General features: G+C 42.5%; 1 protein-coding gene across 1 annotated transcript; it reads right to left on the minus strand.

Annotated features, from left to right (window-relative positions):
- Nucleotides 1–7,131: 7,131 nt before the first annotated feature.
- Nucleotides 7,132–36,861, minus strand: LOC126195318 (transcription factor Adf-1-like). Its single transcript, XM_049933877.1, has 3 exons — nt 36,700–36,861; nt 7,957–8,113; nt 7,132–7,807 (listed from the first exon to the last, which is right to left on the minus strand). The coding sequence occupies exons 1-3, from the start codon at nt 36,830–36,832 to the stop codon at nt 7,207–7,209; spliced, it is 891 nt and encodes a 296-aa protein (XP_049789834.1). The 5' UTR covers nt 36,833–36,861; the 3' UTR covers nt 7,132–7,206.
- Between the last annotated feature and the right edge of the window lie 35,228 nt (nt 36,862–72,089).

Consider the following 72,089-nt stretch of genomic DNA (forward strand, 5'->3'; position numbering starts at 1 on the left):
GCCCCGAGTCCCATTGGGTTTTACCCCTAACGGTTGAGGGACTAACCAGTGGATTTGGCAGTCTTTGCCGTATGAGCACAAAGGTGACCACGACTCAGAATATGTCCGAGATGCACAGCCTTATTCCAAAGTAACTGGTACCCCGACTGTCGGGACCACTTACTTGGCCACTCATATGTTGCCCGTGGTTCATGAACTAAGACATGACTACAGGAACCCACACCATGAACCACATTTATGTACCACACTGATTAAATTAAATTACGAACATTACGTGATGCACACGCGAATATAGCACTGCTCTGTAAAAATAAGAGGCTGGCTGACAAAAAAAATGAGATTTGAACTTTATCTAAATTCGACCTGATGACAATTTTGAAATGCAAAGCTTAACTGCGAGAAACCGTAGGGTGTCCTAACAGATGCTAAACTGGCTCCTGTAGATTTTCGTGGATTATCTGTGGCAACGGAAACTCGGTACTCCTCGAAAGTGATGAAAAACCCGAAATATAGCGTAATAGCAAACCAGCTAAAGAAAAAAAGCCTTGCACAGTGCAATGAAAGGACATGCAACTGTTCGAACCACTTCACGCTACAGTTTTAGCCACTGTGTTTCGCGACGTACGATGCCGCAATACACAATTACAACACAAATTTTTCGTGGGGAGACGGTAGAAGGTATAGAATTTACTATTAATGTAGAAGAGACCAGCACTCGTAATCTGTAATGAAACTACGATTTCCTAACAATTGGAAACATCAATGTAAAACTCACGTATACACAAATATATTACTTTGCCATGAGATTAGTTGCTGATACGATAAAGCAGTGGAGCGTCTGTAACTGTGTGCGAGCCACGTGAACAGATAATTTTACGTGATTTCGTCTCGACAGTTAAACTAACTGACCGGAACCAATAAAGAAAGATCACCGAAAATTTGCCTTTGACAAATTCATCACAAATTCCGCACGAGCAACGAATACTGTTACAACATTACATGAAAACGCGATATGATGGAGTGCGTAGCAGAATAATAAAGTATTGTGCTGCACATGTTAGCCCTGTACTTAGTCATATTTGCAATTTTTCCTTTAAAATGGTCAGTTTCCTGAACGATTAAAGTACTCAGTAGTAAAGCTGCTTTATAAAAAGGGAGTAAGGGATAATGTAGACAATTTTAGACCTATTTCTATGCCATCAGTGTTTGCTAACGTTATTGAAAAGACTGTGTATGTAATTGAGCATTTTATATCACAAAATTTACTGTCAAATGGACATTTCGGCTATAGAAGTCGTTTAACAACTGAAAATGTTATATTCTCTTTTCTCTGTGACGTACTGGATGGAGTAAACAAAAAGTTTCGAACGCTAGGCATATTTTTTGAGTTATCTAAGGCGTTTGCTTGTGTTGTCCAGGAAGTACTGCTCCAGAAGTTGGACCATTATGGAATATGGGGAGTAGCTCATAATTGGTTCACCTCTTACTTTAACAACAGACAGCGAAAGGTCATTATACACAGTGTTGAGAATGGCGGTTATGTGGGATATGAGTGGGGCACAGTCAAATGGGGGGCCCCAGGGATCAGTGTTTGGACCACTCCTGATCCTTATTTATGTAAATGATACGCCCTCTGGTATTACAGGTAATGATAAAATATTTCTGTCTGCTGATGACAGTAGCTTTGTAGTGAAAAATGTGTGCAACAGTGGCTCTGTTTTAAATACTGCAGCTCATAACACAAGATCATTGGTTGTAGAAAATAAACTAACGCTAAATCACTATAGGACCAAACTGAGCAGCAAATCTCCAAGGTCGTGGAACATGTCGGTACATCAAATCACAACATAAAAGTAATAACAGATAAAATGAAATGTTTATGAATGCCGGCCTCGTGGCCGAGCGGTTCTAGGCGCTTCAGTCTGGAACCGCGCTGCTGCTATGGTCGCAGGTTCGAATCCTGCCTCGGGCATGGATGTCTGTGTTGTCCTTAATTTAGTTACGTTTAAGTAGTTCTAAATCTAGGGGACTGATTACCTCAGATGTTAAGACCCATAGTGCTTAGAGCCTTTTTTTTTTTTTGTTTATGAATCCAAATAAAGTTAAACCATAAGTTTAAGTCTATGGAATCAGTAATATAACATAGAAATCATCTTAATTTTTCAAGGAACTCCTAGACAGAATAAAAGGAGTTACCGATGAGAAACTCTTCAGTTTCGATTTGAAAGCGCTTGGATTACTGCTAAAATTTTTGAATTCTTGTCATAGCTTATTGAAAATTGATGCAACAGTATATTGCACACCTTTCTGCACAAGAGTTATGGAAGAGCGACCCAAATGCAGATTGGGTTTCTGCCTAGTATTAACTGGGAATAAACTAATGTTGTTAACAAGAAACGACAATATATATTGAGAGGCCAATGTCAGAACGAGCCAAAAATATCCTTTGAGAATGGAACAGTTACCCCAAAATATAATACCGTACGACATAAGCGAATGAAAATAAGCAAAGTAGACCAATTTTCTTGCCGAACGAATACTTACTTCGGACACCGTTCGAATAGTAAAAATGGTAGCATTAAGTCTTTGAGCAAGATCCTGATCGTGGGCTTTCCACGAAAGCAGAACTACTGATTGTTTTTATTTCAAGTTTGACGCCGGATACAAATAACAAAAGAACTATTTTGTCGTGTGATATAATTACAAAATAACAATTTTAGGATTTTTTCCTTTACTTTTTCGTGGAACTTCACTTCTTGCCAAATTTCATCATTGTAGACAAACGGGAAGTACCCTCTGAGGTTTTGGCGAGTGAGTTTGCGAATATGAAATATGTGACATAAATGGTCGTACCATTTGATTGCACTGACTTAGAAGCTGTCGTTTGTTGTACTGGTGACAAATTTCATCTTGATACGTCTACCCGTTCCTAAGAAAAAGGACTCTTAACAAACGGACAGGCAGAGAGACTAACAACAAAAGCCAACTTTTTTTCGTATGATATAATAACAAATTTACAGTTTCTGCATTTTTTTTTCCTTTGGTTGTAATGTGAAACCTTGGCTCTCGCCAAATTTCACAATTATTGGCGAACGGGAGGTACCCTATAGTTTCTGATGAGTGACGGTATTTTCGTTCCGCCATTACAACTACAAGAAAAGGAGCGTGTTTCTCACCAGACACGTTTTGCTTTATTGAGGAAAATCATCATCAGTGGTCTGTAATTAAAGATATTTATAATTTGATTTGTTTTTAAGATCGAAAAACAATTCGTTAACAATTTGTTGGTTTTTGCTTATAATAATTTCTGTTTGGTTCCTAGCCTGCATCTGGAAATGCCATCTGCTAGTATGTCTTTGGTGTCTTTCTTCATTTGACACTCATACTAGTCGCCAAATTTTTCGCTGCTTCGCAGAAATACGCATTTTTTCAAGTTTTCCACAGCACACTTTTTGTACACCACTGCTTACGGTTTATTTTTATACTTCTAAGTGTGCATTGTGTTTTGTAGTGCTGCCAACATTGCCATTACTTTGTCTTTGGCCTTTACTTTTTTTTAGTTAATTGCATTGCATTATTCTATTTCATTATTTAATTTGCCGAATGGCCAAATTAATATTGGAAACCAGACACTACATGAAATAATTGAAAAAAATCACATTAAAAAGAAAAGAGTCTTTTCCATTCTTCACCCCCTCCCAAACAATCCATCCTCCCGCCGCCGCACCCGCTCCCTCTCGCCCGATTTCATTTGACTTCCTGCCCCTCACCTTCTCCTCCAACTCACTCTCCATCACATTACTATGTCATCTTTGCTTCGCCCTCCTTCACTTATTCATCATAAAAAACCACTACATCACTATTCCTTCGTTACTCCTACACAATAAATAAATACACAGCAACACAATTAAATACAATAACACACATATAATTAACTACAAAAAATTAAAGGTCAAAGACAAATTAATGGTGAGTTGGCAACATCACAGAACACTAGTGTCAGTGTCTAATGAAGAAAGGCACAAAAGACGTGCTAGCCGACGGCATTTCCTGATGCAGGCGAGAAACGAATCAGAAATCAATAAAAACAAATTAAATTACAAATGTCTTTAATTACATCCCACTGATGAGGCTTTACCTCAATAAAGCGGAACGCGTCTGGTCGGAAAAACACGCATTTTCTTATAACGACGGAATGAAAATACCCTCAGGAATGGTACAGCAACTACGGACAATAAGGCCACACAAATGAAGAATTTCTGACGAGTGATTTTGCGTATATCAAAATATGTGACGTAAATGACCGTTGCTTTTGGTTACATTGTCTTAGAAGCTGAAGTTTATTACACCACCAAGGGCCTACGGATCTCTGTACATGCCATCGATTTCAGTGTGATACGTCTACCCGTTCCTCGGGAAAAGAGTTTTTAGCCGTCGGACAGACAGAGAGACAGACAGAAAGACAGACGGACAACAGAACAATTCCATAACGATTCTGTTTTTACCGACTGAGGCACGGAATCCTAAGAACGTACTGATTACTGTATTTTTAGAGAAGTAGATCACTTTGATATACTGGTATAGAGTATGTGGTTGCTTCGTGGTTGCCTACTCCTGATTAAATTATTATTGTTCTGGCCTGAAACTATCAGCTGGGGTCAAGTCTTGAATTTTTTTTTCCATTGTACTAAAGGTATTTTAGGTTGTTCTTCTCTCTTTGACACCTGCCTTCAAGAACTGTATTGGGCTGTGAGGTAAATTCTGTTTTGTTATTATTTCTCTGTAGTCAAGAAGAATATTTAATGTTTAATAATATCTTTATCAAACTGAGCACCCGTCTGTCAACCTTCTCTCCGAACTCCATTCCAGTCAAATCGTACACTACAACAACAATTATTAAGGACCGCAGAGTTCACGAGATCCAACATGGTTGAAACAACATATAAACACTTTTACCAAAATTTTTTTTTAATGTAATGAACACCATTAACCGCTACCCCGCCCTTTCTCCCTTGGATCCGCCCATGGCTGGTATCACATTTTCTTCAGGAAGAGGAGTGTGCTAACGAAGTTCAAAAGAATTGATGCTCATCCGATGTACTTGGCAAGGAATGTACACTACTGGCCATTAAAATTGCTACACCAAGAAGAAATGCAGATGATAAACGGATATTCATTAGACAAATACAATATACTACAATGGACATGTGATTACATTTTCACGAAATTTGGGTGCATAGATCCTGAGAAATCAGTATCCAGAACAAGCGCCTCTGGCCGTAATAACGGCCTCGATACGCCTGGGCATTGAGTCAAACAGAGCTTAAATGGCGTGTACAGGTACAGCTACCAATGCAGCTTCATCACGATACCACAAATCATCAAGAGTAGTGACTGGCGTATTGTGATGAGCCAGTTTCTCGGTCACCATTGACCAGACGTTTTCAATTGGTGAGAGATCTGAGAGATCTGGAGAATGTGCTGGCCAGGGCTGCAGTCGAACGTTTTCTGTAGCCAGAAAGGCCCGTACAGGACCTGCAACATGCGGTAGTGCATTATCCTGCTGAAATGTAGGGTTTCGCAGGGATCGAATGAAGGGTAGAGCCACGGGTCGCAACACATCTGAAATGTAACGTGCACCGTTCAAAGTTCCGTTAATGCGAACAAGATGTGACCGAGACGTGTAACCAATGGCACCCCATGCCATCACGCCATGTGATACGCCAGTATGGCGATGACGAATAGACGCTTCCAATGTGCTTTCACCACGATGACGCCAAACACGGATGCGACCATCATGATGCTGTAAACAGAACCTGGATTCATCCGAAAAAATGACGTTTTACCATTCGTGCACCCAGATTCGTCGTTGAGTACACCATCGCAGGCGCTCTTGTCTGTAACGCAGCGTCAAGGGTAACCGCAGCCATGGTCTTCGAGCTGATAGTCCATGCTGCTGCAAACGTCGTCGAACTGTTCGTGCAGATGGTTGTTGTCTTGCAAACGTCCCCATCTGTTGACCCAGGTATCGAGACGTGGCTGCACGATCCGTTACAGCCATGCGGATCAGATGCCTGTCATCTCGACTGCTAGTGATACGAGGCCGTTGGGATCGAGCACGGCGTTCCGTATTACCCTCCTGAACCCACCGATTCCATATTCTGCTAACAGTCATTGGATCTCGATGAACGCGAGCAGCAATGTCGCGATACGATAAACTGCAATCGCGATAGGCTACAATCCGACCTTTATCAAAGTCGGAAACGTGATGATACGCATTTCTCCTCCTTACACGAGGCATCACAACAACGTTTCACCAGGCAACGCCAGTCAACTGCTGTGTGTGTATGAGAAATAGGTTGGAAAGTTTCCTCATGTCAGCACGTTGTAGGTGTCGCCACCGGCGCCAACCTTGTGTGAATGCTGTGAAAAGCTAATCATTTGCATATCACAGCACGTTCTTCCTGTCGGTTAAATTTCGCGTCTCTAGTACGTCATCTTCGTGGTGTAGCAATATTAATGGCCAGTAGTGTAGAAGAATTTCAAGTTATTCTCATGGAGATACATTTTGTGAAGCATGATGCGGTGGTCAGATTTTTTTCGTGTAATTGTCGACCATTACATAAGTTGTAAGTAATAAAGAGCAATTTATCATATACGTGGCATAATATAAGTATCGTGCATGGGTGCAGATAAGCGGAGAAGCCACTGTGGACTACTGTACGTTGCCCGTTGTCTACAGATTTGGACAGAAGTGGTAAATGTGACAAGGATGTCACTTTTTGGAAGCATCCTACACGAATCGTATGACACACGTTACTCCCGTGGGGACGCTTCTCGGTGGATGTAGTGACAAGATGATGCGAAGATGTTGCAGTCTACATAATGTGAAACACAGCAATTGTGATATGCATTATTTCGCGCCACTATAACTAAAAATAAGAGAGTGATTGTTTTATAGAGAAGAAAGTATGTGGCATAAAATCACAGGTAGCGCCTCAGGGGGAGAGCAGCAGAACACCATCCTTTGGTAACAGGAACATACATTACATACAGTTTTAAACTTGTTAGATACCCGTTTTTTATTACCAGAATTTATTATGTACTGAGTGTATTTTATGTCTTTTCTTTTTCTCATTTATATAACTGTAGTAAGAGTTATGGGGTTTACTTTAGCTTCTACGTAGCAAACCATGGAAAGATCATTCAATCAACATTATGTCCAGACACATTTGTCATGAACTGTAACTTATTATCAGACTGACAAGCTGATGCCGTATCTGGAGCGGCAGACACAGATGTTAGTCTGGGCATATGTCGATCGTAATTTGTTGACACTGAAGCACCTGAATTTGCAGAAGAGATTTCGTCCAACTCGAGTTGACCTACGATATTACAAATTTGTATTTTGGCACGAATTTGATTTGCTGGAGACAATTTCTTAACAGATATCGCCATGCTTTTGAAAAACGTGTCAATTTCGCTTTCCTCGGTTCCCTTGCCGACAACTGAAGATAGCAATTTCGATCTTTGTGCGGGATTTGTTATGAAAAATTCAGTCACATTATCCATGGATCTCGTTGTTGTCTGTTTCCGCCTGTCAGTCGACTGTTGGTCGATACCGTAAGACTGTTCGACTTGACGTTCAGCTGAAGCTTCATTAATGTCAGCATCAACACTGCTGGCATCAGCAGAAGTTTCCGAGGCTTCAGTTATTGCACCTACCACTATTCCTCCAGCCTCAGTTTGGTTGTTTTCGTATTTGACATCAGCTTCAGTGTCAGTTGTAGTCACGTCTGTAGAAAGCCTGTAAAAATAATTGCTATTAGTGACAGTATTAAATGTGGACGTGCTAACCTCAGAGTGCTAAGTATAAAGATGAAAGAATACTTTATTTATACAATTTCAGATTCATTAAGAGCAGTTAAAAAATTAGGTGTTCCTTTATTCACTTACTCTCTTTGATACTCAATTTGATCGAGGAATTCGAGGTGTGTCTCCAGGCTCCATTTTCTTGATTTTCGTGTTCGTGAGGCTCCTTTCAGCAGTTTATTTCTTTTACGCCTCATAAATGTATCTCTGATGTTTTTCCAGCGGTATTTACACTCTTCCACTGGAAAAAAAACACAGCAATGTCTCAAACCTGATAGATAGCTTTCCTTGGAAGAAACTCACTGCAAGCTTACGCTGTCGAGAGAATTACATTGTTGGGCTTTCTTAGCTCGACTATAAACGTAAACAAATCATCTAAAAACACTGACGCATGCATTCATGCTGCTGCTTTTAGTAAGTGGTATTTTTGTTGTCTTTTTGCAATTTTATGATGTATTATGACGTATTTGAGGTTTTTTTAGGTCTTCAAAGCTCAAAACAAAACACAGGTCTGCAGGTTCTATCCTGAACTTCTTGCCAAAGTTATCTTCATATTTGAGATTGTGTTCATACTTACCAGAATTCTGTGAGGTTTTTTATTTTTAAGTGAACATATTTTGTAACTATCAGCTTTAAATCTAACAATAAGTAAGTTTTAGACATTTTTGTTCAAAAATGGTTCAAATGGCTCTGAGCACTATGGGACTTAACATCTGAGGTCATCAGTCCCCTAGAACTTAGATATACTTAAACCTAACTAACCTAAGGACATCACACACATCCATGCCCAAGGCAGGAATCGAACATGCGACCGTAGCGGTCGCGCGGTTCCCGACTGAAGCGCCGAGAACCGCTTGGCCACACCGGCCGGCGGACGTTTTTGTAAACTGCGTTTTCAAAAGGTGTTTAAATGGTTCAAATGGCTCTGAGCACATTAGTACGCTAGAACTTAGAACTACTTAAACCTAACTAACCATGCCCGAGGCAGGATTGCCGGCCGAAGTGGCCGTGCGGTTAAAGGCGCTGCAGTCTGGAACCGCAAGACCGCTCCGGTCGCAGGTTCGAATCCTGCCTCGGGCATGGATGTTTGTGATGTCCTTAGGTTAGTTAGGTTTAACTAGTTCTAAGTTCTAGGGGACTAATGACCAAAGCAGTTGAGTCCCATAGTGCTCAGAGCCATTTGAACCGAGGCAGGATTCGAACCTGCGATGGTAGCGGTCGCGCGGTTCCCGACTGAAGCGCCGAGAACCGCTCGGCCACACGGGCCGGCTCAAAAGGTGTCAATACGCTGATATGTCTTAATGATGGCAGACTGTGGGGCCGCCGTATTTAAAGATGTAAAGAATTCGTCAGTATTTAGTGGTAGTATTGCGGACTACGAATGTGGAATGCACTACGTAATACAATCAAAGGATCACTTTTTCGAAAGGCTGTATTTGTCTCCCATTCTGACGTAACAGTTTGAAATTTGCCTCGAAGATGTCTACAACATTCCTCTGTAATGACGCCAAAGGGTGACGCCCTGCGACATCACCCTCGGGCTCGGCATTGCTTCGTAAAGAGAGGTGTCGACACATGACAGGAAAAGGCCCAGCTAAGAATGTCGTGTGAAGTATAACGTGTGTTAACGATGTCACACTGGCACCAAGTTTCACCACAATTCTGCACAACAGCACCGTCGACTTCTCACACGATGGTAAGGTAAACGTACGTCCATCTTGCGATTATGGAGTGCCGGAAGCAAGCTGGTCGAGGCATCAGAAGAGTCATTGACTCTACTGAGGAATCTAAATTGGCAGCCTAAATAAAAAGCTATAAAAATAACGACTGTTGGAATATTACTTTTTACAATTCGATGACAAGGTCGTCACACACCCTCTTAGGCCGGTATTACACTATCATATCAAAGATATGATCAAATATTCGTCAAATTTGTTTGACAAAGATATTTGACGTCGCGCTAAAAAGGGGTATTACACTGCCATCATATTTTTCGTCATATTTCAAGATGACTGACAACAACTTGTTATTATACGCAGCAGTTGCATATACCACATATGCACTGTCTGCGCATTTTGAAGACAAGCAGGAAAAAAAAAAGAGACGTACCTCGGTGAAGCCGTAGGTTTTACGACGAGACGATAAAAGCATTCAGCAAAATTTGTTACTTGAGCTTCTAGTGGAAGACGTCAAGTCGTACATAAATTACTTAAGAATGGATGAGCATACATTTCAGTATTTGCTCAGTGAAGTGTCTCGTCATGTCATAAAGCGCAGTACTCACATAAGAACTGCTATATATGCAGAAGATAGGCTCACAGTAACATTCCGATTTCTTGCTACAGGAGAGAGCTTACAGTACAGCCCGTTAACAAAAATAATACCTGAAACGTGTGAAGTAATTTATAAAGCACTAAAAGACCAACATCAGAAAGTAAATACATGTTCAATACACTTTATGTGCACCGAGCGAGGTGGCGCAGTGGTTAGCACACTGGACTCGCATTCGGGAGGACGACGGTTCAATCCCGTCTCCGGCCATCCTGATTTAGGTTTACCGTGATTTCCCTAAATCGTTTCAGGCAAATGCCGGGATGGTTCCTTTGAAAGGGCACGGCCGATTTCCTTCCTAATCCTTCCCTAACCCCGAGCTTGCGCTCCGTCTCTAATGACCTAGTTGTCGACGGGACGTTAAACACTAACCACCACCACCACACTTTATGTGCGTTGAGAACTACTTTTATTGTAGATCAAAGTAATAATTATATTTTGTGTCCCACAACTACGAAATTAATAGGAATGTATGAAGCTGCTGAGGCGCTTTACAATGTGAGGCATCCTGAGTACAAAAATAGATTAAGAAGACTGGAGTATATATATATATATATAAATAGGTATGTAGGTATGTAGTTTTGCTTTCTCGTGAGAGTAGCTTGAGCGGAGGCCATTAATTTTCTTTTTTATGAAGCCAGCCTTACACGCGGGTCGTATCTCACAGCTAATGAACTCCGCAGGTTTTTTTTTTTTTTTTTTTTTTTTTTTTTTTTTTTTTTGCAGCTCTCCAGTCTTCTTAATCTCTATATGTACTCAGGATGCCTCACGTTGTAAAGCGCCTCATCAGCTTCATACATTCAATTAATTTTGTAGTTGACGGCTCACGTCAATTAAACTTCGCTGAGATGTTTACAAATACACTACTGGTGACGGAACGCTGCAGTGATGCTAACGCTCCTAGTGGTAACATTTCACACTGCAGTCAACAGAAGACAGGCGACTTTTGTGATCAAATCTACAGCGAGTCCCTAGATTTGATCATATTTATTTGACGACAGGCAAGATTTGACAGAGTTCCCCATTACACCATCAAATTTCTTTGACATAAATATATGACATGTCAACTGTGACAAACAAATATGATAGTGTAATACCATCCTTCCTACATTTCACACCTTCTTTTGACGCCTCTGCCATGGAAGTCAGAACCGCAGTAGCCAGCGGTGAAATCACTCGATTCTCTTACGGATAGCCGAGCAAAGTTGCAGAACAAAACTAACTGTTCAGCCTAAAACATCCATAGCCCCTGAGGCTTTGTCTGGACCTTTCAGTGCCCAATATCCGTTCACCTCGATCTTCTAGTGGCCAATAAACGTTGTCTCGGCCACCAACAGTCAGACGGAGACGAGTAAAAAAAACTGCAAACGTGATACCAGTACAAATATTTCTTCATACATCGACAGTTCGGTATACAGCTTATCTGTCTTTTGTATCCATATTCTATCACTAAATTCCTTCTTTCTTTTCCAGATAGAGAACATACTCGAAGAGATTACCCAATATTGCATTAGATAATCACTCATTTTGTGACATATGTACATTGCTACATTCAGATTTCATTTTCATATTTCCATTCATTCTCATGTATACAATACGTTGTAAATTTTTTTAATGTTTTCCAACCAATTCAATAAAAACAAGCTCTTTTAAGCGTAATACAGCAAAAGAATAGCGCAGGTCAGACAGACAGGTGTGAAAGTTGTTTGACTCTAGGTCGCAGAAGGTATTTTCCTTATCAGAAAATTTAAATGTTATGGACGTCTCTTTTGCTAGTAACATGTGTAGTGTTCGAGTTGTAAGGCGTGGGTGTGAGAGTTTTTGACGTTTTCGCAGGAGGGCCAAAACATTGTTGTTTTTCAGTGCACTCTTGGGTCGATTCCGTTCATCACAAAATCAAACCTGACTACTGCATTTTGTATAAAATTTTTTCTGCTCCAATTTTGTACAGGGTGGTCATCTTCGAGAAACGCATATTTTTAGACACATAAACGAAAAACTGAAAAAGATGCTAAAATTTTGAAGATTTTTTGTGTTTTTTGTTGTGAAGTCGGCATCATACAAGGCAACAAACACGAAATTCGGATTCTTCAGGCATCCCCCCCCCCTTTGCCCCCCCAAAAAAAATCATTGAGAGAAAGACTTCCGCCATTTTGTTTCGAAAACGGCTGTTTTCAACACAAACTGACTGGAAAAAAGTTCTTTTTACGGGGCAGCCGCAACTGTATGAGTCCCATTAGAAAAATAAAGAAACTACAAGACAGTTGCTTAATCCACAATCTTTTGTTGGGTACACGACTGGTTTCGGATCACCTAGTTCCATCATCCGGAGTACAAAATAAAACCACTTAATCACCTGACAGAATCCTCATCCCAATGTTGTCATACTTTTTCCTCTTTGTATTTACAGTCTCGCAACATGGAGCAAACGATGGAATTTTTGTTCCTTTTACTTTTTTCAGAATAAACCTTTAGTTCCATGACACACTGGGGTAATGATGACGTAAGACGTTTAAGTTATTTTATTTTTTACACCAGATAATGGAACCGTAAGTGTTCTGAAACCTGTTGTGTACCCAATAAAAGATGGTTATAAGGACTATGGGACTTAACATCTGAGGTCATCAGTCCCCTAGACTTAGAACTACTTAAACCTAACTAACCTAAGGACATCACACACATCCATGCCCGAGGCAGGATTCGAATCTGCGACCATAGCAGCAGCGCGGTTTCAGACTGTAGCGCCTAGAACCGCTCGGTCACAGCGACCGGCAATAAAAGATGATGGATTAAGAAATTGTCCTGCGGTTTATAAAAACACCGCAGACATTGGCGCCTAAGCTGATAATTTGTTCTTTGACTTCCGGATGCCTAATGTTACAATTTCACACTGTCGTTTAAATGCGAACTTACTGAATGTCGGACCAGATTTGTGACTGGGTTTTGCAGGTATTTCTGCTCACATGAATAGAGTGTAAACTAACAATAGTGAAAAATGGTATAACGCGAATAGGATTCGTTATGAATAGGATGTTAGGGCAAATAGTGATTCAATGTGAACGGTTCACTGATACCATTGTTCTCACCAGAATGGACAGTAATCAGGACCAACAACTAAAGTCCAGGTATACGTCGCAAGTAGAAAATGAGGAGGTAGACTAGATAAGGGCATTGACAATAACTCAGTATGTCAAGGGATGAAATTCTAATAAACATGGGGCGGGAGGGGGTGGAGTCTTGGGGGGGAGGGGGGGGGAGGGTTAGGACGCTTTAGTGTGAAAGGAATTCAAAACGGAGCTACGAGAAAATACGAATTCGGTAGTACGAGTAGGAGAGGAGAAAGACACCCTGAATGTTACAGTACATTTCAGCTACTAATAGGAAACACAATGATCACGAATCGCAAGAGAAAGTGGTGAACTTGGAAAACGACTGGAGACAAAGAAAGATACTGACAGGATTGCAGTATGTTGAGACATGCACTCTGAAACCACACATTGGATTCTAAGGTGTACGCAGGAGTGGATGTAGATTCAGATCATAATTTAATAACGATGAAGGCTAGTCTGAACTTAAGAGAATCACAAGGGGTAATCACTGTGTATGTAGAATACTGAAGTGTTGAGGAATGATGATCGGTGAGTCGTGTTCTCCGAGACTGCCTACGACGATTCAGTTCAAAGTTGAAATAAACAGTTCACATAATATGCAAAAAACTGGTGATTTCTCAAACTGGGGAACAATCATGAAAGGGATGCCGCAAGGTTCGGTCTTGGGTCCTCTGCTGTTCTTAATATATATTAATGACTTGCCATTCTATATTCACGAAGATGCAAAGCTGGTACTTTTTGCCGATGATACAAGTATAGCTATCACACCCAACAGACAAGAATTAACTGGTGAAATTGTAAACGATGTTTTTCAGAAAATCATTAAGTGGTTCTCTGCAAATGGGCTCTCATTATACTTTGACAAAACACAGTATATACAGTTCTACACAGTAAATGGAATGACACCATTAATAAACATAGACTTCCATCAGAAATCTGTAGCTAAGGTAGAATCTTCAAAATTTCTAGGTGTATGCATTGATGAGGGGTTGAACTGGAAAAAACACACTGAGGATCTGCTGAAACGTTTGAGTTCAGCTACTTATGCTGTTAGGGTCATTGCAAATTTTGGAGATTTACATCTGAGTAAATTAGCTTACCACGCCTATTTCCATTCTCTGCTTTCGTATGGCATCATATTCTGGGGTAACTCATCATTGAGTAAAAGAGTATTCATTGCACAAAACCGTGTAATCAGAATAATTGCTGGAGCTCATCCAAGATCATCTTGCAAACACTTATTTAAAGAGCTAGAGATCTTCACTGTAGCCTCACAATATATATATATTCACTTTTGAAATTTGTTATTAACAATCCGAACTAATTCAGAAGTAATAGCAGTGTACATGGCTACAACGCTAGGAGAAAGGATGATCTTCACTACTCAAGGTTAAATCTAACTTTGGCTCAGAAGGGGGTAAATGATGCTGCCACAAAAGTCTTTGGTCACTTACCTAATAGCATCGAAAGTCTGACAGATAGCCATATAGCATTTAAAAGGAAATTAAAAGAATTTCTTAATGGCAACTCGTTCTACTCGTTAGATGAATTTTTGGATATAGTAAGTGGAGAATTTCCCCAAACCACAAAAAAAAAATTAAAAATACTGAGTGTCATGTAATATTTTGTGTAATGTAATATCTTGTATAGACACCTTTTATTAACCTGACACGTTCCACACCATTACGAAGTGTCGTATTCATGATCTATGGAACAAGTACTAATCTAATCTAATCTTCAGGAGAAATGGACGTCCCCAAAAAGGGATATCTCAGACATTGGACATAGAAATATAAGCACAAGGAAGGTAACAGAGAAGAAATTATGGGTAATAAAAGACGTATTTCAATTGACTGTCGAAAGAACGAAATACAGAAATGTTGAGAAGAAGATAAGGAAATTAGGAATAAAATAAATGGAAAGCGTAGAAAAGCTAAAGCGATACGGCTTCAGGAAAAACGTGAATGAATCGAAATAGAAATGGTCGTCGGAAGGACAGGTTTAGCACATAGTCAAAGTAACTTTCGGTGAAATTACGAGCAAGGGCGTCAAAATTAAGGCAACATTAGAAATTCCACTGCTAACTGTAGATCAGAGAGAAGGAAGATGGAAAGACTTTGAAAGGGTACAGCACCGCCCGACATTGAAAATAGGTACAAAATTCTTCGTTATTCTTGTCAGAACAACATATTTTTGTAATAATAACTCAATTTCACTTAATACACCGAAGCCGAATACCAGTGTAGGAAAGAATGACAATTTATTTATTTAATTGATCACATGTGCACTCCCACAAAATAAATCCCTACATCCAATTTGGTGAGATCTGCAAAATGAATGAATGTATGGTCGTCTGCTAACCACAGGTAGTGAATGTGCAATATATGATCATCTTTGAGACGGTCCTTTGGTCACCTTTGGTGGAACCAAAGAGATGAAATTTACCTGAGCTTTGAGCGCCTGAAATGTGGCTGACCAATGGGTAGCATGGTCCTCCCCCACCTCGACGGAGGTGCGAGATGACCTGAAGAATGGCCATGTTTCAGCACTCTGCCGCTGGATCTTGTGTTTGTAAGACCTGTCTTAGGTGTGCTCCATAAAGACAAAAGAGTGGATAGAATTGTATGAATGTGGAATACTTAAGAGTAGATTGCAGTAATAATTTCTCTATTTCAGGAACTTTTGTGGGGAGAATTAAATGTCAGGCAGGTAATATTAAGGGGATCGTAGTAATCTTCGGAAGTGACCAACGGTCACAATGAAACCACGTGTAGCAATAAGTTGAAATACTTCTGAGTGCTAAAGTTAAGCTGAATTACTGGCGTGTGTACTATAAGTCAGAAATATTTAAGAAATGGCGTGTGCAGGACTTGAAATTAGAGACGAGTACTTCCACGTGGTGAGTACTGTGTGAGTCTCAATATGTGTGTGAGACAAAGGATAAAGAGAAGTACTCGTCCATGGTATCAGTTGAGGACTCGCGTGTGTGTCGAATATGTTCTTAATATTACTTTCCGTGTGACGCTTGATTCAAACTATAATACTCTGAGAGTGAAGAAAGGTGAGGCAGCTGTCTATCCAGCAACGCCACTTGGCTTGCATTGCACAAGAAGACGTGCATATATCTAGAGGTCTGCGCGGATAAGAAAAGTGCAATCCGCATCCGCATCGCATCCCCAAGGTACTAATCCGCAACCGCATTCGCAGCAATTAATCCGCATCCGCAAGTTCCTTATCCGCATCCGCATATATTTAAGTTTTGAATGAGTAATTAATAGTAATAGACAGTAGTACTTACAGGGTGTTTCAAAAATGACCGGTATATTTGAAACGGCAATAAAAACTAAACGAGCAGCGATAGAAATACACCGTTTGTTGCAATATGCTTGGGACACCAGTACATTTTCAGGCGGACAAACTTTCGAAATTACAGTAGTTACAATTTTCAACAACAGATGGCGCTGCAAGTGATGTGAAAGATATAGAAGACAACGCAGTCTGTGGGTGCGCCATTCTGTACGTCGTCTTTCTGCTGTAAGCGTGTGCTGTTCACAACGTGCAAGTGTGCTGTGGACAACATGGTTTATTCCGTAGAACAGAAGATTTTTCTGGTGTTGGAATTCCACCGCCCAGAACACAGTGTTGTTGCAACAAGACGAAGTTTTCAACGGAGGTTTAATGTAACCAAAGGACCGAAAAGCGATACAATAAAGGATCTGTTTGAAAAATTTCAACGGACTGGGAACGTGACGGATGAACGTGCTGGAAAGGTAGGGCGACCGCGTACGGCAACCACAGAGGGCAACGCGCAGCTAGTGCAGCAGGTGATCCAACAGCGGCCTCGGGTTTCCGTTCGCCGTGTTGCAGCTGCGGTCCAAATGATGCCAACGTCCACGTATCGTCTCATGCGCCAAAGTTTACACCTCTATCCATACAAAATTCAAATGCGGCAACCCCTCAGCGCCGCTACCATTGCTGCACGAGAGACATTCGCTAACGATATAGTGCACAGGATTGATGACGGCGATATGCATGTGGGCAGCATTTGGTTTACTGACGAAGCTTATTTTTACCTGGACGGCTTCGTCAATAAACAGAACTGGCGCATATGGGGAACCGAAAAGCCCCATGTTGCAGTCCCATCGTCCCTGCATCCTCAAAAAGTACTGGTCTGGGCCGCCATTTCTTCCAAAGGAATCATTCGCCCATTTTTCAGATCCGAAACGATTACTGCATCACGCTATCTGGACATTCTTCGTGAATTTGTGGCGGTACAAACTGCCTTAGACGACACTGCGAACACCTCGTGGTTTATGCAAGATGGTGCCCGGCCACATCGCACGGCCGACGTCTTTAATTTCCTGAATGAATATTTCGATGATCGTGTGATTGCTTTGGGCTATCCGAAACATACAGGAGGCGGCGTGGATTGGCCTCCCTATTCGCCAGACATCAACCCCTGTGACTTCTTTCTGTGGGGACACTTGAAAGACCAGGTGTACCGCCAGAATCCAGAAACAATTGAACAGCTGAAGCAGTACATCTCATCTGCATGTGAAGCCATTCCGCCAGACACGTCGTCAAAGGTTTCGGGTAATTTCATTCAGAGACTACGCCATATTATTGCTACGCATGGTGGATATGTGGAAAATATCGTACTATAGAGTTTCCCAGACCGCAGCGCCATCTGTTGTTGACAATTGTAACTACTGTAATTTCGAAAGTTTGTCTGCCTGAAAATGTACTGTTGTCCCAAGCATATTGCAACAAACGGTGTATTTCTATCGCTGCTCGTTTAGTTTTTACTACAGTTTCAAATATACCGGTCATTTTTGAAACACCCTGTAGAATTATGGTATGTAATGACATAGTTATTGTTAGGGCTGCCATTTCTGCGACAACTTAACTACTTTTGACTTCTTAAATCACAGGAAATGCTCTTTACCTACTCTAAAGCAGACCATTCCAAACAGGAAAGCATTGGCGCTCCGGAGCACACACAGTAGCGGTTCGGATCTCGTGAGATTGGAAACGCTATTAAAAAAAAATCAATGTAATAGTATTAAATGATGAAAATACGTGTATAGAAACAATTATATTTCGCTGCTCTTGTGACAAGGCAGCTGAAAATGACGATGGTTTTAAACTGTTACTAGCACATTGTATCATATCCGACAGTTTTTTTGTACTCACTGCTTGAATGTGTCAAATTTTGAAGCCATTCATGTCAGCTGATGATTATATTATAGCTTACGCGTTCAGTCCTCGTCATTTCCAGTTGAAAATATTTACGGTATTAGGCCTACACTGCAAAACGCTGGCGCACATGTCAAAAAGTTAAACTGCCAGCAATAATTGACGTTTTCCGGAAGAAATAACTCGTCTTCCGAAGAGTGACAACAAAATCAGTGGTTATAGAAATTAGGAGTGGTTGGATGAGGTAGCAGTTCCTTAGAACTCACTGCACCGTACTTGGCCCCCACATCAATAAGAAACTGTGCGGTCTCGAGAAACTCAGATCCACACGCAACTTCGAATTTGTTTTCCTTCACTAATGTAAAATCATCTAATGTAAAATCACCTTTTTTCACCTTACACGAAATTGTATCCATCGATATGGTGTTCATTCGAAGAAAGAACTCTCACTGATATTTGCTACGACGCACGTTGTCACTCGGTCACTACAATGCGCTAACTGAAGGCAGCGGAAAATTGCAACGGGCACCTGCCTGGTAGACTGTGGGCAGGTTTGCCACCCAGAGAGCACTTCACAGGCCACACGAAAGACACGGTCGCGGAAACGGATTAGGCGCAGGTCTCTTGGGTACAGCTACGTCGGTCGTAACCAGGGGCTGAGGACAACACACATCCGCTCTACCGGGCCCTGCAAGATTCCAAGATTGTCAACAGACTTGAAGTTTTGAACTAACATTGCAACATACGTACTGGGTAGATGCCTTGCCTATTATCCGCAGATGACCCGCGGATATCCGCGCCGGTCGCGATTTTATCCGCCAAGTAACAAATACCGCGGATATCCGCGGATATATCCGCGGATATCCGCATCCGCGCAGTAGGAAAGAAAAGTTACGAAGTGGGGCAGTGCCGTGTGAAACTGGGATGAATACTAATTGAAGTGGGAAAGCTGAAAGTGATGTGATTATAATGTTGTGACTATTCCTTGTGTTGTATTCCATGTTGCCAGTGTGGTGTATTTCGTGTAATTTAAGAATGTGTGGTTTGCATGGGAGAGTAGCAAGATAGGTACAGAGGCAGTGGGTTATGCATGTTTCTTTTGTACCGCTCGGTCAGGAGGAAATTTTCGATGATGGGTGTGAGAGTCGAAGTGTGAGATATAGCAACAGATCCACCATCCTATCCAGGAAGTGCACTGTAGTGTTAGATAATTACGAGACCATAAGATAGAGAATCACCAATGTAAAGCCATGCCCACTGGGCGGAGTTTCTCATGTGTAATTGTTGTAGAAAATGTAATGGTGTGTTTAGGTTATAGAATTTATCGGAATAAAAAAGATAGTGAAAAGAAAAAGATTGTTGGCCTTTTCCTTCGAATAGTATGTTGTCATGATATCCAGAATTTATAATGTGTGCGCCATTGATATTCAGTGCGATGGCCACGTGTTGATCAAAGCCGTTGGGTAAGAAAGAAAATGTGGTATTGCCAGTGCGTAGTGAACAGTCAGAGTTGTGTAAATTACTAATAGTCAGATGTGCATTATCCGTTTCCGTTGCGTAATATTCAAACAGGAGAATAATTTGTAACTTAATTGTGAGTACTAGAGCTCATGTTACTTGATAAATAAGAATGAATCCACTCGCTTGGCAGACCACTCATCTTGCAGGCCTGACTGCTTGATGCCACAGTTTGAGCAAGGCATGTGGTTGCCTCTCAGTTTCACTGTAGACCCCTACGAGGGGAAGCAATTGTTTCATCACGCGATAGAGAAGAATTAAGAGTTGATACTGAAGGTTCTAGTGTTAGAAATAGAAAGAGTGTTGGAAGACTTGCAATCAAACAAGACATTTCTTCGTAATTACTCTAGCTACAGCGGAAAGTAACAACCACACATTTATTCGAGTTAGTGTGTAGAATATATGAGAGTGGAGATATACCATAAGATTTTCGGAAGAATATATCATTATCCCGAAGATATAAAAGGCAGGTAACTATCGCACGATGAGCTTAGTATGTCATTCATCCAGACTGCTAACACAAATAATATACATGGAACCAAATATGAGGATCTGTTAAGTAACGATCAGCTCGGTGTTAGCACGGGAGAAGCAGTTCTGTTAATTCTTAATAACAGAAGCAACACATAAGAAAAGTCAAGACACCTCCATAGGATTTACCGGTGTAGAAAACTCCTTAGACAACTTAAATTGCCATAACACAATTGCAGTTTTCAGAAATATATAAGCTATAGAGGAAGACGGGTAATATGATACATGTACAAGAAACAACAGGGAATTGTAGCAACCGGAAAACCAAAGAGCCAAAGAGAGAAGTGCACAGTTAGAAAGAGCATAACTGTTCAGTCCGTACAAGTAAGTATGAATGACGAAAATAAAAGAAAGCTACCAGGATGGGATTAAAAGTCAGGCTGAAAGACTATGATAAGATGGGCATATGCCATTGATCTTCTCTTTCAAAGTGATAGAATTACAGGAGCTTTGAAATGTACTTTGTAATGAGCACAAGATATGGCTGAGAGTAAACCAAAGGAAGCTGAAAGTAATGAGAGGCAAAAGAATTAAAACGATAAATGTGACATCGAAACTGAGAACGACGAAGCAGATGAAGTGAGAGAATTCTGCTACCTTGGCGGCAAAGTAACGCATAACGACGAAGCATAAGCAAAACCAGAGTAGCACAGCGAAAGAGAGCATTCCTCGTTAAAAGCAATGTACTGATATCAAACGTAGACCTTAATTCGAGCCGGCCGCGGTGGTCTAGCGGTTCTAGGCGCTCAGTCAGGAACCGCGCGACTGCTACGGTCGCAGGTTCGAATCCTGCCTCGGGCATGGATGTGTGTGATGTCCTTAGGTTAGTTAGGTTTAAGTAGTTCTAAGTTCTGGGGGACTTATGACCACAGCTGTTGAGTCCCATAGTGCTCAGAGCCATTTGAACCTTAATTCGAGAAGCAAATTTCTGTACATGTGCATCGGGTACACGGAAGCGAATAATGGCCTGTGAAAACCGGAAATAAAGAGATTCGCAGCGTGCAGGATGTTCTACAACAGAAGGATGTTGGAAAACTAAGTGGACTGACGAATTAAAAAAGTATGCCAAGTGTGTCTGGACTGTGGGTTCCGTATAAACTTAGTTATGTAGTCATACAGGCCACCCATCCTGGGAATCGAGGGTTTCAGCGATTTTTGCCTCTTATCCATATTATACTGGCATTGGCAATGGGAACTGTGAGACCGTATCAAAATCTCTGCAGTAATTCCTCAGACAAGCCGAGATATACAAAAACAAGCGAGCATGGGTCTTTAGTTTACATATGTAGAGAGAGAGAAGACTTAATAAAACATTTTTTATTTATTTGTTAAAACATGACTGCAAAACACATTTTATGTTTGCATGCAGTAATGTTCGTTTATTATGCTTTTGGAGGATACTGAATGAAATGCACGTTCAAATGGCAAAAGGTATTTTTTATGTGATATAATGACAATTTAATAAGCTTCAGAATTTTTACTTTATTTCTACTGTGAAACTTTGCTCCTTGCCGAATGTCAGGACACATGTCAACTGGAAGTATTCCATAGGTTATATTGAGTGAGACTGCGAGTATCAAATTACACTACTGGCCATTAAAATTGCTACACCAAGAAAAAATGCGGATGATAAACGGGTATTCATTGGACGAATATATTCTACTAGAACTGACTTATGATTACATTTTCACGCAATTTGGGTGCATAGATCCTGAGAAATTAGTACCCAGAACAACCACCTCTGGCCGTAATAACGACCTTGATACGCCTAGGCATTGAGTCAAACAGAGCTTGGATGGCGTGTACAGGTACAGCTACCCATACAGCTTCAACACGATACCACAGTTCATCAAGAGTACTGACTGGCGTATTGTGACGAGTCAGTTGCTCGGTCACCATTGACCAGACGTTTTCAATTGGTGAGAGATCTGGAGAAAGTGCTGGGCAGGGCTGCAGTCGAACGTTTTCTGTAGCCAGAAAGGCCCGTACAGGACCTGCAACGGTCGTGCATTATCCTGCTGAAATGTAGGGTTTCACAGGGATCGAATGAAGGGTAGAGTCACGGGTCGTAACGCATCTGAAATGTAACGTCCACTGTTCAATGTGCCGTCAATGCGAACAAGAGGTGACCGAGACGTGTAACCAATGGCACCCCATACCATCACGCCATGTGATACGCCAGTATGGCGCTGACGAATACAAGCTTCCAATGTGCGTTCACCACGATGTCGCCAAACACGGATGCGACCATCATGATGCTGTAAACAGAACCTGGATTCATCCGAAAAAATGACGTTTTGCCATTTGTGCACCCAGGTTCGTCGATGAGTACACCATCGCAGGCACTCCTGTCTGTGATGCGCGTCAAGGGTAACCGCAGCCATGGTCTTCGAGCTGATAGTCCATGCTGCTGCAAACGTCGTCGAACGGTTCGGGCAGATGGTTGTTGTCTTGCAAACGTCCCCAGCTGTTGACTCAGGGATCGAGACGTGGCTGTACGATCCGTTACAGCCATGCGGATGCCTGTCATCTCGACTGCTAGTGATACGAGGCTGTTGGGATCCAGCACGGCATTCCGTATTACCCTCCTGAACCCACCGATTCCATATTCTGCTAACAGTCATTGGATCTCGACCAACGCGAGCAGCAATGTCGCGATACGACAAACCGCAATCGCGATAGGCTACAATCCGACCTTTATCAAAGTCGGAAACGTGATGATACGCATTTCTCCTCCTTCCAGGCATCACAACAACGTTTCACCAGGCAACGCCAGTCAACTGCTGTGTGTGTATGAGAAATAGGTTGTAAAGTTTCCTCTTGTCAGCACGTTGTAGGTGTCGCCACCGGCGCCAACCTTGTGTGAATGCTGTGAAAAGCTAATCATTTGCATATCACAGCATGTTCTTCCTGTCAGTTAAATCTCGCGTCTGTAGCACGTCATCTTCGTGGTGTAGCACTGTTAATGGCCAGTAGTGTATGTGACATAGATGACCGTGTCTTCTGATTGCATTCACCTAGGAGCTTACATTTTTTAAGCAGCCGGGGGACCATAAACCGTAGTATGTAGCCGGCCGCTGGTGGCCGAGCGGTTCTGGCGCAATAGTCTGGAACCGCGCGACCGCTACGGTCGCAGGTTCGAATCCTGCCTCGGGCATGGATGTGTGTGTTGTCCTTAGGTTAGTTAGGTTTAAGTAGTTCTAAGTTCTAGGGGACTTATGACCTCAGCAGTTGAGTCCCATAGTGCTCAGAGCCATTTGAACCGTAGTATGTAACGCAAGGTTGAACTTTCTTCGTTTATCCATTCCTGAGAGAAAGGGTTCTCAACAGACAGGCAGACAGATAGACGGACGGACGACCAAGTGGTCCTAGAAGAATTCTGTTTCTACAGACTGAGGCTCAGAATCCCAGCCGGCAGGTGTGGCCGTGCGGTTCTAGCCGCGTCAGTCTGGAACCGCGAGGCCGCTACGGTCGCAGGTTCGAATCCTGCCTCGGGCATGGATGCGTGTGATGTCCTTAGGTTAGTTAGGCTTAAGTAGTTCTAAGTTCTAGGGGACTGATGGCCTCAGCTGTTATGTCCCATAGGGCTCAGAGCCATTTGAACCATTTTTTTCAGAATCCCAAAAAGGAATAGTCTCCGCAGACAGGTGTTACAATCGTGGAATGAATTCCATGGCAACTCAGGGAACTGAGGAAGAAAAACCTATGGGGGGTACAGAGACTTCGGAATGTTAACAACAAATAACTGAGGAAGCGCTACTCTTGAGATGTAGAGGTTGCCAAAGGAGAAAAAGTCTTGGCACGCCGCATCAAACCCATGAGAACACTGATGTGCCTGGACTCCCTTCCGAGAAACTAAAAGAAGGCCATACGAAGTACTATATTCGTTACGCCTATGTCTATTATTTTTTCTGTTTCCTTTATTTTTCAATTTACCTCCTTCACGTCTTTATTTTTCTTTTGCACTGAGTGATTTTTCAGACTGCTGAACACACAGTTTTGTAAAACGTAGGCTCTGCTTCTACCCTACAGCCTCCGCTTGGTATCACGTTTTACTTAGAAGTATTTCGAGATGTTTATGCTACACTGAAGCGCCAAAGTAACTGGTATAGCCTTGCGTACTCAAATACAGATATATGTAAGCAGTTGTTACAGCGATTATTGTTGCTACAATGGCAGATTATCAAGATTTAAGCGAGTTTGAACGTGGTGTTATAATCGACGCACGAGCGATGGGACACAGCATCTCCGAAACAGCGATGCAGTGGGGATTTACCCGTACGACCATTTCACGAATGTACCGTGAATATCAGGAATCCGAGCCGAAGGTCCGCTCGTGTATCTTTGATGACTGCACGACACAAAGCTTTACGCCTCGCCTGGGCCCGTCAACACCGACATTGGACTGTTGATGACTGTAAACATGTTGCCTGCTCGGACGAGTCTCGTTTCAAATTGTATCGAGCGGATGGACGTGTACGGGAAAGGAGAAAAACCTCATATCTCCATGGACCCTGTATGTCAGCAGGGGACTGTTCACACTGGTGGAGGCTCTGTAATGGTGTGGGGCGCGGGCAGTTTGAGTGATATGGGATCCATGATACGTCTATATACAACTCTGACAGGTGACACGTACGTAAGCATCCTGTCTGATTACCTGCATCCATTCTTGTCCATTGTGCATTCCGACGGACTTGGGCAATTCCAGCAGAACAATGCGACACCCCACACGTCCACAATTGCTACAGAGTGGTTCCAGGAACACTCTTCTGAGTTTAAAACCTTCCGCTGGCCACCAAACTCCCAAGACATGAACATTATTGAACACATCTGGAATGCCTTGCAACGTGCTGTTCAGAATAGACCTCCAGCCCCTCGTACTCTTACGGATTTATGCACATCCCTGCAGGATTCATAGCGTCAGTTCCCTCCAGCACTACTTCAGACGTTAGTCGACTCTGTGCCACGTTGTGCTGCGGCACTTTTGAGTGCTCGCACGGGCCCTACACGATATTAGGCAGGTGTACCAATTTCTTTGGCTCTTCAGTGTAGTTTTTACAACAAAACATTACCTCGAAAGAAAAGAGATTCTCGTCGTTTATAAAGTGCGCTAGTATTGAAAATGTTATCGATGACAATGCTGCTAAAGTAGAGTTACTAAACACAGCCTTTCGCCATTCCATTAGCAAAGAGGACGAAGCAAATATTCTAGAATTCGAATCAAGAGGAGCTGCCAACATTAGCAACTTAGAAGTAGATATCCTCGGAGTAGTGAAGCAACTTAAATCACTTAATAAAAGCAAGTCTCCCAGTCCAGACTATATACCAGTTGCGTTCCTTTCAGAGTATGCTGATGCAATAGCTCCATACTTAAAATCAATGGGCCGGCCGCGGTGGCCGTGCGGTTGTAGGCGCTCCAGTCCGGAGCCGCGCTGCTGCTACGGTCGCAGGTTCGAATCCTGCCTCGGGCATGGGTGTGTGTGATGTCCTTAGGTTACTTAGGTTTAAGTAGTTCTAAGTTCTAGGGGACTGATGACCACAGCAGTTGAGTCACATAGTGCTCAGAGCCATTTGAACCATTTAAAATCAATGCAACCGCTCTCTCGACGAAAATTCCGTACCCAAAGACTGGGAAATTGGACAGGTCACACCAATATTCAATAAAGGCAGTATGAGTGATCCACCAGATTACAGGCCCATATCATTAACGTCGATGTGCAGCAGGATTTTGCAACATATATTGTGTCCGAACATGATGAATGACATCGAAGAGAACGGTCTAGTGACACACAGTCAACACTGATTTAGAAAATATCGTTCTTGTGAAACACAATTAGCTCTTTACTCACACAAAGTGATGAGTGCTACAGACATGTAATTTCAAATTGATTCCGTATTTGTTGATTTCCAGAAGGCTTTTGACACCGTATCTCACAAACGGCTTGTACCGAACCTGTTTGCTTACATCTACATCTACGTCTATACTCCGCAAGCCACCCAACGGTGTGTGGCGGAGGGCACTTTACGTGCCACTGTCATTACCTCCCTTTCCTGTTCCAGTCGCCGTATAGTTCGCGGGAAGAACGACTGTCTGAAAGCCTCCGTGCGCCCTCTAATCTCTCTAATTTTACATTCATGATCTCCTCGGGAGGTATAAGTAGGGGGAAGCAATATATTCCATACCTCATCCAGAAACGCACCCTCTCGAAACCTGGCGAGCAAGCTACAGCGCGATGCAGAGCGCCTCTCTTGCATAGTCTGCCACTTGAGTGTATTAAACATCTCCGTAACGCTATCACGGTTACCAAATAACCCTGTGATGAAACGCGCCGCTCTTCTTTGGATCTTCTCTATCTCCTCCGTCAACCCGATCTGGTACGGATCCCACACTGATGAGCAATACTCAAGTATAGGTCGAACGAGTGTTTTGTAAGCCACCTCCTTTGTTGATGGACTACATTTTCTAAGGACTCTCCCAATTAATCTCAACCTGGTACCCGCCTTACCAACAATTAATTTTATATGATCATTCCACTTCAAATCGTTCCGCACGCATACTCCCAGATATTTTACAGAAGTAACTGCTACCAGTGTTTGTTCCGCTATCATATAATCATACAATAAAGGATCCTTCTTTCTATGTATTCGCAATACATTACATTTGTCTATGTTAAGGGACAGTTGCCACTCCCTGCACCAAGTGCCTATCCGCTGCAGATCTTCCTGCATTTCGCTACAATTTTCTAATGCTGCAACTTCTCTGTATACTACAGCATCATCCGCGAAAAGCCGCATGGAACTTCCGACACTATCTACTAGGTCATTTATATATATTGTGAAAAGCAATGGCCCCATAACACTCCCCTGTGGCACGCCAGAGGTTACTTTAACGTCTGTAGACGTCTCTCCATTGATAACAACATGCTGTGTTCTGTTTGCTAAAAACTCTTCAATCCAGCCACACAGCTGGTCTGATATTCCGTAGGCTCTTACTTTGTTTATCAGGCGACAGTGCGGAACTGTATCGAACGCCTTCCGGAAGTCAAGAAAAATAGCATCTACCTCGGAGCCTGTATCTAATATTTTCTGGGTCTCATGAACAAATAACGCGAGTTGGGTCTCACACGATCGCTGTTTCCGGAATCCATGTTGATTCCTACATAGCAGATTCTGGGTTTCCAAAAACGACATGATACGCGAGCAAAAAACATGTTCTAAAATTCTACAACAGATCGACGTCAGAGATATAGGTCTATAGTTTTGCGCATCTGCTCGACGACCCTTCTTGAAAACTGGGACTACCTGTGCTCTTTTCCAATCATTTGGAACCCTCCGTTCCTCTAGAGACTTGCGGTACACGGCTGTTAGAAGGGGGGCAAGTTCTTTCGCATTTATTGGAATATCGTCTCAGTTACGTGACTGGATTCGTGATTTCCTGCAGGAGAGGTCACAGTTCGCAGTAACTGCTGGAAGGTCATTGAATGAAAGAGAAGTGATTTCTGGCGTTCCCCAAGATAGTGTTATTTCCCTCTGCTGTTCCTTGGCTATTTAAACGATTTAGAAGACAATCTGAGCTACCGTCTTTGGCTGTTTTCAGATAATTCTGTCGCTTATCGTCTAGTAAAGTCGTCAGAAGATCAAAACAAATAGTAAAACGATCCAGAAAAGATATCTGTATGGTGAGAAAATTAGCAATTGACCCTAAACAATGAAAAGTGTGAAGTCATCCACATGAATAGTAAGAGAAATCCGTTAAACTTCGGTTACACGATAAATTAGTCAAATCCAAAAGCCGTAAATTCAGTTAAATGCCTTGGAATTACAATAACGAACAACTTAAAACGGAAAGAACACATAGAAAATGTTGTGCAGTACACCTGGAAGATGGAACAGATCTGCTAAAGAGACTGCCTACACTACGCTTGTCCGTCCTCTTTTAGAATACTGCTGCGCGTTGTGGAATCCTTACCAGATAGGATTGACGGAGTTCATCGAAAAAGTTCAAAGACGGGGAGCACGTTTTGTATTATTGAGAAGTAGCGGACAGAGTGTCACGGAAGTGATACAGGATTTCGGGTGGATATGATTAAAACGAAGGCGTTTCTCGTTGCAGTGGAATCTTCTCACGAAATTTCAATCACCAGCTTTCCCCTCCGAATGCGAAAATATTTTGTTGACGCCGACCAACATAGAGAGAAACGTAATAGGGGAAATCAGAGCTCGCACGGAACGATATAGGTGTTAGTTTTTTCCGTGCGCTGTTCGAGACTGGAATAATAGAGAACCGTTGTGAAGCTGGTTCGATGAACCCTCTGCTGGGCACTTAAGTGTGATTTACAGAGTATCCATGTAGATGTAGATGCAGATGTAGACAAGGTGCTGCCTCGCCGTGTCCTCGAGTACGCCGCCGTCGTCTGGGGTCGGGTGGCAGAAGCACTTCTAAGTTACTACAAACAGTGCAGAGCCGTAAGCTCCGCTTGGCTCTGCACTGAACAAGAGACTTCTCAGCAGGTCCGCTGCGTAAAATGGCGGGAGTCCCACGTTTCCGGGGCCGTTTCCGAGTGACTGCCCGCTCCCTCTACGAGGAGACGCAGGGGTCGCATAGCAGGAAGTTCCGGGCGCTGGGCCAGAAACTCCAGCGTAGCGTCACTACCAGATACCCGTACCTTCTCGCTGAACAGAAAGCTCTTCTTAAACCTGCCATAAAAAAAAAAAAAAAAAAAAGTCATCACACAGTGAATGGCGGATTCAAAACCTGCAAATGTTGCCAACTTCACCACACACCACATTTGGATACTTGCAAAAAATCCGTTAAGATCGACGAGGACAAGCTATCATGTTACCTTCGTCTACGAGGGCGTGCTGACAAGTAATCCGAATTTTTTATGCGATAATTCACCCTGGGAACAAACACATTTGTCCCAGCAAGAGGCCAGTTTGTTGATACAATCACTATACAATGTTTGACTTTGTTGATGGAGCCAGAACGTCACCTCTGCTTGAACCACCTCATCACTACCAAAGTGGAATCCTCGAAGTTTTTAACTTCTGGAAACGCTCCGAGCAACGTCAAACACCTTGAGGTTACCACTACTGTGCCCCTTGTCACGAGCACATTACTGATATCGATAAAATCATTCTGATGTGTATTCCAACTGTAGGCACGTTGTCTGCGGCTAGAAACTCGATTACAGCACGCTGTTTTTCACGCACAGACGTACTGACCGTCATGTTGGACGCTACAATTTAGCGGCAGAGGGTTGCAGCTAGCGTCAGCGAAGCGGAAAGCCAGCCGAATAATATGCAAAACATTTAATACCTCAACCGATATTGAGAACTGAATAAAAAATATGCCCTCGTACATCTGCATACACTGAGGTGATGAAGTAATGGGGTAGCGATATGCACATATACATGTGTCGGTAGTATCGCGTACACAAGATACAAAAGGGCAATGCATTAGCTGAGCTGGTATTTGTATGCAGGTGATTCATGCGAAAAGGCTTCCGACATGTTTATGGCCGCGCGACGGCAATTAACAGACCTTGAAAGCGGAATGTGGTGGTGGTTAGTGTTTAACGTCCCGTCGACAACGAGGTCATTAGAGACGGAGCGCAAGCTCGGGTTAGGGAAGGAGTGGGAAGGAAATCGGCCGTGCCCTTTCAAAGGAGCCATCCCGGCATTTGCCTGAAACGATTTAGGGAAATCACGGAAAACCTAAATCAGGATGGCTGGAGACGGGATTGAACCGTCGTCCTCCCGAATGCGAGTCCAGTGTGAAAGCGGAATGGTAGTTGGAGCTAGAAGCAAGGGACATTCAATTTCGGATATCGTTCGGGATATCAGTATTCCCAGGTGCATAGTTTTGTTTCCTGCCAGAATAAGCGGCGCGTGGATCTGCTTCTGTGAACTGCTTCTGCAAAATAGGCCGAGAGTGAAAGACGCGAGCAGGAACAGGAAAAGGTGAAGTACTTCGGTAGTGCCTGTAGATTTTACAAGATTACTATAGGCAAAAATATGAGTACATAAGTGGTTACTTAACTTTGGCTGAGATGAGGGAGTAGATGCGAAGCCGTACAAGTATCAAAGCTAACAGCTACTGGAAGTTACAAAGGCAAAATCTGTAGTGGCTCGCCAACTATGAAATAGAAACAATATTGCTAGGTCGTCTACTCGTGATCCAATGGGCTGAATGTGGAGCGGCGCCCGTCGAGCTCCACAGCGTCGGCTAGAGAGCGCTGTGGTAGGCGTTGTCCGTCCGCTCTCGTAGTGCCAACCTACGAGAGCTAACCTACGTTGTGGCATCGTTACCACACATAGTGTCAATATTGTGCCGCACTTACTAAATTTCAGGAAATATCTCTCACCACGGACAACTCAGTGGCCGAATGCACTCAGTTGACGACCGAGTTCAGGGGCGTTTGAGTCGAGATGTGAGTGCTATCGGAAAAGCAACACTGCCTCAAATAATCACGGAAATCAGTGTAGGACTTGCGACAAAAGTATCAGTTGGGACGGTACAGCGAAATTTGGCGTTACTGGGCTATTGCAGCAGATGACTGATGCAAGTGCCTTTGCTAACGGCACGACTTCGCCTGTGGCACCTCTTCTGTGCTTGTGACCATATTGGTTGGGCCTTAGACGAAAGGAAAGCTGTCGCCTAGTCAGCTGAATCTCGATTTCAGTTGGTAAGAGCTGATGGTAGGGTGCGAGTGTGGCGCAGAACGCACAAAGTCATGGAACCAAGTTGTGAATAAGGCACTGTGCAAGCTGGTTGTGGCTCCACAATGGTGTGGTCTATGTTTACATGGAATGGACTGGGTCCTCTGGAAAATGGTTATGTTCAGCCATTTGGAGACAGTTTGCAGCCACTCACGTGTGCATGTCACCGGACCACAAATGTTCCCGGTTAATAAAGGACATTCTGGACAATTCGAGTCAATGATTTGGCCGGCCTGATCGCCCGACGCGAATCCCATCGAACATTTATGGGACGTAACCGAGAGGTCAGTTCGTGAACAAAAGCATGCACCGACAACACTTTCACAATTATGGACGGCGACAGAGGCAGCGTGGCTCAATAATAAGTCCAGTTGCTGCACTATGCCGCGGAAAAGGAAGTCCAACACGATGTTAGGAGGTACCTCATGACTTTGTCAGCCTCAGTGTAAATGCTATGAATCCATACTAATGAGATAATAATAATTTCGGTTTATGGCTCCATCGACTTATTCTTGTGGGTCTTAGCGTAGGAAGGAAGCTACAGATTTTTGTCATTTGCATTTAGGGTTGCCATAATCTCGGAATCCAAAACCAGGACGAAACTTACGGTCACCGTAGCCGATCGAAGGAAATAAGAGGAATAAGGAGTCCTCATGCCCATAAGCTAACGGAAATGTGCATTTAATTAATGATCCAGATTTTAGGAAGGACTGCTTCATTAAGAAAGCATTTATTACAAAAAATAAGAATATGCATTACATTATTCAGTACACGAAGTTCTATTGTCATCATTGGAGCTTCGTATTCAGTTCTTCCTCGCTTTATACTTGGAAACTGTTCAGTATATTCCTCCCTGGACTTAACCTTCCGTCTAGCCGACATTATTAAACCACCAGTCAAATAATAACAACTATTTAATACAATATAACACAACGAAATCGCAAGCACAACAAACCATGCGAACATTCAACAAGCTAATCAAAGAGGATAATACTCTTCATTGCCAGAGACGACTGACCGCCCACTGTATCGACAACTCGCAATCTCGCAAATCGAAGAGGATGTACCGTACTCCTGAGCCTGACTGCCCATTGTTTCCATATCTCGAAAGCCTGCTCTGTTTGGATTTTATATAATGTGAAGGCAAAGACATAACATATTGGTGCTTCTTTGACAGCAATTTTTGAAATTACCGGAAGTTGACTTCAAATCCAGCAAATATCGCGGACATTTGCCTTTTCGGCCCGGACGTTTTCATTTTCCCTAAAATCGCGGACTGTCCGTGAAATCCGTGGCGTATGGCAACCCTATTTGCATTTCGCACATTACAAAGCTACATAGGACGCACTGTGAAACAGCTGTTGAAAACATACAGTGAAATGCTTCTATTATTATGCTGACTCCAACAGTGAAATCTTCGTTACAATAGCTAACGAATTTGAAGAAAAATTGTGATTCTAAATTGCATTTCAGCAGTGTACCGGGCAAATCATTAAAACAGATCACTCTGGAAAAAATGGCTCACACTTTTTGAACTACAGATACGTTTTTGTAGATGCTAGTTTAAAACTTGTGATTCTTGATATTGGATGATACTGACAGAGAAGGTGTCAGTGGAGTCACTGAAAAAGCGAATATTGGAAAGCGAATTAAATTTGGGTGTGATGGGAAGTGATTTTTTTTGGGAGAGGGGGGGGGGGGGTAGAGCGAAGTAAAAATTAAAAATTGTAGATCGAACCAACGTTTGTGCACACTAAGCCGACTCAGGTGGATGTATCATGCAGTAGTTACGCAGAGATGAATGCGCTTATACAGCATACGCTAGCGGGGAGAGCTGCGTCAGATTTCATTAACAGTTTTTCATAATCAAATCCACTGTAAGTAAAATCTATTGTAACTCACCTCCTGTCTTCAGGCAATAACAACAACAATGCAATTAATATAAGAGACGGTCTAATTGTAAGAGACAAAGCTTTCAAACTGTTTACTAGTAAAGGGAAAACCGCTCGAGATGCTATCCTTGGAGAAGAATAAAAAAAGACGTTTGTGACTCAGAGAAATTAGCAACTGAAATTTTCATACTTTTAGTGGTTAGCTTGGGGACACTTATGGCTTCCCTGTGAGAGGAGGTTGCGCCGATTACTTCAGCAGTATCACCTCAGTATTACGGCAAATGAAACACGTAATCGAGACATACCGAGAGGAATGCATAATATCATAAGCCTGATCTTATGTAACAGATCTGAAACACACATGCGACAATCGTAATACCGTATAGGATAGCTATTATTGTTGCAGGGCAACTTGTCAGTTTTATATACTGTTTGTAGCCTCCATAAGTCACCATGTGCATGCATTACAAGGTCAGGAATAATAATTGAAGGTGGGCAAGCGTGTTAAGAGGTGTCGTCTTACAGTCATCATGTTGAACTAAAACAGTTCCATAGTAAAATACAAATGTGGTAATTGCATAAAAGTAAAACAAGAATGGAAGGGTATCCCTCAGTCCACATCTTGAACATATTTTTTTCAATCTTGTATACAGATGCACTTCTTTTACGAGCAGAGTTGTAAAACTATGATAGGCTGCAGCAAACCATCTTAAGTAAGCGTAGACTACGAAAGCTTTCCTTGCAGCTGCAGTCAGTTAAGGTCGTACCTGCAAAACCCGTACATTAGGTGTGTTCCATACTTATCGGGCGGTAACTGTTGACGATGACCTTCTTTAGATACGCGATGAGTGTCTTACGAGTTTCCCCTCGAAACCGATGAAGCGTCTGGAAACTGAGTGAGGATATATATAAATGGCCGCGTAACCTTCGGAATACTTTTGTTTTATAATCATCCTGTTTGTTACGTGAAAATAAATAGTATTTATAGCAAACTTGTAACTGTCAACGTCGAATTCAAGTTTTATTCGAGAATTGTTAATTTGTAATGTAAAACGGAGGGATGTTGTAGCAGAAGTAAAAGAAACAGTACAGATTTATCACACTGTGCCAGGAGGCACGATTTCCTCAATAAAATAAAATAAAATTAAATTAAAAAATAAAAAATCAACCACTGTTTCAGTACTTCGTCGAACAGATATGAAACATGTTTCTGTTATTCTTTAACAACTTTCACATTTATCAACAACAACAGGAAACTCTTGCCTTTCATAATGATGAAGAACGTTCTACTGAGTACAATATAAGAACAATAATTACTTTTTCATTTTTCTGCATGTAAACTGCACTTGCATCTAATGTAATTGCTTAAATTACATAAAAGCTCAGAAGTTCGGTGATCAGTTATTTTTCATTACTTATAAAATGCAATTTATATTTTATAAGGATATAAAATGCACAGTGGATTCACAGTGAATGATGTGTGGTTATAATTATGTGCAAAACAAACAACCAAACAAATAAACGAAGAGAAATCGTCGGTGTCCAGTTTCTCTCTTACACACAGGTTTATGCTTTTCCCTTACCGAATCTACCAATATCGTCGGTAATCTTACCATTTATTACGTCATTTATGTACTGTACCAAAACTACAGGATCGAGCTTCGGTAGGGCGCTACTCTATTTATTCCATCACAGGGCGTCGCTTTTCGTTGCTCGGGAATACGTGAAGCGTGCATTTCAACTCCGCTGCTGCGCTGGTCTTGTTGATCGGTGTAAACGCCGCAGTGCCGTAACTGGCTCAAAATGGCTCTCAGCACTATGGGACTTAACATTGGAGGTCATCAGGTCCATGCCAGAGGGAGGATTCGAACCTGCGACCGTAACGGTCGCGCGGTTCCAGACTGAAGCGCGTAGAACCGCTCGGCCACACCCGCCGGCTGCCGTAACTGTTTCACCGCGTATATGACCGCACGTGTGTACAAAATTACCGTATAATATTCAAAAAAGCTATGCATATGAAAATATGTATTTTGACAAATACAAAATCGAAAGTAAAATTTAGGGGAGAGCTCTCAAAATCGTTTGAAATAAAGTCAGGTGTTCGACAGGGAGATGGTCTGTCACCTCTGATTTTCAATTGTGTCTTGGAGAAGGTAGTTCGAGAATGGAGGAAGGCCATCAATACTAAAGGGATTCAACTAGGGAGAAATCCAAACAAGATCACTGTCGACTGTTTAGCCTTCGCAGATGATATGGCATTGATTACAGATTCACTAGACAATGCCCAAGAACAAATAAGAGAACTACAAAAACAAGCAGCCAAAGTAGGACTACAAATATCCTATGAAAAAACAAAGTTTATGACAAACATCTGTGATGCTCCTCAAAATATTGCAGTTGACAACAACACAATACACAAAACAGATTCCTTTAAATACCTAGGAGAGTGGATTACATACAATGCAAAAGCAAAGATAGCTATAGAAACTAGAGTGCACAAAATGGAAAGAGTTTTTCATATGACCAAAAACGTTTATAATAAAAAATCCTTGTCCTGGAACACGAAATTAAGACACTGCCAAACAGTGGCCAGACCTGAAGCTCTCTATGCGGCAGAAACACTTAAACTAACAAGAAATGGAGATCTTGAGGAACTAGAGAAGGTCGAAAGAAGAATTTTAAGGAAAATACTGGGAGCTAAAAGAAACGATAATGCTGAATACAGGTTAAGACCAAACAGAGAGCTATATCTGAAAACGGAGAAACTAACTGATGTAATGAGGAAGAGGAGAATACATTTTTTGGACATATATTCAGAATGGATAACAACAGACTAACCAAGCGGATATTCACATTACTCAATAGCTACAAATACAAGCCAGCATGGTTCATAGAGACTGAAAAGGACATTGAAAATGCTGGAGTTACAATAGACACAATAGAAAACAGAACATATTTCAGAAAGGCAGAATTTCAGGAGAGAAAGAAAATAACTAGACGAAAGTGGACTCAAGAAGAAAGGGAACAACACTCTAAAAGGATGAAGGAAATTTGGAAACTGAAGAAATCTAATACAATGAAGAGTAGCCAAAGTTGATTCATCGTACCCTTCAAATGGGTTATTCGAAAGGAAAAAAAAAATATGAAAGTCGTTTTGCTCAAAATAAGCACACTAATATGCAAGACAGGGAAATATGTTCGAGAAGTGAACAGCGCAATTCTCTTCCATTCTAGTTTAAGTTTTATACACTGACCATAAATTTATTTTATCCTTGTAACTATTTTAACAAAACGACTTTTATCATCTTGATGTACCATTTGCTTACCAAGACTACTTTACAATTCGTGACACCGTAAGGTATGCAGCACATAATGACTCATGGAGGCTGTATGCAAGCAAAGTCTTCTATTTCTTTTGACAAATCTGTAGACGTTCAGAATATGAGCAGAACCGGTAAGCATACTAAATCGGATGTGACAGTAGATTACAGTAACAGACAATAGAATAAAGTTAGTTTTCTACTCACCTGGTTGTCTCATCAACCCTGCAATTTCCATCCAGACGTCATCCCTAACATTAACGTCTTTATACCGAGGGTATTTGGGGTTGTACAAGCAAGGGCGTTCCCGTATTAACTCCACGAGTTGCCAGTCGTCCATTGCGAGTTACAAAACAGCCAGAAACAGGGCAAACTGCAGTCACGATTCATCCGACCACGCGCGCCTGCAGCGACTGCAGCGGCTGGTAGTCGCGCGCTTCCAGCCGATTCCATGGAGTCGCCACAGTCGCGCCGCTGGAGTCGCTACAGTCGCTCCCCCCATAGACGTGTCGCTGCTAGCGTGCTGCTTAATTAAAGGCCGGGTCTGCCCAGAACGTGCCACAGCGACTCTCGGTAGCGCCTTTCGCAGGCTTTCCCGCTCCTTCAGGACGCACTCCCCTGCGGTATAGGGATAGAAAAAAACCGACCAGTTAAGACCGATACCGGTATTTCAGTGATGAAAAACCAGTGTTTTCCAGTATTTGTTTGGTCTCGATTACAACAAGTTTTTTTTTTCTTTTTTTACCAATAACAGGATAACAAAACCGACATATCAGTTCGACATAGCAGCAGTACTAAAATTCTTAGATTTTAAATAACACTTTTTTAAAAAACGAATAATGTTTATTCACAAAATTTCCATTTCTTTGAAATACGAGGGTAATCCCAAAAGTAAAGTCTCCTGTTTTTTTATAAGTACGTAGACCTGTTTATTGCCACAATGGTTTACATCAGTTTACAGCTTGAACATTTAGCTATTATTCGACATAATCACCATTTCTGTCAATGCATTTTTGAAGACGCTGTGGCAGTTTTTGTATGCCCATGTCATACCAGCTCGCCGCCATGCCTCTTCTCTCACCTCGTCGTCGGAGAGGAATCGCTGGGACCACAATTAACGCTGACAGGTACTGTGAGACTCTGAAAAAACTTAAACGGGTAATTCAGAACCGGAGAAGAGGAATGTTGAGCAAGGGCGTACACATTCTCCATGACAACGCTCGCCCACACATCGCTCCGCAAACCGTTGCTCTCCTGCAACAGTTTCAGTGTAACATAATCACCTACCCACCCTATAGTCCTGACTTGGTGCCCATTGACTATCACCTATTCCCTAGGTTAAAAGAGCATTTGGTCGGAAAGCGATTCAGCTCCGACGACGAGGTGAAAGAAGAGGTTCATAACGTTCTGAACAGCATGGCGACGAGCTGGTATGACAAGAGCATACAAAAACTGCCACAGCGTCTACAAAAATGTATCGACAGAAATGGAGATTATGTCGAATAATAGCTAAATGTTCAATCTGTAAACTGATGTAAACCATTTTAGAAATAAATAGGTCTATGTACTTATAAAAAAAAAGAGATCTTACTTTTGGGATTACCCTCGTATCAGGTGGTTATAGAAGATGGGAAAAGCGATCAATCCCCTTTTAATAACTCTTATGGACAGTCGGAAACTAGCAACAAACGGAGGCATATGAATCGGTACAGCATTGCTGAGACAATGGTGTGACTGTTGACATTGGCATGGCCAGTTACACGGCACACGTCTACATCAGTATGCAACATTGCCTCCTACCTAGTCTATACGGTAGTTACCGAATGTCCTCCACGGACATCGGCTGTACTGAAGAATGGTACCAACCCTTGTTTGGAAGTTTTTTTGCAAAATATAGTAGCAGTAAAGTAGAATGCTTCATTAGCTGCAACAGATTATAAAATGAGAGGAGGCGCAACAAACTTACGCCGTCGTATAAGAATAAAACGTCCACAATCTTCCTTGGAAGAGAACGTAAATTTTACCTACACACCTATGATTTTATTGACGTGCTATTAACTTGGGATAATAGCTAAATCTTTAATTTTGCGATTGCTTTATGGTGAAAAACTGATACCATCCAAAAGCGACGATGGAGGGAAGTAAAAAATTTGTGACCTTTCGCTCTCGCTGTACCAGAGCCCTTCTCCATCACCTACATTTAACTAGTTCTAAGTTCTAGGGGACTAATGACCTCAGCAGTTGAGTCCCATAGTGCTCAGAGCCATTTGAACCATTTGAACCATCACCTACACCTTCTTTGCTGGAGGCAATGAGGCCGATTTCTCCCACAGCCTCAATTCCACATCGATCGAGATCTCCGACTCCTTCACCTTCACTAAAATTTTTCAGTCTTTGATCGCAGTCTACAACTGGAAGCGGCAGCAAAAAAAAAAAAAAAAAAAGAAAAACCTAAATATCGTTTAACGAGTTTGTTTGCGTAGCCACCCTCTGCAGCAAACACAGAAATATTTGTTTAGGAAATAAAAGACGCAGAAAAGAAAACCCTATTGAACGATCAAGTACACATGCCAAACAACCCATTGTTTACAGTAGTTGAAGAAATAACAGAGTAACACAACAACGTAGGACTATTATCATAATATATAACAGTAATGCCACCCACCCCCATTCCACTCACTTGTCCATCGAGAGATTCATAGACATCTCTCCACAAAACATTTACCCAAAGCTGAAAACAGCTGAGCACTGAAACTTTCAACTATTCTCTGACAGTTACTACATTCATATTCAACATTCTACAGCTCACGCTGAATAACCACGAACCCCCCCCCCCCCACTCTACAAAAAAATCCATGCATGTATACTCTCTCATGTGCCCCTGAGAGTGACTAACAGCGGTAAGAAAATTGTTTTATCACTCACCTTTGAAGTATATATATATATATATATATATATATATATATATCGTCGATGGAGAAACAATGCCGCGTAACTGACAAATTGCCGATTTTTCGTTTTTCAATCAGATGATGTCGTTGACCGTACGAACATCTGCTCTTAGCGCCATAATGCCGAATTTTTAAGTATTTGCCATGAAAAAATTGTCTAAAACAATACCGCGTATGTGACACAGCAAATAAATAGATGGCAATACCGCGGAACTGTAGAGAATTAAATACCGCGTATCTACAATCCATGGATACTGCAAACAATACCGCGTTAATGTAAAAGCGTGCGCAGCCACAGCACATTGTTACTGCCTTATACGTATTTAACAGTGAGCCCGCATCTCGTGGTCGTGCGGTAGCGTTCTCGCTTCCCACGCCCGGGTTCCCGGGTTCGCTTCCCGGCGGGGTCAGGGATTTTCTCTGCCTCGTGACGGCTGGGTGTTGTGTGCTGTCCTTAGGATAGTTAGGTTTAAGTAGTTCTAAGTTCTAGGGGACTATTTCCCATAGTGCTCAGAGCCGTATTTAACAGTGCTCGAAAGTGGTGCCATGCTTGTAGCATCATACGTGATAATGGACAGCGATATAGGTGACGATCTTTTTACTGAAGAAGAAATTGTTTCTCAGCTGAAATCAGCTTATGAAAGCGAAGAATCGTTCCTGAGAGTGACTGACAGCGGTAAGAAAATTGTTTTATTACTCACCTTTGAATGTTAGTAGCACCGCAAGTGTCTTATTGTGATATAAATCAGAACGCCCCCACTTCACTCGTCCTGTGCTTTATTCATTTCTGCCAACGATTTCTAGACTGTTCACTATCTTGTAGCATCTCCCGTAAATGCAGAACAAACAACAGGCGAGAAAAGTCGTAACGCTGAAGTTACATTTACCGAAGAAGAATTAATTTCGCATATGGGTTTCTCGGTTACTAATCTAATGACGCAGATAAATTTTCTTGGGATTATTGTTAAGAGTATTACTGATGCCGTCTTTCTCATAAATACATGAATCTGAGTTTCATCTTTGTCTGCTTCAATTAATTTATAAATATTTTTCCATCCAGAAACTTCAGTGGCTGTATCCAACAACGCTCAAAATAAAACCAGTCACAGTTTCCACTAGAGACGACATTACTTCACACTCATTGCTATGCGATGGTGCTCATTTTTTGCCAAACACTCTGAATAAATTATTGGAAGATCACAGGAGCAATAATGATGCTGACAGTGAAGGCCAAGAATTTTATGGTGACGTAAGCAGTGACTGGAATAGGAACTCTAAACCACATCCTGAAGATTGGAAGAAAAATGCCAATATAATTCTGAGAATGCGTGGACAGGCGTATATTGGATACAAAAGAAGTCGAATTGGTAAAATCACTCGCGATACTCCAAGAGAGGCGCGAAAATTAGGTCCCAGATGTATTTCGAAGATGTGGCAGAAATCCGTTCAAGGGAAGTGTAATCAGTTTTCTGCTGATGATAGGCAGGCAGTATTTAACACATTTTGGGAAACGATATCATGGGATCAGGCGAAGGTTTACGTTATCAACCTTGTAGACGTAATTCCAACCAAATGTCCAGGGAAGAACATTGGCGAATCCAGGAGAAAAGGGACGCTCATTTATCATTTGAAAAATGAGCTGGGAAAACAAAGTACGCAAAAAGATGTTTCTCGTTACTCTTGGGATTAAAGAATGGACTGTCCGATTTGTCTGGGTAATTCTACGCATAGGATGAGTCCTGATACAGAATCGTCACGACTTCGAATCAAACAGACGAAGAAGAAAGATGAGAGAACCTTCATGAAAGAATTCCTGGACTCTCTTCCGAAACTTCCGTAGCATTACTGCAGGGAATACTCCTCGAACTTGTACCTCGAGCCAATTCTACAATCCTAACAACACCTGTATGGACTCTATGTGAAAAAATGTCATGCGGAGAAGGTTTCACCATGAAGTCGGGCTACCTTTAACTTTATTTTAGAAGATTGTAATATTAGCTTATTGTCTCCCAAGAAAGACCAGTGCGACTTGTCCTGTAGTTGCAGGCTTGGTAACTTGAGTGAAGAAGAGTGGAAGCAACACACAGAACGGAAAGAGCAGGTAAGGATGCAAAAAAATGCAGACGAGAAAGAAGCCCAGCAGAAGCTCTGCTCAGTGTACACCATGGACTTACAGGCCGTGAAAGTTGCTCCATTTCTAAGTGCAAGTGCAGTTTATTATAAAACAAAGTTGGTTGTTCTTAACTTTACAATGTATAATTTAAAAAGTCGTGATGCAGTATGTTACTGGTTCGATGAAACGCATCATGATTTGCCTCATGCATCGTGGACACCCTATCCAGAACGATTAAGGAAAGAAATGTGGGATTATCAAATGGTCTTTTAAGATTAGCAATTGATACTGGAATATTGATTACATAAAAGTTTTTGGAGAAAGGCCATACTCAGATGGAATGTGAGTCAGTTCAGAGTTCCACTGAGTGCAAGCTTAAAGGACGTGAAGTTACACTTCCTAGCCAATACGCTATTATATCTGAAGAAGTGAGAAAAAAGCCACAGCCATACGAAGTCCATTACCTAGATTATTCCTTTTTCATCAACTACGCAAAGAAAAGTTTGTGGGTGTACGACTCAATTAGGCCTGGAAGAGCTGTGAAAACTGAGCCTACAGATACCGATCTGAGGGCGCTATAGTACCGCTCAAATGGTATTATTTACTACATGTGCTCTTTCAACGAGGTGTGGTAAGAATTACCGAGGCGTCCGAGGCGAGGCGTCCGAGGAAAATTCTTGGAGATGTTTGCTTCCCGAAACTATACAAGGAAAGACTGAAAACAAGAAATCCAAATGCGATCATTTACAACAACTTACATTTGTTCTTGCTAAAGATTGTCATAGTTATTATGACAACATGCCTTATGAAGGAAAATTATCGCGGAGGTAACTGTGTGACGAGTTTCATTGCAGTGTAATTCTCTGTTACTGCTTTGAGTGACGTTTAGGATTTTTCTTGAAGAAATTTGCAGACATTATCGGAACTATGTAAACAGTATATTTATTTAAAATGCATCTATGAAATATTTCGATAAAAAATGATTAATGCTCCAAAACGTGTTCTTATTACCTTTCTCAGCACCAAATACCAACGTAAATGTGTTAAGTAGTGCCAGGAGACTGACAAATACCGCGTAAGTAGCAAAAAAAAAAAAAAATGGCTGCTGAGGTCATCAGTCCTCTACAACTTAGAACTGTAAGTAACAGATCATGGCATAAATACCGAGACAATTCGTCGTATGTGCCGTAATTAAGCTTTCTAAAGCGTATTTTTTTCACATTTTTATTTGATCCAATATTTCCTTGTTGTGCTACGATGCAAATTTAGCGCCTCTGAGAAATGTATTAGGCATTTTAGATAGTTTTTTTGTCTCTCGCGTAAAATTCTTATTTTGCTACTTACGCGGTCTTGTTTCTTCACCGTCGATATATATAGAAATGAACAGACATTAGTTTTCAGCATATACTTCGTTAGGTTGGCAACATGTACATAAACAAACCAAGCAGGATAAGAACATAGTGAATACAAAGTAGCTGCTTCTTGAAATCACTGTTTTCGAAAAAAATGGCTCTGAGCACTATGGGACTCAACTGCTTTGGTCATCAGTCCCCTAGAACTTAGAACTACTTAAACCTAACTAACCTAAGGACATCACACACATCCATGCCCGAGGCAGGATTCGAACCTGCGACCGTGGCAGTCGCACGGTTCCGGACTGCGCGCCTAGAACCGCGAGACTGTTTTCGATCAAATATCTATAATTAGTGACAGAAGAGTAATAGTGCATCACAACAATAAGGGTAAGTAAGATGAAAATGGGCAGAAAAATGTTTAATAAATATAAATATGCTTTTGCTTCGTAAATAAATCTGTAGCGCGACCTCCAGCATGTGAACAGGTGCAGGTATCAACTAAAAACGCGATGTAATCACTTATTTACATAACAAACGAAACGTGAGCTGTTTTACAATCTACAAATAACACATATCGAAACAAAACTGTATCATTCTAGATCCCAGTGATGATGCCTTAAAGTGAAAACAGGCGAAACGCATCTGGGAGAAATAAAATACAGTGCACCAAGAGAAGGCGTTTTTTTTTATTTATAACATAAATATTGTTTGCTTCGGAAACGGGTTATTTTGCGCAGTTTTAACGGTCAGGTTAAACTGGAGTCGAAAAGAACCGATATAGCCGAGAACCAGTTGTTTCGTCTGTAATCGCCATCCCTACTACGGTTACGTGAATAACAAATGATCATGCAGTTAATAGGCGCCACGCTGTTTGTTATGATCTGTTAACAATCTGTTCTGTCCCTTGACTCCACGCTGCGTGCTTGGCTGACATGCTTCCGTTGTTGCCGTTCAGCTTAACTGTGCTGGGTGAACATGAGAGCCACATTCATGAGTAATTCAAACTAAATACCTTGTGAAGGTGGCTACAGATGTAACTGTATGCTTGACAAGCACTGATGATCAATTGTTTTGCTCAAGCATGCATAAATCTTTTACGCATGCACACCCCTCAAGCATGCGAGCACAAGCATGTCGAATGGAGACGCCGATGCTTCCGCATGACAGGCCCAAGATAGAGACTAATTTTGCAAAATGGTCGAATTTTCTGCACTGTATTGACTGCATTGATGGAAAATATCCAGAGGTAGTTCCTTCAGCTGCAAGTCACTTTGCTGTAGTTACAAAAATACTCACACGTATTCTATTTGCCTTAGCAGATATAAGTTATAGTTTCATTGTGTTCTGTTTCCGCACAAACGGCCGAATATCGGAGGGACGTGTTCTTTATAATAACGATTTTTTTGGCAGACTTTTGCAAGTCACTGGAAATTTGGAAAGAGACTTAAGTCGCAAACAATTCACTGCCATATGTATTCGTAAGAGTTGATGCTTTGGCTCTGAGAACTGATATTATTAAAACTTACTTTTTTTCTCGGCAATTTTACCTTTTTATTACTGCGTCTTTCTATGCTGCAGGACAAACTGCTCTACATTTAACAAGAAGCAAATTATATACACCGTTCCTTTCTCCTTTATCACGATGCGCCTTTGATTTCATATTCCACAGCAAAGACTGATTTACATAAAAGTGAGGAAAATCCTCCAGCAATTTGCCGGTGATGTGTTTAGATCGCTCTACATGTTACCAGCCGTCGTATGCTCCTACGAGCGCCGGCCGCTGTGACCGAGCGGTTCTAGGCGCTTCAGTCTGGAACCGCGTGACCGCTACGGTCCCAGGTTCGAATCCTGCCTCGGGCATGTATGTGTGTCATGTCCTTAGGTTAGATAGGTTTAAGTAGTTCTAAGTTCCAGGGGACTGATGACCTCAGATGTTAAGTCCCATAGTACTCAGAGCCATTTGAAGTTCCTACAAGCCTCTCAACTGTTAACTCACAGGCTCAAGCATGCACACATTGAATGCACGCACATGCTTGCATAATAATATTGAAATTCTAATAATCATCAAGCTGCTTTACACTCCTGGTGCTCAGATTTATCCTGCCCATTCTCGACGATGCTTGTGCAAAATGGTTGATCATGCATGTTCGTGCAGCATGCAGTTACGTGTGTAGCCCCCTTAACTGTAAGGAATGCTGTTCCGAGTTTAAAATGCGAAAATACCTTCAGCTGAAGTGAGAAAGTTTCATAAAAGATATAAAAATTAAGGCCTCCTGTATTTTTCCAGTTCCGTAAATAAATTGTGATGGGCTGAAATGTTATCTCACTACGTGGATGCATTCAAGTAAATGAATTACTGCCCTGTCATTCAATTATGGGCAATTATTTTTGAAGTGAAATTGCAACGTACAGTGAAAAAGCTTATGATTGCTCCACATCTTTCAAAGGTTACCTGTCCTTTCATGGTACAGCTGCCAAGGGACAGAAAAGTTTGGGAAAAAGACTAATGAACAGAAGACGATAAAAATAAGGAATTCATGTTTTGTCGTACTTCCTCTGTTCTTGAAAGCTGAGGAAGAAACACTATTGGATTTCGTAAGTTATTTGTTGCAACAAGATGTAGCAAAAATGTTCAAATTTGTGTGAAATCTTATGGGACTTAACTGCTAAGGTCATCAAAATGGTTCAAATGGCTCTGAGCACTATGGGACTCAACATCTGTGGTCATCAGTCCCCTAGAACTTAGAACTACTTAAACCTAACTAACCTAAGGACATCACACATATCCATGCCCGAGGCAGGATTCGAACCTGCGACCGTAGCAGTCGCGCGGACCTAAATTATCTTAAGGACAAACACACATACCCATGCCCGAGGGAGGACACGAACCTCCGCCGGGATCCAAGATGTAGCACTTCCTTTTATTTATAAAAACTGAATGAGTCGTTCTAAAACTATTCTGAAACTGTATAGCAGCCAGGATTCTGGTTATGAGCAAATCACTTAATACGCGTGTAACAAGGTATTTCTCAGCCTGATTCATACTGTACTGGGTAGGTCATAAGTTGGTGCCGTTTTTACAATGCCGCGGTTTTATTTTGTAAGAATGAAACACATTGCATTACGTTACAGTACAATATACAATAACAAGACTGATACACTACTCAGTAATGTAATAACCGTCTTTGTCAATGATCGGCTGGACTCTCATTCGGGTGAACAACGGTTCAAATTCCGCCTGGTCATTCAGATTTAAGTTTTCCGCGATTTCCACAAATCGCTCCAGGAAAATGCCACGATGGTTCTTTTCAAAAATGGACAGGAGATTTCCTTCCCCATCATTTCGGTATTCCAGAGTGTCTCTAATGACTATACCGTCGACGGGACGTTAAAGACTAATCTTCCTCCCTTCCTTGCTTCGCCGGCCGCGGTGGCCGTGCGGTTCTGGCGCTGCAGTCCGGAACCGCGGGGCTGCTACGGTCGCAGTTTCGAATCCTGTCTCGGGCATAGGTGTGTGTGATGTCCTTAGGTTAGTTAGGTTTAAGTAGTTCTAAGTTCTAGGGGGAATTATGACCTAAGATGTTGAGTCCCATAGTGCTCAGAGCCATTTGAACCTTCCTTGCTTCCCCTGTAGAACTATTGTTGTTTGAAGGAATCTCTTATCCAGTTGCTAAGAAAAGTTTCATCATGAAACACATGTTCCCGACTGTTTTTAGCGACAGATGAGAAGAAAGCATAAGTGTTTATTGAATGTTTCATACTCGTTCTGACATTGCGTAAGAAGTTTATCTGCCTGTTTACCATGTTATTTATTTATCCACGTGTGTTTGTGTGTGTGTGTGTGTGTGTGTGTGTGTGTGTTTGTGTGTGTGTAATAACATTGTGATAACAGACATAAACGTAGCACTTTTTGCATTGTTGGTGTATTTTGCAGACATGTTACATTTAGGAAAGAACATTCTGATACTTTACAATCCAGCACTGTACTGGAGCTGGACAGATCGCTTCAAAAAAGTCACAAAGCCGGTTAGAAAGTCTTTATTCCCTGAATTGCTCACTTGACACGTTTAGGATTTATTTCCATAATCATATATCCAGGTGGTCAGACACTCACAGGTTACGAGTGTCACTAAATGTACATGTAACATAAGCTGACAGACTACGGAGTGAATAGTCACCTTAAATTGCATATACATCTAGTAACTCTCGTATCCTGTGTTCCCCTGTACGCTTGAATATCTGATGGTGGAAATAAATCCGAAACGTGTCAAGTGATCAGTTTTAGTAATAAAGCCATTTTTCACCCACTGTATGAGTTTCTTCGAGGCGACCTATTCAGCTCCAATACAGTACTACATTACCTTTGGTTGGTGCCTAAGTTCGTAGGGTTTTTCCATAATTTTCATAAATACAACAGATTCACATAACAGAGACTTTAGTCATCAATAACATATTCTCCTTCAGTATTTACAACAGTCTGTCAACGCTGGCGTACCTTTTCGATTTCGGGACTGTAGAAATCACGTGGTTTTGAACCGAAGAACACGTCGAAGCGCATTTTCACCCGGAAAGGAATTTCCTTGACGATTGTTCGATGGAGAGCGTGAAAGGAATAGACTAGGGCGTATTGTATGTGGCACCAGAATAAGATAAGAATATTAATAAATTAAAATGAAGCAAGTATACTATAAACGGTGAATGTCTCTGATAGCCTCGATGATGCGTATCGCTGACTGCGCGCGACCGCAGAGCCAAAGATACTGTACTGATAGTGTTGGAGTAAGAGAGCGCTTGGTGCACAGTAGGTAGCTGTCTGTGAGGGAAAGACGGTGGAGTAGGCAGTTTTTGGGATGTGTTGAGTGAAGTCACCAACAGTTAGATTAATGTAGGTATGTCAATATTGTTGAACATGGAAGCAGAAGTCTTCATGCAACCAAGGTAAACATGTTAAACAATTATGATTCCTGTTTTGCCAGAGCATTAGTATAGGTGAGTTGGCTGATAATTTGTAATTGTTGAGTAACCTCAGAATGTACGTAAACGGTTTTGATAAAAAGGCTTGTTAGATATTTCATTTTTGTAATGCTTTTAAGACTTCTTAAAAGCTATGTATAATCTGATAATTTGCATTTATGTTGGAGTAATGAATTTAGATAATACTTGTTTAAATCTCATTGTTTGTGAATCAATTGTGTGTAATGTAACATAAGTTGTCAGATCTCTTTGAAAAGACAAACTTAACTTGCAATATAATTTTGCAAAAAAGAACTGAGTCTTATTAATTCATCATAATCAGTACCGCCTCCCAGTCCAGGTCATATATTTTTCAAAGAAGTTGGATGTCCTTAAATGTTCTCGTTATCAGCCAAATGAATTTCATGTGCATTTCAAGTATTGTGGCCAGCATTTCACACTGCTGAGCTTGTAGCTAGCGTATATTTATGAGAGAGCAGAACATAACGGGTTGCTCCGTTGCTGCTCTGGAGGTAAGATAATTTACTTGTTATGTGCACAGGAACCAAAGTTATCAGTTTTGAACAGGACCAGATTATTCAGTGCCTAAGGGCCTGAATGTATTTTGCAGTGACTGTTTTCCTTTATTGGTATTGGGAGTTGCATTGCCCAACCAATTCGTGTAAAAGTTTTGCTAACAATAACACAGAGTAAGCACACCACTTGCCCTTACAACACGCAACACGACAATTCGAGTTCAGTACTTATTCCACAGATCAGACATTCATCCAGCGTAATGGTAATCATTCTCATTCTTTTTATTAAAGAACGTTACAAGCGGAAAAGGCGAAAACCCTACTCAGAGGGTGCAAGGTCAGATCGCCGGCCGAAGTGGCCGTGCGGTTAAAGGCGCTGCAGTCTGGAACCGCAAGACCGCTACGGTCGCAGGTTCGAATCCTGCCTCGGGCATGGATGTTTGTGATGTCCTTAGGTTAGTTAGGTTTAACTAGTTCTAAGTTCTAGGGGACTAATGACCTCAGCAGTTGAGTCCCATAGTGCTCAGAGCCATTTGAACCATTTTTTTGCAAGGTCAGATCATTAACCTGGGTGCGAAATGGCTTCCCAATCCAACTCCAATATAGTGTTTTTTGTCAGTCTGGCAGAATGCAGGAGGACGTTATCGTGGAATAGCATCAATTCACGCAGTCCTTTTGGCCGTTGTTCTTGGATTGAGTCCGCAAGAGGTGTCAGTTATTGACAATAAACGTCAGCAGCGATGGTTACTCCTCGGAGAAGCAATCCATAAATGCTCTGCAACGTCGCTGTTTCACCAGATGAATAACATAATCTTTTGTGGTTGCGTACAGATTTTAGTACGGGTAGTTGCTGCTTTTTTTGGACTCAACCATTTATTTCTTTTCCTTGTATCAGCATAAACGCACCATTTGTCGTCACTAGTAACGATGAAGGTTAGGATTGGTCGGCGTTGTTTACAAGCCAATTGGTGATGAGTGAGTGGATATTCAAATATGGCCACCCGCTTATTTTTGTGATTTTAGTTTACAGAATGCGGTACCCATACACCCGTTTTTTGGATCTTCTCCATTGCTTGGAAATGTCTCATGATGGTGGAATCATCACAGTTCACCACATGCGTCTATTTATGAGTACACCGAAGTGGATCATTGTGAGTTAATGAGTTTAAACGTTGTTCGTCAAACGCCGAAGATCTTCCGAACGTGGAGAGTTCTAATGTCAGAACGATCGTCCTTAAAGCGAGAAAAGCAATTTCTTGCGTGCACAGCCCTGTAGCATTAATACTGGCTACTTCCCCTGCTGTCACCCCTATGTTGAATTCAAACAGAAGAATATGTCCGAAATGTTCCGATTTCTCTACTTCATTCTCTATTGTCCACAGCTCTATTGTCTCTATTGTCTCTAAATGACACAATGACAATATGTAAACTCAAATAGCAACGGTGAACTACAAATAAGAAATGACAGTCGATAAATAAACCCATAGCGACTGGGATTTCAATATGCAAAACAAAACTGCTGTGAAATAATGCACCAACCTAATAATACACTGAAGCACCATATGCATGCATATTTACGAGGTGCATTCAAGTTCTAAGGCCTCCGATTTTTTTCTCCGGACTGGAAAGAGATAGAAACATGCGCATTGTTTTAAAATGAGGCCGCGTTCATTGTCAATATGTCCCAGAGATGGCAGCACCGTACGGCAGATGGAATTTTACCGCCAGCGGCGATAATGAGAACTGTTTTAAATACATAAAATGGCGACGTTTTTCTTACTTGAACAGTGTGCAATCATTCGTTTTCTGAATTTGCGTGGTGTGAAACCAATTGAAATTCATCGACAGTTGAAGGAGACATGTGGTGATGGAGTTATGGATGTGTCGAAAGTGCGTTCGTGGGTGCGACAGTTTAATGAAGGCAGAACATCGTGTGACAACAAACCGAAACAACTTCGGGCTCGCACAAGCCTGTCTGACGACACGATCGAGAAAGTGGAGAGAATTGTTTTGGGGGATCGCCGAATGACTGTTGAACATATCGCCTCCAGAGTTGGCATTTCTGTGGGATCTGTGCACACAATCCTGCATGACGACCTGAAAATGCGAAAAGTGTCATCCAGGTGGGTGCCACGAATGCTGACGGACGACCACACGGCTGCCCGTGTGGCATGTTGCCTAGCAATGTTGACGCGCAACGACAGCACGAATGGGACTTTCTTTTCGTCGGTTGTGACAATGGATGAGACGTGGATGCCACTTTTCAAACCAGAAACAAAGCGCCAGTCAGCTCAATGGAAGCACACAGATTCACCGCCACCAAAAAAATTTCGGGTAACCGCCAGTGCTGAAAAAATGATGGTGTCCATGTTCTGGGACAGCGAGGGCGTAATCCTTACCCATTGCGTTCCAAAGGGCACTACGGTAACAGGTGCATCCTACGAAAATGTTTTGAAGAACGAATTCCTTCCTGCACTGCAACCAAAACGTCCGGGAAGGGCTGCGCGTGTGTTGTTTCACCGAGACAACGCACCCGCACATCGAGCTAACGTTACGCAACAGTTTCTTCGTGATAACAACTTTGAAGTGATTCCTGACCTGGCTCCTAGCGACTTTTGGCTTTTTCCAACAATGAAAGACACTCTCGGTGGCCGCACATTCACCAGCCGTGCTGCTATTGCCTCAGCGATTTTCCAGTGGTCAAAACAGACTCCTAAAGAAGCCTTCGCCGCTGCCATGGAATCATGGCGTCACCGTTGCGAAAAATGTGTACGTCTGCGGGGCGATTACGTCGAGAAGTAACGCCAGTTTCATCGATTTCGGGTGAGTAGTTAATTAGAAAAAAAATCGGAGGCCTTAGAACTTGAATGCACCTCGTAAATACAGAGGCTTGTAAAGAGGCAGAATACGCCGCTGCGGTCGCAATGCCTATATAAGACAACAAGTGCATGGTGCAGTTGTTAGATCGGTTACTGCTGCTACAATGGCAGGATATCGAGATTTAAGTGAGTTTGAACGTCGTGTTTGAGCCGCGTGCGGCTCCCGTTCATGCTGTTTGCTCCTTGGCATTTTGTCACATCGAGTGGCGTCTTGTTTCTTCCTCACTTAGCGGCGTAACGAACTTGCTGGCTTGCCTCCTTGAGTGGAAGCAGCAGCGCTTATCGATACTAGTACTGTCGTACTATCTTTGGTGTGACCACTAGTATTTCCGGGTGTTGGTGGTGCGTGTGGTGGTCAGTCGGTTGGGACGGAGCAGCGAGGAAGTCTCCAGGCCTGGACTGCTGGCGGCATGCACGCGCTGTCGGAGTGTGAGGCGCTAGCTGCGAGAGGAACGAAGTTCCCTGCCCGCCGAACCTAGACGCTGAAGTTGAGTGATCAGATAACCTGTTATGAAACCTCAACTATTGTGACATCTCTTCGCTCATTTGCGGGTTGTTGCTCCCTGGGCCGTTCGGGCTAACAGCAACGTATGATGTGTTGGAGTCGGTGAAATCTTGCAGCCGTCTTCCTATGTTGTTGTTGTTGTGGTCTTCAGTCCTGAGACTGGTTTGATGCATCTCTCCACGCTACTCTATCCTGTGCAAGCTTCGTCATCCCCCTGTACCTACTGCAACCTACATCCTTCTGAATCTGCTTAGTGTATTCATCTCTTGGTCTCCCTCTACGATTTTTAGCCTCCACGCTGCCCTCCAATACTAAACTTGTGATCCCTTGATGCCTCAGAACATGTCCTACCAACCGATCCCTTCTTCTAATCAAGTTGTGCCACAAAGTCCTCTTCTCCCCAATCCTATTCAGTGCCTCCTCATTCGTTATGTGATCTACCCATCTAATCTTCAGCATTCTTCTGTAGCACCACATTTCGAAATGTTCTATTCTCTTCTTGTCCAAATTATTTATCGTCCATGTTTCACTTCCATACATGGCTACATTCCATACATATACTTTCAGAAACGACTTCCTGACACTTAAATCTATACTCGATGTTAACAAATTTCTCTTCTTCAGAAACGCTTTCCTTGCCATTGCCAGTCTACATTTTATATCCTCTCTACTTCGACCATCATCAGTTATTTTGCTCCCCAAATAGCAAAACTCCTTTACTGCTTTAAGTGTCTCATTTCCTAATCTAATTTCCTCAGCATCACCCGACTTAATTCGACTACATTCCATTACTCTCGTTTTGCTTTTGTTGATGTTCATCTTATATCCTCCTTTCAAGACAATGTCCATTTCGTTCAACTGCTCTTCCAAGTCCTTTGATGTCTCTGAAAGAATTACAATGTCATCGGCGAACCTCAAAGTTTTTATTTCTTGTCCATGGATTTTAATAGCTACTCCGAATTTTTCTTTTGTTTCCTTTACTGCTTGCTCAATATACAGATTGAATAACATCGGGGCCCGCATCTCGTGGTCGTGCGGTAGCGTTCTCGCTTCCCACGCCCGGGTTCCCGGGTTCGATTCCCGGCGGGGTCGGAGATTTTCTCTGCCTCGTGATGGCTGGGTGTTGTGTGCTGTCCTTAGGTTAGTTCGGTTTAAGTAGTTCTAAGTTCTAGGAGACTTATGACCACAGCAGTTGAGTCCCATAGTGCTCAGAGCCATCTGAACCATCAATAACATCGGGGACAGGGTACAACCCTGTCTCACTCCCTTCCCAACCCCTGCTTCCCTTTCATGCCCCTCGACTCTTATAACTGCCATCTGGTTTCTGTACAAATTATAAATAGCCTTTCGCTCCCTGTGTTTTACCCCTTCCACCTTCAGAATTTGAAAGAGAATATTCCAGTCAACATTGTCAAAAGCTTTCTCTAAGTCTACAAATGCTAGAAACGTAGGTTTGCCTTTCATTAATCTTTCTTCTAAGATAAGTCGTAAGGTCAGTATTGCCTCACGTGTCCCCATATTTCTACGGAATTCAATCTGATCCTCCCCAAGGTCGGCTTCTATCAGTTTTTTCATTCGTCTGTAAAGAATTCGCGTTAGTATTTTGCAGCCGTGACTTATTAAACTGATAGTTTGGTAATTTTCACATCTGTCAACGCCTGCTTTCTTTGGGATTGGAATTATTATATTCTTCTTGAAGTCTGAGGGTATTTCACCTGTCTCATACATTTTGCTCACCAGATGGTGATTAATTATTAAATTGACTGTTACTTGCCAGTCAAGAGCACCAGCGGTATTTTCTGTCCTGTGGCTGTTAACGCCCCATTTACCTGCCCTGGTCGTTAGCGTAGTTTTCCGGCAGAAGTGCCTTTCCTCGTCGTGTTGAGGCTGTCTGGCACGGCGTGTAGTTTGACAGCCTTGTAAGTGTTTGGTTCATATTTTGCTTAGAGTGGTTATTGTTCCCTTGGCTGTTTTTAGACGCCAATTACTGAAGACGTAGTGTTGTTCATATCCTCGTCCTCGGCCGATATTTTCCATCGTTGTGCCCTTGGTCGAACGGAAGGGAATTGGTTAAATTGTTGGTCAGTCCTTGGGCCGTTCCTAGTTTAGGTTGCCATCCAATTATTTAAGTTCAACTCTTCGCTGCCTGTCTCACCTGACCTTACGTTTGAGCTACCTTCTCAGGCCGACTCTTGGAACACTTCTGCGCACCACTTGTTCTATTTGTTTTAGACTGTGATTTTCATTTTAGTTTAAAGTATTGTGCAAGGCCTTCGGCCGTGTATTAATTCAGTTCTTTTGAAATTTTACATAAAGGCTTTCAGGCGCGTTAAATTAAAGTTTTGAAGATTGATTTTATTTTAAAAAAATATTTTTACCTTAAAATTTGTTCTATCTTAAATTGTTTGTAATCCTAGCCCTAAGCAGTTAGTTGTTCGATGTGTTATGTGTGGCCTTCAGCCAAGGATTTACGTGAACCCCTTTTAATAAGGCCTTCAGCTGTGTGTATTCTTTAAAGGAAATTTTTTTATAAAGGAAGTGGTTTATTTTAAATTATTTGTTTGACTTGTTGTTCAGGCCCTCAGCCATTGTTGCATATATAATCTGTGGCCTTCAGCCACGCAATAAGTTAATATTTATATTGTAACAAATAAGCCCTCGGTCACAAATATTAATATTTGTGACCGAGGGCTTATTTGTTACAATATAATTCTGACACGGTCACTGAACCTTAGCATCTATGTTCAAAGTTTTAAGTTAATATTTCTTTAATTAGGATTTTGGCCATTCTGTTGTAAGTTTAAAAGGAAATTTCTTGGCGAGAAAAAAATTGTTTATTAATGTGTTTTAATAATAGTTGTCCTTCAGACGTGTAGTGTAGTCCTTCAGCCGCTAATTGCTTTCAATTGCATGCTTTTTTTTAAAAAAAAATTACCTTCTATTTGAAACTGCTTTTGATTTCTAAGCCAGGCCTTCAGCTGTTCTTGTTTTAGGTGTGGTTTTGGGCCTTCAGCCCAGAAAGCACCTTAAGTTTTCTTTAACTAGTCCTTCAGCCGTACTGTATAGTTGTAATTTCTTAAAGCAATGTGTAAATAAGTGGTTCTTAGAAAAATAAAGTTGTGTGTTTGGTAGTGCAACTGACAGTAATTGTTTACGGCCACATCCACGTGGATATCAGGAATCCAATAAAACATCAAATCTCCAACATAGCTGCGGCCAGAAAAAGATCCAAGAACATGACCAACGACGACTGAAGAGAATCATTCAACGTGATAGAAGTGCAACCCTACCACAAATTGCTGCACATTTGAATGCTGGGACATCAACAAGTGTCAGCGTGCCAACTATTGAACAAAACATCATCGATAGGGTTATTGCAGCCAAAGGCTCACTCGTGTACCATTGATGACTGCACTACACATAGCTTTATGCCTCACCTGGGCCCGCCAACACAGACATTGGAGTGTTCGTGACTGGAAACATGCTGCCTGGTCGGACGAGTCTCGTTTCAAATTTTGTCGAGCGGATGGAGGTGTACGGGTATGGAGACAAACTCATGAATCCACAGTCCCTGCATGCCGGCAGGAGACTGTTTTTGCTGATGGAGGCTCTGTAATGGTGTGGGGCGTGTGTAGTTGGTGTGGTATGGGATCCAGTGACATGCCACACGTCCAGAAATGCTACGGAGTGGCTCCAGGAACACTGTTCTGAGTTTAAACACTTTCGCTGGCCACCAGACATGAACATTATCGAGCATACCTGGGATGCCCTGCAATGTGCCGTTCGGAAGGGATCTGAACCCCCCATACTCTTACGGATTTATGGACAGCCCTGCAAGTTTCATTGCGTCAGTTCCCTCCAGCGCTACTTCAGACAATAGTTGAGTCCATGCCACGTCGCGCTGCGGCACTTCTGCGTTCAGTTGGGGGTCTTACACGATATTAGGCAGGGGTCCCAGTTTCTTTAGCTCTTCAGTGTATAGCCATGGTAGCCTGCCTCCTACGAGATTTCATTTCTCAGCTATTTGTGTTACTTGATAAGCATCATACATGTGGATTACATAATGCATTCAAGATCACTGCCATATCCATTGACTTTTTCGACGTGATGATTAAAACTTTTTGAGTAGATGTTCCAGGACCGCCATTATCAACACCATACGGTTCTGAAAATACTTCAGAATGTGATAGTTAAAACAGGCTAACATATTAACAACTCAGTGGAAGTGAATGAAAGCGAAGGAGCATGTTGCCAGAGGTCAGCAAGTCGTGCATAGAAAGATGGTCATCACATGGTGTGAGGTCAGGGAGACTACAGCGCCAAATGCGGCTTGCTCGCAAGGCGAGACAATTGAAGGACTGGGAAAAGACCGTAATGTGCGTCTCTCAGTGTGAGGCTTTGGGACACTGTGCTGGTGTCCTTCATTAGAACATGGCCTGGAGACTAAATTTGGATGACTCTATACGAGGAAAAATGATAGGCAAAGAAGGGCGAAGAGTCACGAGTGTAGCTCAGGAGCCGGCCGCGGTGGTCTCGCGGTTCTAGGCGCGCAGTCCGGAACCATGCGACTGCTACGGTCACAGGTTCGAATCCTGCCTCGGGCATGGATGTGTGTGATGTCCTTAGGTTAGTTAGCTTTAAGTAGTTCTAAGTTCTAGGGGACTGATAACCACAGCAGTTGAGTCCCATAGTGCTCAGAGCCATTTGAACCGTTTTTTTTTTTTTTTTTTTTTTTTTTTTTTTTTTTTTTTTTTAAGCTCAGGAATTTGGTACTGCTACATTGTGTAACAGGCAAACAGGGATCCAGCAGGTGCTAATGCACGTTTGAAAGACGCTCTGTCTCACGTTACACTGGGTAAGGTGACTGCATGGGGGTGGTGTCTTTGACCGATGACCAGTAAGTCACGTTCCGTTGACACCCGCACATTGGACGCACCGTTTGTGATGGTGCCAAGAGCATAGGACTGGAACAGTGTGGAGTGGAGTCTGGCGCTCTTCTCGGATAAGGGCTGAAATAGGGAGATGGAAACACACAATGCACCCAGAAACATTGTCTAACATGATCGTTTTGGTGGACTAGGTGTTATGGTTTGCATGAGCGCACTGACCTCCAAGTCTTTGAACATGGTACAGTCAACAGTCAACGTTATCGTAACACCCAAGAGCGCTCATACAATAGTTTGGCGACTTCTTAGTACTCATGAAAAAGTTCCAGTTCCGACCATGTTAAAAACCTACGTAACACCGATTTTTAAATCATTTTCTTGAAAGCAAAACACCAGAATACGCTATATTTTTTCGTTTACTAAGAGCTAGAGGGAGGGGGTCAGGGGGGGGGGGTTTCGGTCTCCCTTCCCTCTGGATATGGGCACCCCTGGTAACACCATACTCCTCCCAATTCACGACTTTTCGAAGATGCATTCGACCCGGACTTCATTTTTACACATCATAATGCACGATTGAATCGAACTGCACATGCGGAGGAGCTCTTGGAACGAGACGATATGCGGCGAATGAATTGGCCTACCTGGTCCTCTGACTGTAAACCTATCAAGTCCTATGGGCTGCATTGGGCGGACGTGTTGCAGCACGTCCACATGGATCAACGACCATCCAGCAGCTCTCAAACGTTGTGGCCAACATGGGAGCCCATTGCAGAGCATGCGCTGCCGCTCGTGGTGATCACACACATCAATTTGCAATAGGAGTTTGGAGCATATACTGTACTGGAACATTATGAATCACCTTGAAAAAAATGACTTATTGATACATAACCAACACAGATTCAGAAAATATTTCTTGTGCAACACAGCAAGCTCTTTATTCCCATGAAGTAATGAGTGCTGTCGACAAGGGATCTCAGATCGATTCCATATTCCTAGATTTCCAGAAGGCTTTTGATACTGTTCCTCACAAGCGACTATTAACCAAATTGCGTGCATATGGAGTATCGTCTCAGTTGTGTGACTGGATTCATGATTTACTCTCAGAGAGGTTACAGTTCGTAGTGACAGACGGTAAATCATTGAGTAGAACAGAAGTGATATGTGGCGTTCCGCAAGGCAGTGTCATAGGCAATCTGCTGTTCCTGATTTACATACATGATCTAAGTGATAATCTGAGCAGCCCCCTTGGACTGTTTGCAGATGACGCTGTAATTTACCGTCTAGTAAAATCATGACTATCAATTCCATTTTCTGTATGGTGCAAAAAGTGGATTGGCACTAAACAAAGAAAAGTGCGAGGTCATCCACATGAGTACTAAAGGAATCCCATAAATTTTGGGTATACGATAAATCGCACAAATCTAAGGGCTGTCAATTAGACTAAATACCTAGGAATTACAATTACGAGCGACTTAAATTGGAAAGACCACATAGATAATATTGTGGGGATGGCAAAACAAAGAACACTTAGAAGATGCGACAAACCCACTAAAGGGACAGCCTACATTCACTTGTCCGTCCTCTGCTGGAATATTGCTGTGCTGTGTGGGATCCTTACAAGGCAGGATTGACGGAGGACATCGAAAAAGTGCAAAGAAGGGCAGCTCGTTTCGTGTTATCGCGCGTTAGGGGTTCTAACATTCTGCGTGGTATCTGTTTGTTCTAAGTCGTGTCTCCCTACCACTTTCGCCCAACGACGCTCTGAGCGTGTTTTGTGGGGAATTGACTAGTTTGAACCTGGGACCTGTTGCTGGTAAGGAGACGCCAGACCACACATGACATGTAGAGTTCAGAAGAGTTCAGTGAGACTAGCGATGATATAATCAAATACTTAATGATTTCAGCGTCAGCTCCACTGCACTCCCTGTAAAAGAATCTTAATACTAACTAAATTTAGTGGAAGGGGTTCAAGGCTTTCCTATCTTTAGTTAGCTGGTAAAATAACGCCGAGAAAGTAGTTAAGTTTACCATTGGAATTTTTATTCTACTCACAAAACATTGTTTATAAATTGCACTATTGATAAAAGGAAATATTTTAATACAGGATGATAAAAACCAACTGCGTTCAACAAAAATGTGAACGAATATTCCCTGAATGGGTTTCCAAGTTCTACAATGGATCTAAGGATGACCTATGCCATATCACATCTATAATCTAGATTTAAGTTAAGTTTCATAAAAGAGAAAACTATCAAATGATCTACAGTGACCCTCAATTATCTTTAATTACTTATCTAACTTGTCGTAAATTACAGTGGCTGATGTGGCTTCTCAATAATTACATAATAGAAAAAATCATCGCGTTTCAGATTTTAACTTACGTAGCAAATGTGAACACCATGATATTTAATTGATGATCGACACTAGTATTACGTAAAAAGGGGATGTAACAGATGAGACTTCTGCAGTTCTGAGTGAAGCCTTATGCGCTCAAAAATGCGGGCGGTCCAGCTCCTCACATCTCGCCGTCTCGGAGGCAACTCTCTCCTAACTTCTCCTTACTACAATTTACCGAAGTTGGTTTAAAAAAAGCTATCTGGCTGTGTTTTCAACTGACCAATCAGGGTCTCAATGTTAACCTTAAGCTCCGCCTACAAAAATTCTGTCTATCCAATGAGAAACGTTATGCTTTTCGTGGTGGGGCAATGTTTTTAACGTTTGCAACGTAACAGAGACGCGAAAAAGTCTCACGCTAAAACTTGCAGCTGGTGTGGCCCTTTTAGTGTTATCGTAGGATCTATACTGTTCTTCTGGAGGATCTTTTAACATGGGTTGGGGGGTGGTTTTGGCGGTCAGCTGGCGACGTGGGTGTCCGTCCCTTATCGTAGGGCCTCCTAGCCTAAACGATTCTGCTCTCAGCTTCTGTTCTTGTTTCTTCCCTCGGAACTGCGTCTGTTTCACGGTGGGAAGGTATGACATGCATTTAGGCGTTCTTGTGTTAGTCTGTGGTATTCCATTTGCTCACTCGTTGATCGTATTACTTTGGTTAATTTAATGTCAGGATTTATTCGGAGCTATGTGACATACTGTCGGATTTGCTTATCATGTCAGGGTTTTCATGGAAGGTGTTGGATTTGCCTGACACCTTACAGGGTGAGAGTGTCATTCATATGATACGCAAGTTTGGGTGGCAGTCACTGAAACAAAGGCGGTCTTCTTTGCGGCGAGATCGATTTACGAAATTTCTGTCACCAGCTTTATCTTCTGAATGCGAAAATATTTTGTTGACACCCACGTACATAGGGAGAAATGATCATCATAATAAAATAAGACAAATCAGAGCTCGAATGGAAAGATTTAGGTGTTTCTTTTTCCCACGTGCCATTCGACAGTGGAATGGTAGTGAAGAAGTATGAAAATGGTTCGATGAACCCTCTGCCAGGCACTTAAGTGTGAATTGCACAGTGAATATGTAGATGTAGATGTATTAAGGACTGTATCGCCTTTTTATGTCCTGGGGAGCATCGAAAATTGCGGTGATTTCAGTATAATTATTGTTTTTGAATTAAAGTGTTACAGACTATTTCTTGCAGTTAACTTCTGTACTACAGTGTAGCTGTTTTTTCTATGTATGGTCCAAGTTTGATGGAGCTATGTTACTTGGCAGTCATACATAATGCGAAGGTTACTTTCGTCTTTTAAGTCTTCCACAACAGCACACTTTTCATTATTACCACAGATCCCATGGAAGCCCATAGCATAAAACTAGCCTCAGTTGAAACTTCTTTGTTATTTTTTTTTACTTAAATTGCTGAATGCTTACTCAGTATTCTTAAACTGCTGAATGAAATTGACTATACTGTCTTATTCTTTATCATATCAACACTGACCTACAGAATTTGCCCTGGCAAACAGAACCCAAACTTTTCCTATTCATTAATTACCCACAATAGTCAAGGATAACCTGATCTGACTGCTTTAAAATTAACTCAAAAGAATGGCCCTGAACTAGTAGAAATTCTGACAATAACCCATACAGTTCATAAGTCACTTACCTCACAAAAATCTTCATTACCCAAACTACAGCAACACCACAAGCACAAATACTGCCAGCTAAATAAAAGATTCTAACTATTGAAGGCTCTAACTACTGGTTGGGACGTGGTTAGGGAAGGAAAGATTTTGTTGCAAAGGAAAGAATGTATTTTTACCTTAATAATGTGACAACCAGTTCAAAAAAATATATAATAATCAGTAATAAATCTCAACGACAGATATACATTCAAACCTTCCGCTCACGCTAATACTGCAAATCTCCAACACTGCTAATTATTAAACTCTAACCTCCCTCACTGCTGGCTGTTCACCTCCAACTTCCCTCACTGCTGGCTGTTCACCTCCAACTTCCCTCACTGCTGGCTGTTCACCTCCAACTTCCCTCACTGCTGGCTGTTCACCTCCAACTTCCCTCACTGCTGGCTGTTCACCTCCAACTTCCCTCACTGCTGGCTGTTCACCTCCAACTTCCATCACTGCTGGCTGTTCACCTCCAACTTCCATCACTGCTGGCTGTTCACCTCCAACTTCCCTCACTGCTGACTGTTCACCTCCAACTTCCATCACTGCTGGCAATTCACCAAGTACGTCTCACCAGCCACAGTGTCTCCTACAGAGTGCATACAGCGCTGTCAGAGTTATTAATACAGTGTGCTACATAGCACTGCCAACATACAAACACATAAACAGCCTACTTGCACAGTAGCCAGCGTTGTTGCGTCGTACATGTCTCGAGAACAGCGTATGGGGTCGTATGCGATCATGACCATCGATCTGATGTAACATGAAATGTAACTCATCCGACAAGGTGACACGTTTACTTTGATCCATAGCCCAGTCTTGATGACCACATCCATGCCCAGTGCAATTGTAATTGACAAAGTTGTTGGTTAACTTGGAAAAAGGTTATGTAACAGTCACCTGCTACCAAGCCTCATGGCGGCCGCGGTGGCCGTGCGGTTCTAGGCGCTGCAGTCCGGAACTGAGGGACTGCTACGGTCGCAGGTTCGAATCCTGCCTAGGACATGGATGTGTGTGATGTCCTTAGATTAGTTAGGTTTAAGTAGTTCTAAGTTCTAGGGGACTGATGACCTAAGATGTTAAGTGCCATAGTGCTCAGAGCCAAGCCTCATGTCAACAATGTACTCTAAACAGTGTGCTCCAAAACACCTGTGCCTACATCAGCGTTGTACTCCGTTGTCAGATCGCCGACCGTTGTGGCCGAGCGGTTCTAGGCGCTTCAGTCCGGAACCGCGCGTCTGCTACGGTCGCAGGTTCGAATCCTGCCTCGGGCACGGATGTTTGTGATGTCCCTAGGTTAGTTAGGTTTAAGTAGTTCTAAGTTCTAGGGGACTCATGACCTCAGATGTTAAGTCACATAGTGCTGGACCCATTTCAATCGTTGTCAGATCTGCCTACTCTGCGTAACAGTGTGCTCCAAAACTCCTGTGCCTACACCAGCATTGTACTCTGTTGTCAGATCTCCCTATTCTGCTTTTGCAGAGTAGGCAAGCCTCCAAACTCGGAGTTCTGTGATGCGATGTGGACATCCAACATCACCAGTGTAAATTGCAGAATTAAAAACTTCGTTATGTCCAATCTCTCATATAAGCAAACAGATTGGATTTTTTGGAACAGCATAACGAAAACAAGCACCATTGCCGATGTTGACTGGACCACAGTATCAATTGTAATGAAAGCTTACAATGAACGAGAAAAAGCACTTGAAAGGTGTATGTGTAAATTTTTCGTAGAATTTTTTTTCCGATGTCCGGAATCCAGCTCATAACCTGTGAAATGGATAGACATACGTGCGCAGCATCAGCAGAGAAGCTGTGCTGCACAGAAATGTATTAGAGGTGATCTTTGCCCTGCGAAGATGCGCGCCATATTTATCTTTGATTGCAAGGAGAGGAGACAGACAGTGGTGAGATGTGTACAGTCGAGTTCTGGTTTAGCAGCAATGAGGAGAAAACTTTGGAGACTTTTGGGAATTACAGGTAATGATTAAGTTTGACTACGAAGGCTTTCCCGGCGTAATAATTGATAAAATTCTTCTCGGGTATGCAGCCGGATCATGACGTCTTCAAGACACAATATTTCTGCGGTCCAACTGGCCGCCATCATCAGCTGAGAGCGCTGGTGCACAATCTCGCCGGAACTGACTTCCCAGCGCAAGCGGCAGCCCATATATAGGCCGCAGAAGACCCACAACGCGTGCGCGAGAAGGTGCCGTAGCTGCCCTCTAGTGCAGTAAACATGCCGCGCCGCCGGTGGTGGAAAGAGGCGAAATCGAGATATCGCTGTCAAAAATAAAAGAAATTTTAAAAAAAAATTCTAGTCCGACGATTGAGACGCAGACCGTTGTTTTTTAATGTCAGATAACACCGGGTCCCAAGTCTTACTTAAAAGATAACCCTTGTCTCTATTAATAAGATTGTCAGAAAAACGAATCTCTATAGATTCTTTGAAAACACAGTCCCAATAGCGAGATGCAGGGGCAACCATTTGTGTCGCATCATATTGCATTCTGTGTCCCTGGGTGAGACAATGCTCCGCCACTGCGGATTTCTCGGGTTGAAGCAGCCGTGTGTGCCGCTGATGCTCAACACATCGGTCCTGAATGGTCCGGATCGTCTGACCAATGTAAGCCTTCCCACAGTGGCAAGGGATCTTGTACACACCGGGCTTCCTCAAACCCAAGTCATCCTTAACAGAGCCAAGAAACGCTCTAAGCTTGGCCGGCGGACGAAAAATACTTTTGATGTGATACCTTTTTAGAATTCTTCCTATCTTCGAGGAAATGCTCCCAGCAAAAGGCAGAAAAGCCACCGATTTGCAGGTATCTTCTGGTGATTCAGGCGATGGTCCAAACTGGAAAGCACGACGGATCTGTTTATCTGTATAGCCATTCTGCTTGAACACAACCTTAAGGTGGTCCAATTCTTGTGTCAAGCTTTCTCCATCTGAAATGGCATAAGCTCTTCTCGCCAACGTTCGCAGGACCCCTGTACGCTGGAACGATGGATGACAGCTAGAAGCATGCAGGTAACGGTCCGTGTGCGTAGGCTTTCGATAAACACTGTGTCCCAGTGTCCCATCATCTCGAAAGGGCAGCCGTCCGATCCATTAGAGAAGACGAGGATCTGATAGTTCTACCAGCCGACAAAGGCAACGCAACGGTTCTTCTGTCACGTGATGACTATCTGGGAAAGATGGATCTCTTACTTGAGGACTCAGCATACAGAACATTGCAGGACGACCCAACCGAACGGATAAAACGGAAGACGCTTTCACTGTTGAAGAAGAGTTCTTTACCTGACGACGTTCTCAAAAAACTTCGTCCTGGTGCTGCCGTGCCACCGAGACTATACGGCCTACACAAGATTCATAAGAAAGGGGTCCCGCTTCGTCCGATCGTGAGTAACTTGGGTGCTCCTACCTACAATCTAGCCAAGTATTTAGCATCTGTTCTTGGCCCTCACGTCGGTAAATGCGAACATCACATTCCCAATTCTATGGTGTTTATTCAGAGATTGAAGTCCTTGTCTCTTAGTCCCTGCGATTTGCTTGTGAGCTTTGATGTCGTGTCGCTTTTTACCCGGGTTCCTCTGGAAGAATCCTTGCAATTAATTGGTGAGAAACTGGATGAGGACACAACCAGGCTTTGTCGCCACGTGCTGACGTCGACGTATTTTTTATTCAATGACAAATATTTTGAACAGACTGACGGAGTGGCAATGGGGAGCCCACTGTCCCCAATAGTCGCCAACCTTTTTATGGAAGATTTGGAGGACATGGCGCTGAAGATGGCGTCCTTAAAACCAACCTGTTTTTGGAGGTACGTTGACGACACGTTTATGGTGTGGCCTCATGGGAGAGAGGCTCTTGACCGCCTCCTAGATCATTTTAATTCCCTGCATCCTAGCATCAAGTTTACCATGGAGGTGGAAAGTGATGGAATGCTTCCGTTTCTGGATGTTCTGGTGTACAGAAAGGATGATGGGACACTGGGACACAGTGTTTATCGAAAGCCTACGCACACGGACCGTTACCTGCATGCTTCTAGCTGTCATCCATCGTTCCAGCGTACAGGGGTCCTGCGAACGTTGGCGAGAAGAGCTTATGCCATTTCAGATGGAGAAAGCTTGACACAAGAATTGGACCACCTTAAGGTTGTGTTCAAGCAGAATGGCTATACAGATAAACAGATCCGTCGTGCTTTCCAGTTTGGACCATCGCCTGAATCACCAGAAGATACCTGCAAATCGGTGGCTTTTCTGCCTTTTGCTGGGAGCATTTCCTCGAAGATAGGAAGAATTCTAAAAAGATATCACATCAAAAGTATTTTTCGTCCGCCGGCCAAGCTTAGAGCGTTTCTTGGCTCTGTTAAGGATGACTTGGGTTTGAGGAAGCCCGGTGTGTACAAGATCCCTTGCCACTGTGGGAAGGCTTACATTGGTCAGACGATCCGGACCATTCAGGACCGATGTGTTGAGCATCAGCGGCACACACGGCTGCTTCAACCCGAGAAATCCGCAGTGGCGGAGCATTGTCTCACCCAGGGACACAGAATGCAATATGATGCGACACAAATGGTTGCCCCTGCATCTCGCTATTGGGACTGTGTTTTCAAAGAATCTATAGAGATTCGTTTTTCTGACAATCTTATTAATAGAGACAAGGGTTATCTTTTAAGTAAGACTTGGGACCCGGTGTTATCTGACATTAAAAAACAACGGTCTGCGTCTCAATCGTCGGACTAGAATTTTTTTTTAAAATTTCTTTTATTTTTGACAGCGATATCTCGATTTCGCCTCTTTCCACCACCGGCGGCGCGGCATGTTTACTGCACTAGAGGGCAGCTACGGCACCTTCTCGCGCACGCGTTGTGGGTCTTCTGCGGCCTATATATGGGCTGCCGCTTGCGCTGGGAAGTCAGTTCCGGCGAGATTGTGCACCAGCGCTCTCAGCTGATGATGGCGGCCAGTTGGACCGCAGAAATATTGTGTCTTGAAGACATCATGATCCGGCTGCATACCCGAGAAGAATTTTATCAATGATTAAGTTTGTTTTATTTCGGGCAGCGGTTTGGTAATACAGCATTCTTCCTTCATCATACATTCAGATCAGGATTTTTTTTTGTAGGATTTATTGATTATTGTGATTGATATGGATTTAAGAATTAGATATTTTGTTTAAGGATAGATTATAGCTACGAAGTTTAATTTTTGTAATTCTTGGACTATAGTTCCATTATTTCAGAGAAAGCGTAACTATTATTGAAATTTCATTACATGTTATTATAGCAGAAGATATGAGATTGCTATTAAATTCATTTAACCCAGAGGAATTGTCCACATCCCAAGAATCAATTAATATTCAATTTAAATAAACGATTATCAAATATTATCAGCCAAGAGCGATGGCAATGTTTTTAGAGAATGCATTGCACTTTAGCGTATCGCAATACCTAGATTTTACAGCTTTGTTACCGAGGCGCTCTGTAGTTACGAAAGCAGCTGCACGGCGTTGTCCAGTGCGACATGCAACACAAGAAAACTAAATAGTGTAGAAAACGGATTGTTTCTTTAATTACATGTCACAGGGACCATCTTTAGTTTCAAAGTAATCAATTTTTTATCAATGTTCATAGTCAGATTTTGTGATAACAGTAAGTTTCAGGCAGTGTATGATTTTCTTAGAATTGTTGCAATTAGATTTCTCTATACATTCTCGCAAACTGAATTTTGTCACCGACAGTTAGCGTTGCGTAAGCTATCAGCTTCAAGGTCTGGTATGCACACCATTCAAAAAAGGAAGCCCAAAGTTTAGCATCTAACACACAGTTTAACATTAAAAACTGAATCAATATTACAGATCCAGAATGAGACTTTCCCTCTGAAGCGGAGTGTGCGCTGATATGAAACTTCCTGGTAGATTAAAACTGTGTGCCCGACCGAGACTCGAACTCGGGACCTTTGCCTTTCGCGGGCAAGTGCTCTACCATCTGAGCTACCGCAGCACGACTCACGGCCGCTCCTCACAGCTATACTTGTGCCAGTATCTCGTCTCCTACCTTCCAAACTTTCCAGAAGCTCTCCTGCAAACCTTGCAGAACTAGCACTCTGCCAGGAAGTTTCATATCAGCGCACACTCCGCTGCAGAGTGAAAATCTCATTCTGGAAACATCCCCCAGGCTGTGGCTAAGCCTTGTCTCCGCAGTATCCTTTCTTTCAGGAGTGCTAGTTCTGCAAGGTTTGCAGGAGAGCTTCTGTAAAGTTTGGAAGGTAGGAGACGAGATACTGGCAGAAGTAAAGCTGTTAGGACTGGGCATGAGTCGTGCTTCGGTAGCTCAGATGGTAGAGCACTTGCCCGCGAAAGGCAAAGGTCCCGAGTTCGAGTCTCGGTCGGGCACACAGTTTTAATCTGCCAGGAAGTTTCATTACAGATCCACTTTCACTAAAATAAATTTAAAGAGATAATTTTCAATCTTCCAAATAACATCTGAACTTCTGTGGGAAGCAGTATGACCAAAAGCTATTCGCTGTAACCCTATCGGCAAACATCCACAATAGAACAGTTGGCCTAAAATCATTGATCGCACCTCGCAGTTGTTGGCAGGAGCGAAACTTGTTCGACACGCTAGTGCTTTGATGTGGAACCGATGTACGCTGGAAAAAATTACTTCCAATTTCCGCCACCAGTTGCATATCTGGCGCTGTCCACTGCTGTACGGTATAACATCCACGCTGTCATTTGACAAGGTATAACGTGAGTGAACAGTATGGATATCGCGAACAGATACCAGGCGCTATTAGTGAAACTGATTTATGTGAACAGTTCTACACTGAGAGAGCACTGCCAACTGAAAAGTCTGAAGAGAGGCCCTATGTATTTAAAACGTTTAAAGAAGATGGATAATGTAATTCAGAAACAGGGGTGAGTTTCGTGTGGTACTTGGAAGAGGAAGGTGTCCTATCCCAGTGGAAGTTATCAACGAGGTTGCTGTTGCGGTAACTGACCATGTAGCACATGCCCCGGTTAGTGCCAGTGCTCGCACATTGTCATGAGACTTGTCCGTCCCACAGTCGACAGTGTGGAAAATTTTGCTGTCTATTTTACACTTATATCTGTGCAAGATCCAGACCGTTTAGTAACTCAAGCGTCACGATCAGCAGCAGCATTCTAGATTTGCTCTTCAGTTTCTGGTACGCATCAAAGTTGATGAAATGTGACCGGCCAATATCCTACGGGCTGACGAGGCACATCTTACACTACGGGGTGTTTTGAGTACACAAAACTGCCAAAGTTGGGGTACTGTTAAACCGCATGTTGTGCACTAAGGGACGCTGCACTCGCTGTACGTGACTGTGTGTTGTGTGGATTCACAAGCAACTGTTTTCTCTATCCGCTCTTCTTTTAAGAGAATACACCCAGAGGGCCTAACAGGTGTACTGTGACGTCTGCACATTATCGAGACCTTCTTTTACAGCATGTGATTCCTGCTCTGGAAACTATTGTTTTCATCCAAGATGGGGCAACACCTCATGCCGTTCGCCAAATGAAGGCTCTGCTTATCGCGAACGTGTTATCTCCAGAGTTTTTCCACATGCACGGCCTGCAAGATCACCTGAATTTATGAGGCTTTTGGCTTTGGGGATATCTAAAAGAGTGCGTTTGGCAGGAGCACGTTCATTCTCTACCTGATCACTGTTGAATCACGTCGTTTTACGAAATCGGCGTCTCGTCGACGTCTCCAGTGCTCATGCTGAACTAACTGCGTAAGCGGCAGTTAATAATACAACAAACATTATGCCTTTCTCACTTGTTTGATCTTTTCTGCCCACGTCCTGTTCCTAATCTGTTACGTATGGATACATTTCTATGCGACTTTCTTATACACACAGCGTCAGATTTGCACCTGGTAGCCGAAACTGGAACTATTTTTTCAGCATAAATCGGTTCCGCATTAACGCATTAGTATATCTACCAAGCTTCGCTGCCATACGATAATTACAGCCCATACTACTGCGAATAGCTGCACTTTAATTGAAACCACACGGTAACAAATGAAGAAATAAGAAAAGAACTGGAATACAGCCACTGACTAAAGCTGTAAACCAACGAAAGCAGGATTGTAAAGAGCATGTTTTGTGTATGTGGTTCAAATGGCTCTGAGCACTATGGGACTTAACATCTTAGGTCATCAGTCCCCTAGAACTTAGAACTAGTTAAACCTAACTAACCTAAGGACATCACACACATCCATGCCCGAGGCAGGATTCGAACCTGCGACCGTAGCAGTCGCGCGGTTCCGGACTGCGCGCCTAGAACCGCGAGACCACCGCGGCCGGCTTTTGTGTATGTCACCTCAGAGCATCCTTCGACAAGCGATGGAATAAGGCCTAATCTGGGACTGTCAGAAGGAGATAGAGAAAAGTACTTGTTACCAATAAGTGTTGCATTCGAAAACACAACTCATTACGTTACCACACTAATTCTGAGGGTTATTACTTTCTTCCGCCGACCCTTCATTTGATCGTTGCTGTACAGACGAAGATATTCAGTGGTAGCCCAAAAAATTCTTCTGGGTATGTGCCCCACTGGAAACGTAAAATTTTCCGACGTTTCGCCCCCTGTTGCAAATGTCCTTCCTCATGGTGGTTTTGCTAACCTCACAGACAAAGGCTGCGAAAACCTACGCTTACATATTCAGTGATGTTTGCGAACAAATATGATGCTACGAATTTTTCGCATTCTTTTTTACCAAGAGAACTCTACTCAAAGGCGCAAATATTTCCGAATTGTTTTGGACTGCCTTAATCCGGTTCAGGGCACAGTCAACACTTAGTTGTAAACGTTTAATACCTTTCTAAAATGATTTTTGAAAGTAGGAGAAGTACTGGTAGAAACGAAGCTATGAGAGGGAGTTGTGACCTGTATCTGAACAGGACAGTCGGCAAGAGAATTCCCAGCGAAAGCAAAGGGTCCGGTTACGAGTTGTTTTAAGATTTGAGTCCTTATATAGCAGATTTAAACGGCTGAGCAAACTTTCATCAAACATATTCTGATTAAACCAGCCTTCAAATAAATAAATAAAAAAACTGTATTGAAATCAGTGCATTTGTGTTGGAGCTATAATGCCATAGGAAGAAAGACGTTAACCATGTAAAACACCTGACTCAGCGAGCTATGCTTCTCCGATAATTAAACATCTTAACAATACTACTGACAAGCGAACGAAGCCGCAGGTAAAAGCTAGTTGAATATATACACAACAGACACTCTTAATAATTGATGGAGAACTTTCCAAAATGTTTACAGGAGGCACTCTGTTTACCCATCAGTACACAGTGATACTCTGAACGGACCAGCACACCCAATTTTCAGAGACAGTAAGTACAAGAGTATTACTGTCAGGATTCATACTTCCCTCTGACATGCGTTAAATGAAAAGTCATTAAGATTCCATCAGCTACAAAGAACTTTAGTGATAAAGATATAGTGCATGTTTTGCAAACTGCTGAAGCATAGAAAGTGATCTCCCTTGTTTTGCAACTTTGAAGAGAGATCTACAAACTTAGCAGCAAATGGACGAAAATAAAGTCTCCAGTACAGGGCTAAATAAGAGCAACAGCGCTGCCAAATAGTCATGTATAACTGTTCCGTACATTTGCTGTAACAACCAGCACTGTGGAGAGATCTTCCTCAACCTTATGACGTCTGGAGATACATCTTTGCAGCAGGATGACAAGAAGGTCGTTTAAATGTATTGGTACTAATGCATGTCCATCAAGATATTGCATCAACAACGAATGCTGAGGAGGTGTTGGACATCTTCTGTGGGAAAAAAAAGAGAAAACTATTGCATCATACTATGTAATACTGACTGTGATAAAATTATGACTGTAATAAAATTATATCTCTAGTATTTGTATTGGACACGATAATAACTGTAATTTTGTGTGTGTGTCTCTTAATTTTAAAATGAATCAGTGGCTATAAGGACATGTTTACCCATCTGATCCTTGTGCCCCCTCCCCTCCACCACCACTCCCCACCCCCACCCCCTCCCCCAGAAAAATTGTGTATCTGCCCCAGCTGACATATACTTGATACGTTCTGTAAGCTTATGGCAGGATTAATGAGACAAATTTTGCGAATTTTTCTGCGAAACATCTCCGCATCATTGGGTAGTCAAATGAAGTCATCACATATTGCATTGTATTAAAAGTTAGACATGTTGCGGAGAAATTGCATGAGCCGGCACCCTAGGCAGAAACGTTAGAGCATAGAGGACTGTGAGACGACGTCAGCCAATTGCATGCTGACCGACCCCTCTCCAGGACGACAACGCGACGACAGCGCCCTCTACACAAAGAGGATATAAGCGCCGCGCCGCATGTCCATGGCGTAGTTGAAGACTAGACAGTCCTGTGACTTCTACATCAGCGAGTTCAAGAATAGTATCAAGACCAGTCATTTTGCTTCTACTACTTAGCATTGTCTATACTGAAGAGATTTTGTATTTTGTCTGTCGCCCTTTGCCTGCGATACATTTGTATTTCTCAAAGATAAGTACTGAGAATTATTTTCTCTAGTAAAAATTCACTAATACGATTTGCTTCAACTGTTGTCTAGCGATCCGAGAAAGCAGATTTCCTAGTTACCGCATATTCGACAGTAGGCATGATACAACAAGAGGTTTAGTTAGTGCTTTTAACAAATGTATCTCAATTCTTCATCGTGTTAAACAAAGTCAACGTTCTACACTTCTCATTGTAATAAGCGCTGCGTTGTGCACCTGTAAATATATTTAAGAGGAACGCTGATAGATTCACTGATTCTATACTCAGCATTATTTGCGGCGCTTGTGACTGACAAACTGGAGTCAGACTGCGAAGCAAAGATTCCAATGGGAGGTCTGCCGTATAAGAACCTTCGTTATCTTCGTGGTAGCTATCGGCAACTGCATAATGAGCTGCGGTTACCATAAACGAAACAGGAGTACCCCGACATAAGGCGGCTTCTGCTACAACAGAAACAGGACGCACAGGTAACTAACTGTACGAAATAGCAGGAAGAAGGGTGTTAAATATGTCAACAACGCATCTATCTCTTGCACGACACGGGCATTCAAGCCAATGTAAGGGCCCTCCGTACCAAAAAGTATAATAACAATGGCTTAAAACAATAACGATAATAATGATTATTGTCGATGGTACATAACGCAAATTGGCGAAAATCATAATAGTGACACTGTCATGAAACTTCGTAATTATTGTTGCCGATATCCGCTGATATAGCTGCGAATATCAGCGTATGTGCAGATCTCTAGCTATTATCAAATGCTTCTCCTG

This window comes from Schistocerca nitens, chromosome 7 (genome assembly GCF_023898315.1).
Source record: "Schistocerca nitens isolate TAMUIC-IGC-003100 chromosome 7, iqSchNite1.1, whole genome shotgun sequence".
Taxonomy (NCBI): Eukaryota; Metazoa; Arthropoda; class Insecta; order Orthoptera; family Acrididae; genus Schistocerca; species Schistocerca nitens.

Excerpts from the sequence above, each read along its gene's own strand:
- LOC126195318 (XM_049933877.1), bottom strand. The coding sequence starts at position 36,832 with ATGGACGACTGGCAACTCGTGGAGTTAATACGGGAACGCCCTTGCTTG. Across the intron at positions 8,114-36,699 it reads AGGGTTGATGAGACAACCAG|TGGAAGAGTGTAAATACCGC; the intron begins GTGAGTAGAAAA and ends TTTTTTTTCCAG. Across the intron at positions 7,808-7,956 it reads CAAATTGAGTATCAAAGAGA|GCTTTCTACAGACGTGACTA; the intron begins GTAAGTGAATAA and ends TTATTTTTACAG.